Consider the following 71,175-nt stretch of genomic DNA (forward strand, 5'->3'; position numbering starts at 1 on the left):
AAAAGCCTGCTTAATCTTTCAGAAAAGATGTAAAAAGATGTCAATGTTCAACCGGGTACTTGAGCGCCCCGTGACCAGTGAGCCTTGGAGGGTCTCCACCTGGGAAGGAAGGTGCAGTGTGGCTCAGAGCAGAGGTGGCTTCGTGAGGCAGCCCAGCCCGGTGGGGAAGGTTTGAAGCCACTGGATTCCAGTGCTTGCTCCGGCCACCACTGCCTGGCCAGCCGCCGTTGCCCTCAGACAGTTTCAGTGGCAGGTGGCCCTCAGAGCTCTCCGAGGCCAGTCCCGCCTCTCCCCTGTTGTGGGAAAGAGCGTTTACGCCTAGTACCTTCCTCTGTGATCCGTGTGAACACTGTGGAGCGGTTCAAACAGCCCTTGTGCACCGCCCTAAGCCCAGGCAGCACACGCAGGGCTTCTGGAAATGGGCAGTCAGCAGTAGGGCAGGTCTCCCACGGCTTAGCTCTTCCCAGAACTACTGCTGGGTTTCCTGGGAAGAAGAGTAGCCTGCTGCCCCCACCCCCACCCCGGGTGCTCTGCTAGCATTGGCGACGACGGGCACGTCTGCAGCCTGGGCCACGGCCTTGAGGAGGTGCATTCCTTCCTGTGCATGTTCTCAGCACATCCTCACACGGGGGGTGGGGTGGGGGAGGGCTGCTCTGTCTGGACAGTGACACTGGGTAACATGTGGCGTCCGTCATCTGCCTGCTTGTACCTTCTAGTCAGGGCTTTCCAGGACGCCTGTTTGACCTTTCTTTTCTACTAGTGATTTAATGGTGATTTGCAAAAATATAAGGTCATAGGAGTGTAAGTCACCACCATTCCCACCACCAGAGCTCTGGCCAAGAGTGCCTTTCATAATGGCTTTTTCATACAGCTTCGTGTTAGGTGTTGAGTGGTTGAACTAGTATTGGGACCAGCAATGGCAAGTGCATTGCAGTTTGTGTTCTGCTTGAGCTTCCTATAGTTGAAATATCTACTTGTCTGCAAACTGAAATGTCATCTTCTCTTCTGGAAATTCCTAGGATCAACTTGACTTTATGGATCTTAAGCAGCTTCAAATGCAGGAATCTACTAATATAATTGACCTGGAATCTGACTCTGATTCAGACTCTAGCGGAGCTTCTCTGGAAACCACATCTACCTGGCCAGGTAGGTGCCTTAGAGACTTTGTATAGGGGCTAGCAGAACAACAATAGCCTGTGGAGGCATTTTTCAAGGGAAATGGTCTCTCTGTTGGTGTGAATTCACAAGCGTGAATTCCAGCTTTCTTTCTCTCTGTAAATCGTTGAGATGATGATTGGAGAGCAGCAGAGATTACTGTTTCATCAGTGGTTCAAGTGCTTGGGAATTGTGCTTCCTCTTCTGCTTAGTTTTACTCTCTTAAGGGCTGGTGCTAGAACTCAGTCCTGGGAGGACTAGTGTTTTCTCTGTTCACACTTTTATTTTTATGTCTTTTATTTTTTGGCATCGTAGACAAATTGCAAAGAAACTCCTCACTTTTAAAACCTGAATCATTGTTAGTAATAGGCAGAAGGGCTAATCTCTCAGAAACCTCGGGTTCTCATTGCATAGGCTTGCCTGTTACAAATATTTCTAGGTGTCCCTGGATAAAGGCTCAGCTTAAATACCTGTGGATACATACTGGAGATGTTGACTTGGTCTAGCTCCTCTCTTCAGAGGCCACTTGGCTGTCAACTCTCCATCTCGTGGCATAATTACTGTGTTTCAAATGCTCTAGCTCAGGACCTTTCATGATCACCACTAATCTCAGGCCTTATGGAGAAATACCATTTCAACACAATGGAAGTGAGGTGCTTTGGGGGAGGGGGCACATCCAGGAACCCATCGCTGTGCTTTCCAAACTGAACACGAGCAATGGGGCTCTAATGTGGTGACTAATCACTGGGAACTCTGTGCTTGAGACAGACCCAGAGCCATGTGTCTGCCACCACAGTCCCTGAAACAAGTAGTCCATCACCCACCCTCCCCCACCCTTCATTCCTCTGCACTGACCTTTTACACACAAACTCTGATTCCGTTCTCTGGCAACTGCAGATCGGGATCTATCTCTGGTGATGTCACTTCTCCAGAGTGTGATGTCGGTGTCACTGTGCACTAGCCAGTCTTTGGGTCAGACTTTGTCAACAAACTGCATCCATGATCCATCGCAGGTGCAGGAATTATCGGTTGATCTTTGTTCATCTCCCAAGTAGAGTGAACACAGCTCTTGGGATTGTACCACAGGGGCTTGGAAAAGCCCGTCCACTTTTAGACGGACACCTAGGTTGCTTCCAAGATTGTGGTGCTTGAAAGTCAAGCTGTTTTAAACATTTACTGGGGAGAGGGAAGGAGAGAGAATGAGGTTTCTAATCATCTGGCTAAATTCCCGGAAATGGGGTGGGTGTACAGCATCATATGGGGAGTGCTTGTGGAAGAAACTGCCTAGTGGTTACCCGCCATGGCTCCACTGCTTGGCTCTAGCCAGCTCATGTCACCCCTTTGCTCTCTGGCTGGTGCAGGAGAAGCCCATAGCCCCAAGAGCACTTAGAGCGAGGATTCCTTAGGCTACACATGCTGGGGTCTGATTTCTTCAGGAGCCCTTGGATTGATCAGGAGAATGTACCAAACTTCTAGAAGCAGAGCCAAATTTTATAACAAGGAGCACTTAACTCTGCAGCGTAAGCTTACATGGGCACAGGAAAAGCCAAACTCCCAGCATTCCATTCACTTTAAAGTACAGCCTGATTTTGGGGCACAGGCACTTTTGATGCTGTCACCAGGAACAGGATGCTCAGCACAAACTATTACCTCAGGACTCAATGGTTTGAGTTACCTTTGGGAAGAAACTCAAATGCAGCTGACAGCAGTCTTCAATGCAGAGTCTGTGGATTCTAGGGTCCAGTAGCAACCACACTGTGCTTCCCTCCTCAGCTCTAGTAACCCCAGTGTGCTTCCCTCCTCAGCTCTAGTAACCCCACTCTGCTTCCCTCCTCAGCTCTAGGAACCCCACTATGCTTCCCTCCTCAGCTCTAGGAACCCCACTCTGCTTCCCTCCTCAGCTCTAGGAACCCCACTCTGCTTCCCTCCTCAGCTCTAGTAACCCCACTGTGCTTCCCTCCTCAGCTCTAGTTACCCCACTGCGCTTCCCTCCTCAGCTCTAGGAACCCCACTCTGCTTCCCTCCTCAGCTCTAGGAACCCCATTCTGCTTCCCTCCTCAGCTCTAGTTACCCCATTCTGCTTCCCTCCTCAGCTCTAGGAACCCCACTCTGCTTCCCTCCTCAGCTCTAGTAACCCCACTGTGCTTCCCTCCTCAGCTCTGGTAACCCCATTCTGCTTCCCTCCTCAGCTCTACCCTGTGTGGAACGCTTTGGTGGCTCTCCTCGCTCAGATGTGCAATGGGACAACCAGAGCCAGATATGCGAGGTGGGCAGCCTGGAAGATGCAGAAGGCCTGGAAGAGGTGGGACCCTTTGAAGTGGAGGAACCCCCAGAAGATTCAGATGGCCTGGAAGGAGTGGAACCCCTGGAAATGGTGGCACCCCCAGAGGATGTGCAACTGGAGGAAGAAGTTGAAACACAGGAAGAGGTGAAAGCAGAGGCAGGGGCACAACCAAGAGGATAGCCATTGGGAAAAAATGCTGAAACAAGGACAGATGCAGAGACAAGACGAGGTGCAAACACTCAAAGAGATGCAGGCACAGGGAGAGGTGCAGACTCAGGGAGAGATGCAGACACAGGGAGTTGTGCAGCTGTGGGGAGAAGCAGGGGAGGTCAGGAGACCCCCAGTGTGCCCTCTGACTTGAGTACTGAGGTAGCCCCAGCTCCCCTTCTGTCTGCCATTTGCCCTCAAACCCTGTGTTCCCTCTTGGGCCCAGGTTCCCTGCAGGAAACACACTCTTGACTGCTTGTTGCTGTGTCTTCAACTCTCTCTGGGCTTTCAGATGAGGCTGAGGACCTTGTGGCTTTGGCTCCTGCTTAGAGCCCCTCTGGCTAGGCGGCACCACAGCCTGCTCCTCTTGTGATGGGGAAACAGGCTTAGCCATTTAGCCCTGGGACAGGGAGCTAGTCAAACCAGAAGCCCTCAAGTCCTAAGCAGAGGGCAGGCTTTGGGAGCCAGGAGCTCGTTCCCACCTGTGGGGGCGCTGTCATTGTCCAGGAAGGGCAAACTCCTGCCTGTCTAGTTCCGTGAGCTCAGGAGCCCAGGGGCCTGTTACTAGATGAGAGCAGGCCCCTTGCACACCGGTAGGCCCCGCCTGCCCACGTCATCACCACCATGTGAGCCGGAACCTGGCCAGACAGTTGGGTCAAGACTGTGCTCTTCCTGCCCTGGATTTGCCTCCACAGTCCCAGATGGGGACTACCCTCTTCTGTGTCTGGTTGCAGTCGGGGTTGGCGGCCACGTGGAGCGGCCCCTGACTGGTCTGTGGCAGGTGTGCATGAAGGCCACACCTCAGAGAAGTCTGCGCACTGAAAAGAGGCCTGCTTCTGTGTGTGTGTGTGGGGGGCTGGGCCTGGAGCCTGAGGTCTGTGGTGGGCCCTGGGGTGGGGGGGTCTCAATTTCCCTGCCTGGGAAAGCTCTCCACTCCTTGCCTCTTGGGGAGTTCTGCATCATCCTCAAAACCCCTGAAGGCATTAGGAGCAAGTCTCTGGAAATCCGTTCTGTCCTCGTGGGCCTTTACTAGAAGCTTACAGACCCCCCTCCCCTTTTTACTCTCAAGACAGGTTTCTCTTTCCCTTCGACTTAATGTGTAATTAAACTTTAAAGGGAACTCTAGCTTAAAATACTGCAGGGAATCAGTCATTGGATTAAATCACCCTGTAATCCTGTTTTTTTTCTTTTCTTCTTTTTCAACATCAGGTATTAAAACCAGGACCGTTCGCATGGGTGATAGTGCTGAGCCATCTCCTGACCCAATTTATACTTGTAATTCTATTTATTTATTTATTTATTTATTTATTTATTACCAGTGTACTTCTCAGCTTTGGCTTATGGTGGTGTGGGGGATTGAACCTGGGACTCTAGACCCTCAGGCCTGAGAATCTCTTTATATAACTATTATGCTATCTATCCCCACTGTACTTTTTATTTTTGTGAAGGGGGGGAGAGAAGAGTTAGAAATACCTAAACATGCTGAGGAGATGGTTCTGCAGAGACTCTCGTGCCTGAGGCTCTGATGCTCCAGGTTCAATCCCTAGCACCACCATCAGTCAGAGCTAAGCAGTGCTCTGGTCTTTCTCTCTTTCTCTGTCTCTCTCTCTCTCTCTCCTTCTCTTTCTCTCCTCTCTCTCTCTCTCCTCTCTCTCTTTCTCTCTCATTGAAATAAATAAATTACTGTATACCAAGATACCGCCCACCACATAAGGAGGTCCCTCTCTCTCTGTCCTTAGTGCTCCCAATGCTCCATCTCATCTTGAGAATTCCTGCCTTCTCTCAGCATTTTTTATGTGTGTAGGAAATCTGGACTGGAACATCACATTGGCCTTGTCAGTATTTCCAGACTGTAAAATTGATACAAATTGAAATAAAGCCAAAAAAAAAAAAAAAAACTTTGAAATGAAACAATATGAGTGGGGTTGGAGAGCCAGTGTCCCTCTGTTAAGCAGCAGCACTTCCTCCGCACAGTTCTCCTTGGCCTTCACAGTGTATAAGCTGGTACTAATGGAGCAGCTGAAGGAACACATTGAGCAGCTGCAGGATGACTGCACACAACAGCAGGATGCGCCAGATGAAAAGGTGGAGCAGAAGGAGCAGCTGGACACCACATGGGAATTGGGGTCCCAGGTCAGAGACCATCTCACAGAGGTAGTATGAGGGCAAGGGGCAAGGGACCTTGATGGTTTTCAAACTGTTAGACCCTGGGGGACGGCGGGGGGGGGCACTCGTCATCTGGAACGACTGGTGGGGCCATGAAAGGGAGGCCTTGAGCCAGAACTCAGACCCCTGTGTCCCTACAGGAGCAGCCAAACTCCTCATCCAGTGACAAGAGCCCTGAGCTCCCGAAGTTGGAGCCGGTGCCCAGGAAATCGCGACTTGGGAAAACAAAGAAGAGCTTCTCTGGTGTCTGGGTGGCCAAGCGTTTCCGTGCCTCTTCACCTCATGGCCCGAGGTCTCCCCAAGAGTCTGAGGAGTCTGAGGAGGCTTGCAAGCTCTCCACTGAGGTGAGATTCCCCGTGGCTGATTGCCTTCATTGGTCCCAGCAGCCATGGGCAGGAGGGTAGGAGGGCAGCAGACAAGCAGCCAGTGCTGGCCGTGATGGCGCCTTCTGACGGGCAGAGTGGGCAGACAGTCCACGGGCTCTGTGTGACACCTGGGGACACGAGGCCCTCAGGACTGTCTTCTTGCCCGACACCTGGGGACGCAGACAGAGTTTCTGTTCGGCGGTCTGTCCCAGGTGTCAGATAGGGAGGTTCCCTCAGCAGGGCAGCCCCACATGCCTTGGCGAGCCCACAACTGGCACAGCAGCTGGCAGGGCAGCTGGAGGGCAGCAGAGGGACCCTCACCTGGGCGGGGAGGCAGGATCAGCTGGGACTCTCCCTGGGGGGTGTATCTGCTGCTCTTTCCAGCACCAGGGTGCTGTGGTGAGAATGGGGCTCGCCCGGGCCCCTGGCAACCTGTGGGCTCTGCTCCCGAGCTCTTCTCAGCAGTCAGCTGTGAGCATGGATGGGGGGACCTTGGCTCAGGACTCCACCTTGCCCCCTTTTCCCAGCAGCTGCCAGCTCTTGAGGGGGGACCCCAGCGCCCTCCCAGTCCAGAGACATCCCAAAACCCTGCTGAGCTGCCTGAGGAGCTGGACAAGCCAGCATACATGGAGGAGGAGGAGGAGGAGGGCCAGCCCCCTGCTGAGCCGTGAGAGCCAGGGGAGAGGCTGCGACCAGGAGACTTCAGACGTCTATGTCCCCTGGAGCCCTTGTGGGGGGAGAGGGTAACTTCTGTTTTCTGGCAAGTTCTTTTTCTGTTATTAGTTGAGCGGGGTCAGTTTGTTAGCAGAGACCCCTTCTACGGGGCTGAGTGGGTTGCGGGGTCCCATGTCCCCAGGCGGCTGCTGCGCAGTGTTTTCGTGCGCCCTATTTTCCCGCCTGCTGAGACACTCTTTGGGCTACGGCCACGGCATTCCCAGGGGGCTCCTTGTTGAGCAGAGCCATGTGGCCTTCACATTGTTGTTGGGGAACCCCCGGAAGACACCCGGGGGCAGGGGAGGGAAACATGAAATGGGTCAGCAGAGAAAAGCAGTTTCACTCAATAAACTTTGTTGCTTGCTGCAAATCTCTTGACTGCCGTCTGGTCTTTGGCTGAAGGGGGCCCAGGCTGAGGCAAGCAGGGGCTACAGGCATGAAGATCCAGTGCCACCCACCCACCAGACCTCACTTTCTTCACCTGAAGACCAAAGGGGGAGGGGTGGGCTCCACACACAGGCACTGAAAACAGCGGGGTGAAGGGGTGGCAGGCTCCGAGGCTTTCAGGGAGGCTTGCCCTGTGCACCTGAGCTGTTGATTCCTGTTGGTATACCCTCCAGGCAGGACTTGTCTGACCTGCAGATTTGGCCTGGTTCCCTCATTCTAGTCTTCAGAAAAGGGCCCCACACTGTCCTGTCTGTCCCCCCCCTACAGGCTCTCAAGACCCCTTCTGAGCTCCAGCCCAAAGTAAGGCTGTCAGAAAGCTTAAAGGGCAGGGGCCAATGCTCAGGGCTGTACTTCCCTTTCTGCAGAGCCCCACAGGGTTCACTTAGGGTGGGCAAGTAGGGGCTGTAGGGACCCTGGAAGGCATGTCATAACCCAGCCCTGATATTACCCAAGCAGCCCCATATCTTGTCCCACCTGGACCCTGCTCTTGTATTTGGCCCTGCCCTGGTTCTAGCCTGGGACACAGACCAGCACCCCTAGAAGAAGGCCGTGATTCTCAACTGCTACCCACCCCACTCACTTCAGGGGGCTTCTGGTGGCCACTTCTCCGGGAGCATATTGCCACTCTCGACTTTGGCAAGCCCCAGACTGGGGCAGAAGGGTCTGAAACAGGTGGTTGTGTGCACTGGCAGAGGGCTGGAGTGACACACACCTTCTTAGAAGGGCCCATGCTGGCTGTGACACAGCACAGGATAAGCATCAGGGCTCCTGTGTTTCTCATGCCAATCCCCACTGGGACAGGCTGTCGCTCTGCCTGTGCTTCCTTCTAAACTGACTGGGAGAACTAGACAACTGGTGATCCTGCTTTCTCAGTGACATCACCTTCCTGCTCATCTCTGAAAGTGTCCTATAGCCTTCTTAGATGAGCAAAGTTGGGGCAGGCTCCAAGCCCACAGACCTCAACACCTCCCTCCCTCTGCATGCACACCAGACAGCAGCCTTGTGTCCAGGGCCCTTAGTTGTGAGCTGGAACCTACCTATCTCAGCGAGATAGCCTGTGGCTGTGGGCAGTAGCATCAAGCAAGAAGAACACTGGGGCTGCCTCCCAGCAGCCGGGACCCAAAGACAGCATACTCTCCCACTTCACTTAAGCAGCCTCTCGCTAGACTAAGCACAGACTCCCATGCGGTAGAAGGGGTGTTGGGGAGCAGCGTGAACCAGGCTGCGCCCCAAGAAAACGGGCTGCAGTTCAGCTAAGACCCTGCTGTGTCCACTGCACTGCTTCTTGTGATTTGGTGCTTGTCACCCCATTCGTGTTAGAGTCCAGGCTTCCAAAGACGTCCTCTGGGCTCTTCCTTCTGAGTGTGCCCTCTTGTATGTGCTAGGCACCCAGTAACAACTGCCATGTGACGGCAGGAAGGGGTTCAAGATGCTTGTGATGCCACCCATCGTGACGCTGTGCATCCTGTTCAGTGCACGCACACAACTCACTCACATGCTTCCACAGGCACACACGTTCTCTTTTTAACTTTTAACAAATAGTCTATTTTAACTTTTTGTTTACTTATTAGAGACAGAGAGAAGTTGAGAAGGAATGGGAGACAGAGAGGGAGGTAGACAGACACCTGCAGCCCTCCTTCACCATGAAGCTTTGCCCCCTGCAGATGGGGACTGGAGGCTGCACCTGCACCTTGCATATGGTAAACTGTGCTTAACTGGCTGTGCTAACACCCGGCCCCTGACACACATGCTGTCTGCTCTAAAATGATAGCTTTGTATACACTGCTCTGTGTGGTTTTTGTTTTCCACACAATATATTCAGTAGAGAGAGCAGAGGTCTCTCACAGACTCTAGTGAAGTTCCAATACAAAGAAAATATTTAATTTTGAAGATATGTTTATTATGAAACAAGAGGAGAGAGAGGACCAGAGCCCCGCTCAGCTCTGTATGGGTGGTGTCAGGGACTCAACCTGCAGCTTCTGGACTCTCAAATATACTTGGCAGTGCTCTATCAAGCTGAGATATCTCCTCATCCCTACAGGGAAAATAATTTGGTGATTATTGCCGGGAACTCATACATGTGGAACTTGACCTCTCTGAGACTTGAAAGATAGAAACAGGCAGAGGAAGTGACTCCACATGCTGTGGTTTCTGCAGTAATGTTTCCTTGCAGTATTTTGAGGACTTGAACCTGGGCCTTGTGCATGGCAAGACTGGCACCCTCCCAAGTGATCTCTCTTAGGCACAAAGAAAATATTTCATTTATTTAATATTTAGTTACTTATTATTCCTATCCAAAAAGTGTTCAGTTAAGTTTTGTTGTTGTTTGTTCTTTGGAAACAGAAAAACAACTGTCACTTCAGGAAAGACAGTTGTTTTTTTTTTTTTTTGGGGGGGGTCCCAAAGTTGAGTATATTATGTGTTCTATTTGGTATTTCCTGAAAATTCCAAGACATCCTCCCCTGAAAGTTTTCAGCGCATCATGTCATCAGACACCAGACACCACACAGGGTCACACACTTAGTGACTAGCTAGCAGCCTTGAAGAAGAGACACAGTGTTGAAAGCCGTGTTCCCTAGCAGGAGATCATGGCACTCTTGGATGGGTTCATATTTGGGTAAAAATGCAGAAGGGAAGTCTGTGGACCCCGTTGTATCTGTTTCCAGAAGAAGTCTTCAGTAGTCACTGTCATTTAGGCTCACAGGTGAGATCAGATTGAAATTGTAGCAACATTACAGTGATTGGAAAAATGACCAAAATGATCTGTTTCAATTGTGAGGGCAAAAAAGGGAACCACAACAGCCAAAAGAGAAATATTGGTGTGAGGAAGTGACTTAGAAGTGGAGCACAAACCTTCAATTCCTGAGGAACTGTGTTTGATTTCTGGTACCACACAGGAGCACCCTGCATAGCACCACAGGAGAAAAGTGATGCTCAAACAGTAGTGCTCTGGTGTTTCTCCGCTCTCCATCTGCCCTTTACTCTCCAAAATATATAGAATAAAAAAATGGATCAGGAAAATGTCTCAGGGTATGTTACACATGTGCAAGACTCTGGGTTTGTTACCTGGCATACCTATGTCCATAGCAGGACAATGTATATAACAGCCAAAACCTGGAAGCAACCTAGATGTCCAATAACATATGAGTATTTGAGAAAGTTGTGGTCTATATACAAAATGGAGTATACCCAACTATTAAAAATGGTAAATTCACCTTCTTCACCTCCTCTTGGATGGAACTTGAAGGAATCATGTGAAATGAGATCAGTTAGAAAAAGAAGGATGAATATGGGATGATCCCACTCACAAACAGAAGTTGAGAAATAAGAACAGAAAGGGAAACACAAAGGAGAACTTAGACTGGGCTTGGTGTATGGCACAAAGCAAAGGACACTGGGTGGGTGGCTTTCAGATCCTGGAGCATGATGGCGGAAGAGGACCTAGGCATGGGGTTTAAGTGTTTTGCAGAAAACTGAGAAACTTTACACATGCACCAATGACTGCATATACTGTTGACATTAGACCATTAATGCTCCCAATAAAAAATATATCTTATGCCAAATACACTTCTTATATTTTAATATGATTGACAGAAAATTCAAAACATAATGATATTTTTGTGACACATTAAAACTTTGTGCAGAGATAGTCACTTTTATACATATTGGACAGAGTTGGTCACTCCTAGTATACCCTACACAGAGACAGTCACTCCTAGTACACTTTACACAGGAATAGTCCCTGCTAGTACAACTTACAAAGACACTGTCATTCCTAGTACACCTTACACAGAGACAGTCACTCAGTGTAAACCTTGCACAGAAACACTCTTAGTACATCTTACATGAAATAAGCCACTCCTAGCACACCTTACAGAAAGACAGTGACTCCTAGTATAGCTTATACTGAGTCAGTCACTCCTAGTACACTATCAACAGAGACAGACATTCCCAATACACCTTACATGGAGACAGTCACTCCTAGTACACCTTACACAGAGATAGTCACTGTTCTCCTATTGACTTAAAATAGCATGTGGTACACAATTTCACTATCTCAGAATAATAATTAAGTTGATTTTTTTAAATGTTTTTTTTTTCCTAAAGGTCCTAAGTGACTTGGAATATTGTCATAGTGTAATAATGCCTGTTATAAGGGGGAAAAGACAAGAGTTAATAACCCAGGTTTTTAATGAATATATAAACAACCCCATTTTCAGTAAATATTATATTTTAAAGCCGAATTTTTCAGGTAATTATTCTAAAGAAAAATAGTAAAGCTTTTAAATTATGATAAGTTTAATGTATGCACATATTAATGAAATACTTTTAGTGCTAAGCTCAGATGCCATTTTATTATGTTTATTCTGTTAATGATTTTAAGCTGTTTAGCTCTCTCAAGAGTGAAAGTTCCATTTAATAAGCTGTATCAGACTCAGATAGATGTTCACCTGACATATTGTTTTAACTGGAGTTGACTCATAAGATAATAAGAAATACAGAAGTTACAAAGATAATGTGAATTCTGCATTTTTCATAAAAGAAAAACAACATACAGTTTCATATTTTTTATTTCTGCTTTGGAACTGGCACAGCATCTTTTTAGGTCAAGGCCTGAAATTAAATCAATTTACTGTTAAAAGTTAGCAGATGGCATTGAGGAGAACAAGGCTACATTGTTGACTGGGATTGAAAGCTCAAAGCATATCACCATCACCAGCATTCTTGGTATTTCCTGATAATGTTTAGGATACATTTGGTGGCGAACACAAAAGGAGTTTTGAACATTAAAGAATACAACAAGTAACAAACAAGATGTGCTGATGTAAGTGATGGGTTTTGAAACTGCTATAATGTCCCATAGTGTATCTCCTGCTATACTTGTAACAAATAGCTGAAGTTTCAGTTTTTTCATGGTCATCAGAATCTGAGAAGAATACTAAACTTTCCAACAATTGCCAGTTTCTGTGTTGTTGTTTTAGAAGATGCTAATCATCTGCATGTTATTAGGTAATTGTCACATACATTTGGGTAAATCAAAGTCCCCGCTACAAAAAAGAAAAAAGAAAAAACATTTTAAAAAACCATTGCTCACAGTCTTATTTAGTACTTAATATTACATGCACACTATTCCTAGCTTCTGGAACAATTTTGTCCTGCCTCATGCCTATGCTTGCCCAACTTCACCATGTTCACCAGTAAGACAATATCCCTGCTCCTGTTCTAAAGCCTCTAAACTCTGAAACAGTGTAGGTCAGTCACAAAGTACCACTATCATTTCAGTTTCTCAATTTGTACAATTAAATTTCAAAGGTTATAGCTCAAAAGCAATCCTTTCTTTTTATTTGTTGCTATTTAGTCCAATGAAGCGTCATAACTAATACATGGAATTTTAAATGTCATATCTGAGTCCAATATTACTGTTAAAGTACAAGTCATACAGCTTGCTTAGAACATTGAGTCAGTGAGCAACTACAAACAAGGTGGAGCAAAAAGGGCAGATGACTGAGGGTTGTTTAAAAACTCTTTTGAAACTTTGCCTATTCAGGTAAAAAGACACATTTCACAGTCAATATTCAGTGTAACAGCAATTGCATTGGAAGGGATAAAATGATCTGTAATGGGACCCTTCAAGTTATGAGAAACAAACTTAGGTTTTCAATTTTTACTATACCATATTTTAAAAAGAGAACTAGTGACTCAATACAAAATTAGTCTTATGTGCCGTGGAAGTGTTGAAAATAGATTCATGATTTGATTGTTTCTGGTGAGAATTAAAACCATGAAACTGGAAGTAACATAGTCTGGGTGTGGCCCCAGGGCAGGAGAGGAGATTCCTGGCCAACTTGGATGTAAAAAAAATAAAAAATAAAAATAAAGTAAGAACAAAACACAAGCCCATTGTAATTTAATAGAGAGAGGTGCTGTGTTCATGCACTGAAATACAGGAGTAGCTGTGAGTTGGTTCTCAAAAACACGAGATACCCAGAAGTCAAGGACAAAGCAGTAAGATGCATAACCAAAGCAAGGAAGCACTGCTGAGCTGGTTCAGAGAAAGGAACCACTGAGGACAGGTGGAAGAAAGACACAACTGAAAGAGAAACCACCAAAGGGTTTTGCTATGGACAAAAGATAGACCCCCTTGAGGAAGCTCAGTGGGAAGCACTGGGGTGGGGGGCTTCCCGGAAGGACCTGAACTGAGCAACACAGAGGCCAAAGTTGCAGGACCTGGCAATAGAGGGGTGGAATGATGAAGGGTGGGTCCCAGACAAGGCTAAACTCCCTCCCAAGTGTTGATAACCTTTATAGGAACTCTCTAGCACTTTATCAAACTCACCACTGTAGGAATTCCAAAGTAAGAATTCCACTAACCACTGATATATATATTTGTTGTTGTTGTTGTTGCCAGGGGTTCACCTCTCTGGGACAACTTTTTCAGACAGAAAGAGACAGAAACAGAGTGACAGAGGAAAGGCATCCCAGCATCAAAGATTCCTGCAGCACAGTGAGTGCTGGGCTCAAAGTTGATTATGTGCATGCCAAAGCATGTGCCCTCTTGAGGTGAGCTGTGGTGAAGGCTCTCACTGATATATTTCCAAAAACAGAGATATTTAATAATTGCAATAGCCACTCCTGACTTTGCATAAGTGAATGTTAAATCAGAAGTGAAAAAAGGGGAGTTGGGCAGTAGCGCAGCTGGTTAAGCACACATGGTGCAAAGCACAGGGCAGGTTTAAGGATTTTGGTTCGAGCCTCCAGCTCCCCACTGCAGGGGAGTCGCTTCACATGCAGTGAAGCAGATCTCCTGGTGTCTGTCTTCTCCTCCTCTCTCCCTTTCTCTCTGTCCTACCCAATAACGATGACATCAATAACAACAACAATAACTACAACAATAAAACAAGGGCAACAAAGGGGAATAAATAAATATTTTTTTAAAAAAGAAGTGAAAAAAGAACACTAGCAACTAAACACAGCTTTCCGGATTCCCACTATAAAGTGACCTTTGGGATGATTTGAAAATTGATCATTGAGCATGGTATGATTAAAGTATTAATCTCCAAGACAATAAACATATAGCTGGGTGATGCTCCTAGCTTACTGCTGCCTGTTTTAAATGATAAATCAAAATGTATACTATATTCTCAGCAGTGAAAGTATGCTTTTTAAAGTTTATTTTCTTTTTTATCTTTTATTGGTGATTTAATAATGATTGACAAGATTGTGGGATAAGAGGAGTACAATTCCATACAATTCATACCACCAGAGTTCCACATCACATCCCTCCATTGGAAGTTTTCCTATTCGTTATCCCTCTGGGAGTATGGACCAAGGATCATTATTCAATGTAGAAGGCAGAAGTCTGGGCGGAGGGTAGACAGCATAATGGTTATGCAAAGAGACTCTCATGCCTGAGGCTCCAAAGTCCCAGGTTCAGTCCCCCACACCACCATAAGCCAGAGCTGACCAGTGCTTTGACAAAAAAAGAATAAGGAGGAGGAGGAGGAGGAAGAGGAGGAGGAGGCAGGAATCTGGCTTCTGTAATTGCTTCTCTGTTGGACATGGGCATTGGCTGGTCGATCCATACTCCCAGCCTGTTTCTGTCTTTCCCTAGTAAGGCAGGGCTCTGGGGAGGTGGGGTTCTAGGACACATTGGTGAGGTCCTCTGCCCAGGGAAGTCAGGTTATCATCATGGTAGCATCTGTAACTTGGTGGGTGAAAGGTGGTAAGATATAAAGCAGAACAAATTGTTTGATAATCAGAAACCTAAAAGGAATAATATAGCAGATGACATTTGGGGTCTTCATGTTGAAAGAAGCTAGGAAGTCTATTTTAGGTATATTCCAAGGGGGCCAATGACTTTATTAATTTTTTCCTGAGCCTGACAGCGAACATGCAGGTGCGTTAAAAGTATAGTCTGTAAATATACCACAGCTTTCTCAGCCATTCATCTGTTATTGGGCACCTGGGTTGCTTCCAGGTTTTAGCTATTATGAATTGTGCTGCTATCGGGGTACGCATATCTTTTTAGTTGGGTGTTATGGAGTCCTTGGGGTATATCTGGGTCATATGGAAGGTACATGTCTAGCCTTGTGAGAGTACACCAGACTGCTCTCCACAGAGGTTGGATCAATTTACACTCCCACCAGCAGTGCAGAGGGGTTCTTTGTCCCCACAGCCTCTCCAGCATTTGTTGCTGATGTCCTTTTTGATGTATGCCATTCTCACAGGAGTGAGGTGGTGTCTCAATGTTGTCTTTATTTGCATTTTTCTGGCAATCAGTGACCTGGATCAATTTTTCATGTTTTTGCTAGCTGTTTGGATTTCTTCTGTAGTGAATGTCTTGTTCATATCCTCTGCCCATTTTGGATGGGGTCATTTGCTTTTTTATTGCTAAGTTTGCTGAGCTCTTTGTATTTTTTGGTGATTAGTCTCTTGTCTGATGTATGGCATGTGAAGATATTCTCCCATTCTGTGAGGGGTCCCTTTGTTTGGGTGGTGGTTTCTTTTGCTGTGCAGAAGCTTTTCAATTTGATGTAGTCCCACTGATTTGTTTTTGTTTTAGTCTTTCTTGCAGTTGGGTTTGGATCATTGAAGATGTCCTTGAGATTTCGGTGGGAAAGCATTCCACTAGTTTCTTCTTCTTCTAGCGTTTGCCCTTCTTCCGTAGCCAGTCAACAGAGTCAGGTTGAGCCTGATGTAAAGTTTTGCCGGGATAGCCTGAGGGTGCTTCTTCCCAAGCTAGTGCTCTCTGGGTTGGAGAGAACTCAACTGGAGCCGATCTAGGCTGCTGCGTGGGAGAGGGATCAGGAACTCGTGCCGCACTAACTTCGCAGGAGATACACTCTGGAACTCTCAGAGCCGGAAAGCAATTTCCAAGTGTCTTTAATCAGAAGAGCAGCTGTTTTTATACTCTCTAAGTAGGGTGGAAACAGGATGTGATATAGAGAGGGTGAAGAGAAAAGTGACTGGTGAAAATCAGAGTGTGACAAGAAGGGGGCGGAACAGGCGAGAATCCTATCACTGAACCACCAATGCCCTGGAGTGCTTTATGTAAATGTAAAAGTGATTTATGTAAATAGACCAAAGCTTTGGATCAGTAAATCCCTATATAGACATATGGTTAAGCAGAAGCCAGGGGGAGGTGGCATACTACCCAGCATCTCCCCCTTTCTTTTTAACTATTTGCCATAGTATCAGGAGTGCGGGGCACTTTGTGAGGCAGGGAGACTGATAAGAGGCACACCTTTTTTGGGGTTCTACTGTCCCTCCTTGCTCAACCTCTCCGTGGAGAGAGAGACTAACAGGATTGACACACCCCTCAGGCTCAAGCCCTTCTAAGCTCAACCATATCCTCACAATTCCCCAACATCTTCCTCTTACTTAATGGCCATATATAACTGGGTCAATGTCTGTAAAAGGCTTCATCTCTGTCAGGGGAATAGCAGTGTAGGGGTGAACAGAAACCTGTTGGGAAGAAAGCAAAATGATAGTGTGTAAGTGTCTTCAAAAAGAACTAGCACAAGACAGGGAGGGATAAGTAAGAGTAGCAAGAGACAGAGTGAGCCTGATGGGTGGAGGAGTGGGGACCTGATAAGTTGAGGGGCTAGAGGGGTGATCTGGCATTGCAAAATCCCGAGTCAGCTGGCAGAAAGTTCTATGAACTGCTACAGTCATTCTTCAAGAAGTCCAGCAGTAAAAAAGGAGTGTCCAGCAAGTTCTATAGAAGCATCAGTCCAATGTCAACGGCCAGGAAATAAATGCCACACATCTATCTTGATGGAGGAGGACGGCCACTGGAACTTTTCTTCTCTGTAGAGAGTGACCTGGAACCGCCAAAACATGGTGGGCGAAACAGAAGCAGGAAGAGCAGACACCGATGGTTGAGAGAAAGGCAATAGGAAAGTCTTGTCCTTTGGAGTCTGTGAATCAGGTTCTCCAGATCGTGTCAGGTCACATCATGGGTTTCGGGGGATGGCTGTAATTGTGGGTGATGTCAGAGGACAGGGGTCCAAGGTGGATTTCTGGGGATTCTATATGAGCAGATGCTTCTTTATGCGAAGGCTTGTCATAGCTGTAGTCAATTACTTATGAAAAAACTTTGTAACAAATTAGAAGTTTACTACAATTGATAACTCAGTGATTATAATTGGTTTAGGTATCTTTATAATTTTGTGTAAAGGTCATCTTATGTGACCTCATGTAGCAGTCTCTATATAGCAAAATTTTCATACCGAATTTAAGTCACATATATCGATTCTTAACTATTTTTACATTGGGTTTTTAAGCAAACTCAGGTTACTAGAATTAACACATTTTAGTGACAATTTTTTTGTTACATTTACAATGTCAGATTGATGCCAAATTTGTTGTGGATTAATTTCCACAAGATAGCTTACAGGACATTTTTGGGGGCCCTCCAAAAATGTCCTGTATAGAGGATTTGTATTTTAACTTAGGAGATGATGAACTGTCACATTGAATATTTAGAGTTGTACCTTAAACACTCAGTTACTTAAATGAATTGATTTTACCTCTTCTCGTAAAAATGTAGCTTCAAAGTTACAATTTAACTGTTAAGTTAATGTTTACCAAACTTGAAACACGCATATTAAACATAGTTTATAACACACAGGAGGAGAAAAACTTGTAAATAAGATATATCATTTCAAATGTGAATTTAGATCTACTGTCATAGTTGAACCATCTTTACTCACACAGTTTAAGACTAAACATTTCATATTGATATCAAGACTTAAAAAAGAAATCAAAAGGGGGAATGAACAATTTTTGACTGTTTCTGGACGTCTCCAGAAACCATGGCTGCATCCAGCCGTTTTATATAACGTCAGTTAACTTTCAGAGTACTCTGAGCACAATGGGTCATACAAAAATTTTGGTCACTCAGCTCACTCAATTTTTTTTTCACTCACTCACTCACTCACTCACTCACTCACAAAACACAACTGGCCAGTCATAGCATAAGACATTCATTCGGGGGGGAGAAGAGTTCTGTGAATCAGATTTTTTTTTATTCTGCCATGCTGTATTATGGATCCTGGGGTGCATCCTGTAGCCAGCCCTCTTGCAGCCAGTCTTCTTGCAGTGTTTCTTGTTCTTCAGGGATATCAGTGCCATCATGTGGGTATTGCCGGACATGGCGGGCAGGAACCCAAACAGGCTTGGAGTAATTTTGTGGAAAAATACATGTGAAACCCCTCCCCATAGTCAACAAGGGGTCAGGTCCTTTCCAAATTTTATCAAGTGGGTCTTTCCATTTGACTTTAATAGCTGGGAGGGTGGGTGGTGTTTGCCAATGAAGAATTATAGGAGGTTGGTCTGAGTTTTTGTAAATATTAAAGAGATTTAATGTAGTTAAGGCTTTTGCCAGCTGGATATTAGGGGGGTACATTTCCCCTTTTTCTTTATTTAATTGAGCCTTAAGAGTTTGATGGGCCCTCTCAACAATGCCTTGTCCCTGTGGATTATACGGAATGTCTGTAGTATGAGTAATGTTCCAGAGGGAACAAAAATCTTTAAATTGTTTGCTGGTAAAAGCAGGTCCATTATCCGTATTAAGTTTAAGAGGTAAGCCCATTACAGCAAAACAGGAGAGCATATGGCTTATAAGCTTTTTTGAGTTTTCTCCAGTCTGAGCTGTAGCCCACATAAACTTGGAGAAGGTATCAATTGAGACGAACACATATTTTTGTTTGCCAAACTTAGGTATGTGGGTAACATCAGTTTGCCAAAGAGCGTTGGCTTTTAAACCTCGAGGATTAACCCCCAGAGTCTGAATAGCAGGTGTTTTGATTAGACCTACACAGGAGGAATATGTAGCAAGAATACGTTTTAACTGTGACAGAGGAATATCAGGAAATCGAGCTCGAAGACCTTTAAGATTAACATGGGTTAGGGAATGAAAGTCAGCAGGATTAGAGACAGAGGCTAGGAGAATTCCTGTGGAGGCAAGGTGGTCGGCTGCAGCATTCCCTTCGGACAGGGGGCCAGGAAGAGGGCTGTGGGAACGTAGGTGCTGAACATACAGTGGATGGGTTCAAGAACAGAGCATAGAGGCAATTTGAATTAAAAGAGGAGAAAGTGAGTTGTCATCAATTCTTACATAAGATCGAGCAAGCCATGGAAGTAAGTTAACAGTATACACACTGTCAGAAAAAAGGTTGAAGGATTCTGGTACAGCTTTTAATGCAAGGAAAACAGCATAAAGTTCTTTGTACTGAGGGGAATTATCAGGAAGTTCAGTAAAGAGAGGTTTGGGGTATTGCTGGTCTGGATAATATATAAGGGCAGCAGCTCCCTTTTTTCCACCATCAGTGAACACTGTAGGAGCAGAGGGGATGGGATCTCGAGAGAAAATTTTAGGTACTAGTAGAGGCAACAGAGGTAAAGAAGCTATCAAATTATTAGAGGGAAAATGATTATCTAATTGTCCTGGAAAACCCATTAAACTTATGGCAAAACGAGAATGGTGGCGTATGAGCCATTCTGTATCAGTGAGAGAAAAGGGAAGAATGATTGAATCTGGTTCCCTTCCTAAGACCTTAACCAATCTGTTTCTTCCTTGGCGAACCATAAATGCTAAGGCATCAATCTCGGTAAGGAGTCTTGGAGCTCCGCCTACTGGTGTATGAAGCCATTCAAGAACGCCATGTTTCTGCCACAATGCCCCCACTACCGTGGGGGTGGAATTAAAGATTAGAAGATTTACTGGAGAGGAGGGGGAGAACCGAACGAGGTGCATGTCCTGGAGAGCCTGGTTAACTTTTTCCAGAGCCAAGGATGCTTCGGGGGTTAACATACGCTTTGAGGAGGGCTGTTTGTTTCCTTTTAACAGATCGAACAGTGGTTGCAGGCAGCTCGTAGGCAGATAAAGATACTGCCTAAGCCAATTCAAATTTCCAAGAAAACTTTGTAAAGAAGCAAGAGTGAGATTAGAAGGAAAAGTAACACAAGGTTTTAAAGGACGAATCTGTGTTAGGGAAATTTCTGAGCCTAAGAAAGATATTGGAGGAATTAGCTGTATCTTCTCAGGAGTTACATTAAGTCCACTTCTCTTTAAGGCAGGGATCAGAAAATCACTTAAGGCATAGAGATCTGTATCTGATTTTCCCCATATTAAAATATCATCTGTATAATGAAAAACATTAAGGCCCTTATTAATATATGGAAAAAGGGCAGATTTAACAGCCTCTTGACAAATAGTAGGACTATTAGCCATGCCCTGGGACAGTACCACCCATTCAAATCTATCGGCAGGGCTGGCATTATTAATAGAAGGAACAGAGAAAGCAAAACATTTACAATCTTGTGGGTGTAAGGGAATAGAGAAAAAACAATCCTGTATATCAATAGCTATGATTGGAATTCCTGTGGGAATCGAGGAAGCAAGAGACAAACCCCTTTGGGGGGAGCCCCAAACCTGCATGGTTTTATTAACTGCACGAAGATCTTGGAGGAGGCGCCATTTTCCTGAGCGCTTTTTAATCACAAAGACTGGAGTATTCCATGGGCTCCGAGAATGACAAATGTGTCCCAAAGATAACTGCTCTTGGACGAGTTCTTTTAAAATTTCTAGCTTCTCCCTAAGCAAAGGCCACTGTTCCACCCAGACAGGCTCATTAGAAAGCCAGTCTAAGCGGGGAGTTCTGTTACGAACAGTGGCAGTTAGTATTGGGGGTGCTTGTTGGGTCTAGCAGTCTCACAGGAGTGAGTGTGGTGTCCTGCAGAGGTGTCTGAGGATATCATTACATCTAAAGATTCCAGCAAGTCTCTTCCCAATAAATTGATGCTTATATCAGCTATTAAAGGCTGAAAGCGTCCAGTAGTCCCTTCTGGATCTTCCCACACAAGGGAATATCGTGTGCGGAATGCCTGAGTCAATCCTCCAACACCATGTAAGCGTGGTCCTGGGAGGAGTTCCCAACTCTGCTTGTCTTAAGACTGTCTTATCTGCTCCCTTGTCAATCAAACACTTAAAAGGAACATTACCAATCTTTACTGTCATAGTTGGGTGACCCCTTTCTAAAACAGGGGTGGTCCATAAAATCTCAGGCTCCGAATTCGAGCTGTTCTCTTGCTCCAGCCAGTTATTTCTATGCTGGAAGTTCCCACATACCGCGGGTTCCTCCTTCTGCTCACCCTCTGTCATTGTTACTTGTCGTGGTGTGTGTAGCAACGGGTTGGGTCCCAAGCTGGGCTTCTGTTTGTGGAAGAAGGGCACAGCACCAAGCGGGCGACCTGCTTCCTTCCCTCTTGGGGGCGGGGCTAAGGGATGCCCCACACCTAGTTTAAATCCCTGTTTACATTTGGCAGAGGTGTGCCGTTCCTATGGAACCTTGACCAACAATCTCTCCTCCAGTGAAATCCTTTCTGGCATCTGGGACAAGGCATTCGTAGTCTCTGATTCTGTCTGGAGGCGGGGTTGCCCTGACTGGAGGCAGGGTCGCGGTCTATTTTCTGGACATTGGTTACGCCAATGCCCTTGGCGACCGCACTTAAAGCAAGCCCCTTTTTGCTTATGTAATGTAGCTGCATAGGCCTGTAACATAGGTCCTTGAAAAGAGCTTGATCTGTGATCCTGTGTAGCTATAATCCAAGTATCTGGGTGTTCGTTTTTAAGAGTGATACAGGCCTGTCGAAAATGCGGAAGCATTCCATCCCAGACTATGGATTGCAGGAGGAGAAAACGAGCATCCAGATTATAAATCTTCCTTTCCAAACTTGACTGGACCCTGGCAATGAGTTTAGCGAAGGATTCGTCAGGTTCTTGTTAAAGGGAGAGAATGGGGGCTGAGGCCACTCCCATGGGTGGTGTTAATCGCTCCCATGCTTTTAATGCACACAGGCGTACCTGATCAAAAAACCCCAGTGGAATCTTGGCTTCCGCCTGTTGAATCCCTGTTTCTAATTGGCCTGTTCCAAACAATGCATCAAAATTCCCCTCTGGCTGATTTTGAATATTTTCCCGCGGTTGTTGTAAACATTCGCCGCGAAAGAATGCCTCCCATTGCAGGAAGAGGGGGCCTGGGAGCGTAGCACGAGTTACATCCCTCCAATCTTGGGGGGTATTAAGGTTCTGAAGCAGGCCTTGTAAAATGGACCTGGTCCATGGGGAATGAACACCGTCATCCTTGATAGCCTGGCGTAGTTCCTTCAGGTCTGTGGCGGAATATGGATACCAGGCCTGAGGTTTTTGTCTATTGGGGGCGACATTGACTGGAAATGTGTGGACTTGGTCTGATAAGTGTGTAGCGGTAGGAGGAGTCACCGAAGTGGAAGCTTCTGGACAAGCGGCCGAAGAAGTGGTTTTGGAGGCTACAGGAGAATTCGGACATGTGTCTGTCAAAACGGGGGTGGGCGAAGAAGCAGCCGTGGAGGCAGCAGGAGGTTCCGGACACGTGTCTGCCAAAATGGGGGTGGCCGAAGAAGTGGCTGTGGAGTCCAAAGGAGAATTCGGACACGTGTCTGCCAAAATAGGGGCCTCAGGGCAAGATGCCAAAATAGGGGCCTCAGGGAAAGATGCAGAGGAATTAGGGTGGGTCAGGATCACGACAGGCCTTTGCTTCTTCTTGTTTTTAAGGTGCTGGTTAAGTTCTATGATCACTTCCTTTATCTCTTGGACCTCAGCCTCTAGATCCTTAAGCCTTTTGAGAGGTTGCCCTATATATCCCTTAAAAGCTGCTATGATGATCAACAGGATATAAGGTGAAGCCCCGAGAAAACGGTCCCAAATATATAAAAATTGTATACTGGAAAAAGAATGCAGAATTTGGAAATGATTTTCCATGGTGGAGAGATCTCAGGAAAACAGTAAGAAAGAAAAAAAAATCACAGTGCCTTAACATAATATTGCAGATACCCAAAAGGTGTGTACTTATCTAGGATGTCTTCTTGTAAATCTGCTGCTTACGTGTCCCTGTTCAGGCGCCAAATGCCGGGATAGCCTGAGGGTGCTTCTTCCCAAGCTAGTGCTCTCTGGGTTGGAGAGAACTCAACTGGAGCCGATCTAGGCTGCTGCGTGGGAGAGGGATCAGGAACTCGTGCCGCACTAACTTCGCAGGAGATACACTCTGGAACTCTCGGAGCCGGAAAGCAATTTCCAAGTGTCTTTAATCAGAAGAGCAGCTGTTTTTATACTCTCCAAGTAGGGTGGAAACAGGATGTGATATAGAGAGGGTGAAGAGAAAAGTGACTGGTGAAAATCAGAGTGTGACAAGGAGGGGGCGGAACAGGCGAGAATCCTATCACTGAACCACCAATGCCCTGGAGTGCTTTATGTAAATGTAAAAGTGATTTATGTAAATAGACCAAAGCTTTGGGTCAGTAAATCCCTATATAGGCATATGGTTAAGCAGAAGCCAGGGGGAGGTGGCATACTACCCAACAAAGTTTCGAGACCTCCTTTGAATCTGGAGAGGTGGCAGTCGTTGACTATGTGGGTCATAGTCTGTCTGGAGCCGCAGGGGCAGTTCGGGTCGTCTCTGGCTCCCCAGCGATGGAACATAGCGGCGCACCGGCCATGGCCTGTTCGATAGCGATTGAGGAGGGCCCGATCATAACGTGCTAGGTCAAAGCCGGGTGGACGCTTGCAGGGGTCTGTGATGAGGTGTTTGTTCTTTACCTCAGTTGACTGCCAACTCTGTTTCCAAGAGACTGGAACAGAGAAGTTCAGTGTAGGCGTAGGGGACCAGATAGGGTGACGAGACGTCAAGCGTTGAACAGGGTGGGTGAAGATATCCGCGTATATTGGCAGGTCCGGTTGAGCGCAGACGTGGGAAATGAACTTAGATGATGCCGCATCCCGACGAATATCTGGCGGGGTGATGTTGCTAAGAACTGGCAGCCATGGAACCGGGGTGGAACGGATGGTTCCAGAAATTATCCTCATGGAGGAATATAATTTGGAATCGACCAAGTGGACATGGGGGCTACGGAACCATACTGGGGCACAGTATTCTGCAGTGGAATAGCATAATGCCAGAGATGATGATCGTAGTGTGGAAGCGCTCGCGCCCCATGAGGAGCTGGCCAGTCTTGCAATGATGTGATTCCTCGCGCCCACCTTTGCTGCAGTTTTTATGAGATGTTCATGAAATGACAGAGTGCGACCGAGAGTAACACCAAGATAGACTGGCTGGGCTTCATGCCGGATTCTCGTATCGCCAAGCTGCACATTAAGCTCACGCGAGGCCGAGGCATGGTGTATATGGAAAACAGATGACACTGTTTTTGCAGTGCTAGGGATTAGTCGCCATTTTTTACAGTAATCAGATATCAGAGACATGTCTTTCGTGAGTGTTTCCTCGAGGATGTCGAACTTGGATGCCTGAGTTGCACAGCAGATGTCATCGGCGTAGATGAACTCCCTTGAAGAAGTTTCTGGGGGGTCATTGATGTAAATATTAAATAGCGTAGGAGCCAGAACAGAGCCCTGGGGGAGGCCACTTGAGACAAGTCTCCATCTGCTAGATTTGTCACCCAGATGCACCCGGAATCTTCTGTTTTGGAGAAGAAACGATATAGTGTTGGCCACCCATGGAGGCAGGCATCTTGAGATCTTGACCAGGAGACCACGGTGCCAGACCGTGTCATAGGCTGCTGTGAGATCAACAAAGACAGCACCCATCTTCAAATTCTTCTGGAATCCATTTTCAATGTAAGTTGAGAGGGCCAGGGCTTGTTCGCAGGTAGATCTTCCTGGGCGGAAACCAGCTTGGGCGGGTGATAGGAATTTCTCTGTAAGATGAGAAATACGTGACAGAAGCAGCCTCTCAAGGAGTTTGTAACACACGGAGAGGAGAGAAATTGGTCTATAGGTGGCGGCCAGTGTTGGGTCTTTCTTTGGTTTCAAAACCGCACGACGCCAAACTTTGGTCATAGTCTCAGATTCCAAGATGTGGGACAGGAATGCAGCGAGCCACTTCTTTGCCGCGGGACCCAGGTTAAGAATGAGTTCTGGGGTGATGTTATCATAGCCAGCAGCTGTTCCCGGTTTAACCCTCTTCAAAGCGTCTTCCAGTTCAGACAGTGTAAAGGGAGAGATTTTTGGAGATGGACAAGATAACCACTAGTAATGAGGCTGAAAAGTTGACATTCCATGCCTGACGTCTCAGGACACAGTCCAAAGTTAACCATGCCGAGGTGGTATGTGTTGCATTGATTATGTTTGGATCAGCAGATGCAGTATCATTTGGTATGAATTGAGAGAAGCATAGAGGAAAATGAACCCCTCACTAGAGGTTCCAGAATTGGAGGCAATATGAGCTTTATAGAGGAAGTGGGAGGTTCCTGCAGCCTTGAGGTTTAAGAAGGCAATAGATAGTTACTGCTATAATCAAATTATTTGGCAATTGGGTTAACTTTGAAAATCTCATTGTTAGGATTTGCTGTATCATACACAACATCACCATAATTTATGACCTTTGCCATTATTTATATATAGCTGTGTCTTATCAAGTAACACCACCAGTTGCTTCTGCTCTCCCTGGTCTAAGCTTTTAGAAGAGTCAACATTTCAAAGAACAAGTCATTATTAGAAGTGTATTAACAATTTGAGCCCACTGTTAAAATTCAGTCTGATTACATGTTTGAAGTCTTAAGTGCTTAGACTGAAGGAACATATACTCAGCCTATCATCTGTGCATTAAAAGGTTTGAGACATTCAATCATTTTTCCCCTCTCATATTAATTAAATAGTGATTTATATGACAATTTTATAGGAGTGTACATCAACCCTATTCCCAGCATCAAAGGACTATTTGGATCTGCCTCCACCCCCTCCCCCAGTAAAGTTGAACATCTACTCTCACCCACCATCCAGAGATTTTTACTTTGGTGCCCTACTCCAAACTCAGTCAGATCCTGCTTTGAGTTTCTCATTCTGTTCTTCTTTCTCAAATTCTGTTTATGAGTGGGATCATCCCATACTCATCTTTGTCTTTCTGACTTAGCTCACTTAACATAATTCCTTCTAGCTTCATCCAAGATGGGTCAGGGAAGGTGGGTTCATTGTTCTTAATAGCTGCATAGTATTCCATTGTGCAAACCATATTTGGGAGCTACTCTATTCCCTGACCCAGCTTTCTAGCCCTTTTTCTATCCATGGCATCATCTCCCCAGACAATAACTTGGGTCCACCTGAACATCAGATGTCAGGCTCAGGAAGAAACTGGTATAGTCATGGGCCCTTTGGAATATACCTAAAATAGACCTACTAGCTATTTCTAAAACGGAGACCCCAAATCTTCATCTGCAGCATTCCAGCCTTTAGGTTCATGATTAGTCAACAATTTATTTGGCTTTATATTTTAACTCCTTTTTCAGCCACCGGGTTCCAGATGCTACCATGATGCCAACAGGACTTCCCTAGACAGACAACCCCACCAATGTGTCCTGGAGCTCCGCTTCCCCAGAACTCTGCCCCACTAGGGAAAGAGAGAGGCAGTCTGGGAGTATGGATCCACCTGCCAATGCCCATGCTCAGCGGGGAAGCAATTACAGAAGCCAGACCTTCCACCTTCTGTACCCCATAATGACCCTGGGTCCATACTCCCAGAGGGTTAAAGAAAAGGAAAGCTATCAGGGGAGGGGAGGGGATACGGAGTTCCGGTGATCGGAACTGTGTGGAGTTGCAGCCCTCTTATCCTATGGTTTTTGTCAGTGTTTCCTTTGTATAAATAAAAAAAAATTAAAGTATAGTCTGGGAAGATGGTGCCAGAGTTAGGAATAGAACTAGAAAGTTGGATCAAGGAAGAGAGTAGCTCCCAATTATAGGAAAGTATATAAATTGTTAACTATCAACCTCATCAATCTGACTTAGTGTCCATGTCTATTCATATTCTGCACAGGAGCTGGTGTAACCTCTGCATCCCTGTCAGTCTGAGCTAGGAACATTCTAGGCTGCACTCATTTCAGGACCAGTCTTCCTTGTGTGGCAGAGTATGTTGACCCAGCCTCTTTTTGGAGAATAGGACAATTTTTTTGCCTCCAGAGTTATTGCTGGAGCTCAGTGCCTGCACCATGAATCCACTGCTCCTGGAGGCCATTTTTTCCACTTTTGTTGCCCTTGTTGTTGTATCCTTGCTGTGGTTATTATTGTTGTTGTTGATGTCATTCATTGTTGGATAGGACAGAGAGAAATTGAGAGAGGAGGGGAAGATAGAGAGGGGGAGAGAAAGATAGACACCTACAAACCAGCTTCACCACCTGTGAAGTGACTCCCCTGCAATTGGGGAACCGGGGGTTTGAACCGAGATCCTTACGCTGGTCCTTACACTCTGCACCATGTGTGCTTAACCTGCTGTGCTACTGCCTCTGTTACTCCTGAAACAAAATCTATAAGCAGAAAAAAAATTTAAATGAGATAAAATATGGTTAATTCATAATTTAGCAAAATATAATTATATATATTATGTTTAAGAATATCATTCTAGAGCCTAGGCTGTGGTACATCAGACAAAGAGAGCATGATACCATGAGCAAGGCCCTGGGTTCAAGCCCCAGCCTCCACCTGCAGGGGGGAAGCTTCATGAGTGGTGAAGCAGTGCTTTAGGCATCTCTTTCTCTCTCGCACTCTATCTTCCTCCTTATTCTTAATTTATCTCTGTCCATATTTAAAAAATAAGGGGATATGGCCACCTGGAGTGATGGATTCATTGTGTAGGCACTGAGCCCCAGTGATACCCTGATGGGAATTAAAAAAAAAAAATCTAAACCTCAATTGATGGTTTTAACTCCACTGCCAAGCATTTGTAGTCCAGTTCTTTTTTTTTTTTTTCTCATTTTTATGAAGGGAGCACAAATCACTGTGCTACCTTCCATGGTGTTCCTTCTATCTGTGTCCTTGCCACTTGATTTCTTGTGCTGAAATCAAACCCGGGCCTCATACATACAAGGTAGATGCTTTATCTCTGAGTCATCTCTGCAGGGCCCACAATTTTTGTTTTAACTTTGACGATGTAACAAATCTAAGTACAAAAGAAACTGTCAGTGGGCTGGAAGGTGGTGCACCTGGCTGAGCACATATGTTACAGTGCACAAGGACTTGAGTTCAAGCTCCCAGTTTCCAGAGGAAAGCTTCATGAGTGGTGAAACAGATCTGCAGGTGTCTGTCTTGATATCTGGCTATTTCTATCAAATAAGTAGATAATTAAAATAAAAAATTCAAAAGAACCTATTAATTAGGTGTTCTTCAGAAATGAATCCTGAATTACATAATCACTAACTCAAACAGAAATGATTAGGATAGAAAAATGAACCAGGAGGCAGGGCATGCTGATCCTGTCCTATGCTGGCCACATCTGGAATCTACTTGTTCCTGTCAAAGAGAATAGAATTTGGTTGCCTAACACAACAAAAGTAGCCTTCAAGGTGACAGAGGAGTAACTGCTTCATGACCCCCCAGACCCCAGTTCCCTGGAGGATGAATTAAAGGGGCAAGTCAAGAAAAGAACAAAATTGGCTTTGCTTCTTTACCTAACTGCAAAGAGAGCAGGGTCCCGAGCAGCCCTGTGCCTAACATTCCTAAGACAGGAGTTTCAACCTCCCCTTGCCAACACATGGTGCACAGGTCTGCACCAGAACCCAGGCTACTGAGCTGTTTTTTCAGAGTTTACTCGAGGCAGTTCCCAGGCTGAAACCACCAGTGGGAGTCTTTCAGAAACTCACCTACATTCTGAGTCTGTCTGCTTTCTGTTAGCAGTGAGAAAACGTAATGTGCACCTGGAATATATATAAAGCATATTGATAATATGATCCTTCAGTCACTGAGAAGAGAATTTCCTTTGTAACCAAATCAGGATATGGGACTTCCTTCTCGCTACATTCAATATCCACTAGTGAACCTATTGATCAACTCTTTACCAACATCAATCAAAACTATGAAAGTATCCTATGTAAAACAATTATTTAGTAAAATTATTTCTTAGAAATATTTCAAATATGCAGTGAGTAATCATTAGCTCCACTATTCGAGTTCATTGACCTACTTTCCAGAATAACTTTTTCCTTTCCCCAAATTTCTTTTTTTATTAGTGATTTTATAATGATCAACAAGACTGTAGTATAACAAGGGTATAATTCCATAAAATTCCCATCACCAGAGTTCCATATCTCATCCCCTCCATTAGAAGTTTCTCTGTTCTTTATCCCTCTAAGAATATGGACCAAAGATCTTTATGGGGTGCAGAAGGTGGGAGGTCTGGCTTCTGTAATTGCTTCTTCACTGGAAGTGGGAGTTGGCAGTTCCATCCATTCCCCCAGCCTGTTTCTATCTTTTCCTAGTGGGGCAGGAGTCTGGGGAGGTGAGGTTCCAGGACACACTGGTGATGTTTTCTGCTCAAGGAAGTCAGGTTGGTTTCATAATAGCACCTGCAACTTGGTGGCTGGAAAGAGTTAAGATATGAAGTGGCTGAAAGGAGGTAAGATATGAAGTAGGACAGGAGTTGGGTGGTAGCACAGTGGGTTAAGCGCAGGTGGCGCAAAGTGCAAAGACTGGTGCAAGAATCCTGGTTCGAGCCCCAGCTCTCCATCTGCAGGGGAGTCGCTTCACAAGCGGTGAAGCAGGTCTGCAAGTGTCTATCTTTCTCTCCCCCCTCTGTCTTCCCCTCCTCTCTCCATTTCTCTCTTTCCTATCCAACAACAACATCAATAACAACAATAATAATAACTACAACAATACAACAACAAGGGTAACAAAAGGGAATAAATAAATAAATAAATGTTTTAAAAAGTCAAAATAAAAATATATAAAGCAGGATAAATTGTTTGATAACCAGGAACCTATAGATAAGAACAGAGCAGATGATAATTAGGCTCATCCCAAATTTCACCAGCCAGCTCCTACCCTTGCTTCTGCTCCTCCGACAACCGCAATCCCTTTAATACATGAATAACTGCCATCTTAAGCAGGAACAGGGTGCTTTAAAATATTTTAAATAAAATTATTCTATAGCCACTGATTTCTCTTTGCAACATACCTCTAGGTTGGGTCGTGCTATCCTGCCCTCTTCCTGGATGAAGACATGGAGGCAGAGACACATCATCTGCCCCAGGTCAGCAGCTAGGAGCCGGCTGAAATAGAAGTGGGTCTTCCAAAGCCCAGACTGAGCATGGCTCCGCACCTTGCCTCCACCGCCCAGACATCCAGCCTCTCGCTGCATGTTTGTGGCTCTCCCCACTTCACACAGGACTCTGCACACTACCAGGGCCCAACATCCACAGAGTCTTGGTAATACATGAAATTATTTCTAGGTCAGGGGGACAGGATAAAGACAATCATGGCTGAGAATCAAAGGCCCCAGGTGCAGTCCTTGGCCCCACTAGAAATCAGAAAGCAATTTTGCTCCTTTCATGTAAGATTTGGACACATAACTATTTTGTTCACTCTGATCGCACACTCATCCTGCCTACTCCCAGTAATTAGCTCAGACTTAGCTAACAGTTCACATTTTCACATTTAATTTTATTTTTTGTGATACTCAGTGTTTCATTGCCTCATAAACTTAGCCCATGTAAAAGGAAAACAACAACAAAAACAAGTAAGTAAAGTTTCTAACTAATTTAGGGAGATAGCAACTGAGAGGCTATGGAGAGACTGGAAGTCGAAAGAGGACTAATGGAATGAGGAACTGCACAGCGGCTAAGGGAAGCAACATGGTGGCTTGCAGAGATTAAAGCCAGGAATCACCCTAGGACTTGGCATTATCAGTCTAAAGAATGTATTCTGAATATGGAAAGCAGGTATGCAAAACCGAATGCACATGGCAGCAAATTCACACACTAAGTTTAGAATAAACTGAGTCAAGGTAGAATTATCAAATATGAGGCATGTGGCAGAGAAGTGGGAGCAGTTCCATTATGTGAGCAGCAGTCTCAGAATCTGGGTGCCATCATGGGCATCAGGGGCTCAGAGACAAGAACCAAAGACTGGCTCTAGCACCCCCTCTGCAGCCGGCCTGACATCTGGGATGCTATGAGACTCCCCCACAACTGAAGGACTTTATGAGGAGGGTCAGTGGCACCCAGGGAGGATAGAGGGCAGGAAGTGTGTGAGCAGCGCCCCCCCCCCCACCAATCCCGGAATCTGGGTGCCCTCATGGGCATCTGAGAGCCGAACCCACGGAGAGGCTCCTTGTGCCAAGTCCCTGCTGTCCAGCTACACCTCACCCCCAATGCCCAGCTGTCAAACACAGAGCCTAGAGGCTGTCAGCCTGAGCAACGAACCTGTGTGCAGGTGCCCAGGACTGTCCCAGTCTTCCCGCAGGTGGGCGGAGAAGACTGGCACCCGACCCAGGACACACAGGTACCTGGCTGAAGGGCTGGTGCTAGAGGGGAGTGCTCAGCTGGCCCCCACGCCAAGGACCCTGGCCACCTTCTCTTTCCCCCTCCAGTCCACCCTGGAACTCCAGGGAGCCAGAGCCTAGTCCCTGAGAAGTGAGAAGGGAACTCCCATTTCTCTCATTCCTACACTCTTCCATTCATGCTCACTAGCAGGGCGTGTGGCTGAGTAACAGGGAGCCCAGCTCTGTCATCTGATGATGCAGCATTGTGTCCAGGCTCCAGGGGAGAACATTCTGATGACATGCTGGTTTCCATGGTGACAGGAGCAGCCCTCTGCTGACAGCAGAGCCTTTTGCCAGGCACCCTCGCAGACAGACACTGGAGCTGGAGTTACTAGAAACAGTGGACCAGGCTCCCACTGTCCTGTGAGTGACTGTGACTGTGTGTCTGTGCTTCCCGCGCAGGCAGGCAATGGGGTGCACAGCCTGGTCACCCAAGTAACTAGGGACAACGGCTGCTCTGGGGTCTGCGTGGCAGGGGCCAGCGGTCACCTCAGCCCCTTGGAGCTACTGGTGACACCTGTGGAAGTCCTGTCCCTGGGTCCTTGCCGCAGAGGGCCCCATCCTTCTCAGGGGGCCTGTACTCAGGACCCTTCAGCGGGGCCCTGGCACCTGAACCCCACGGGAAGTGAGGCCAGGAAGTTGGAGGCAGAGAGGTGCTGTGTGGAGGCTGGAGGCAGGTGAGCCTGAGGCAGCCAGGCACTGGCCCTGGCACTCAGCCGGCCTCTGGCCCAAACACCAGCACCCACTCAAGAGAGTCTGCTAATGTCCTCAGGGCACCCTGAGCCCACAGGGGGTGGCTACGGCCTTGAGCGTGGGGGCCCTCTCCCCTCTGGCTGCCCTACTCAGGGCTGCCCTCTGTGACCAGGTGCAGGAGCCGCAGAGCTGGACAGGACGCGCTTCTGTGTGGGAGGACGCCTAAGACTGTAAGAGGAGCAGCTTCAAGCAGGGGAGCCAAAGGCCTCCCTCTCTCCTGCTATACATGTCCGGGTAGGTGGCATCCCCAGTGCTCAGACCCACCTTCCCTCTGTGCCCTGCTCCTTGGGCAGTGAGGGTGCAGAGGACTCCCACAGGTGAGCAGGAGCCTGAAAGGAGAGAAGGGACTGTGCCTCCCTCTGATATTTCCTGGGACTTGTGACTTGTGGCTTCATAGCAGCAGAACAGGGACTGTGGTTTCACGGGAAAGGGGACAGTGGTGTGAGTCTTCATAGGGACAGGGGCAGGAACTTGTGTTTTCGTGGGAAAAGAGACCAGGGACTTGAGGTTTCATAAGATCTGAACAGGGGTCATGTTTCATCAAGACAGAGAGTGACATGTGACTTCATAGAGCAGAGAGAAGACTCTGTCCTCCGCAGGAACAGGTACAGTAAGTAAGGTTCCCCTGGAACTGGGAGAGGGCCTGTGTGCTCACTGAGACAGGGACAGGGGCTGTGACTATGACTTCATAATGACAGGGACATGGGGTGTGTGAATTCACAGGAATAGACAGGTGCTGTGGCATCACGGGAAAGGGCAGAACTGTGGCTTCACAGATGGTGGAGCACTGCATTGTCCTCGGGAGCACCAGGGACAGCTCGGCGTGGGGGGCTCCATGGACGCTGGGGCCCTGCAGGGTCCTCGGGACAGCTCCAGGGAAGCTCCATTTATGTGGAGCACTGCACTTGTGTCTCTCTTCTCTTTGGTCTTGCTTATTCTCCCTCTCTCTCTCTCTCTCTCTCTCTCTCTCTCTCTCACACACACACACAAGAAAGTCAGCGCTGCCTAAAGGGATTCTTTCCCCAAAGCCTGAGTGTTCATTTCCGCAATGAAAGCTCATCGTTACCACGTTCTTCTCAGTGGAAGAGCAAGTGGAAGTGAGCAAAAGCCAATTGAGGAAAGAAACACTGAGGACAGCCTGGGGGAGCTGTCATGCGTGAAGCATGGGGGGTGGGGGCCACGTCATCGCTTCTCCCTCCACCTGTGACTGTCACCCCTGCTGCTCTGTGTGCACTCCAGTGCTCCCTGCACAGCCTGGGCCCCCGGGTGCTGCCCAGCTCTCTGGGGTGGGAGGAACTGAGCAGTGTGCTGGACGTGAGGGCAGCGTCCCCAGTGTGGGAAAGGGGCATCACCGGTCTACCCTGTCTGTCTCTGCCTAGCACACACCCTCACTGTGAGTGTGGGGACCAGACGTAGCCCAGGGCCTCCTGGAGGCCGGAATATGGAGGCTCAGTGTTCTCTCCCTTGCAATCCAGAGCCTGCCTCAGCTTTCTCGGTGTTGTTGAGAGAGCTACTTCTGGGAGCTCAGAGCAGGTCTGGTGATCCTCACCTGCGTGGCTCTGTCGTGCACCCCAGTCCAGGCATGCTGGTGGCCTCTCTCTCACTGTCTCTTCCAGGTGTGTGTGTGTTTGTGTGTGTGTGTGTGTGTGTGTGTGTGTGTGAATTCGTAGGGACAGGGTAAGCTAGAGAAGGGGGCAGGGAGGGAAGGAAGTAGGGAGAGACAGACAGAGAGAGAGATCATAGGAGAATATTGACAGCAGGAGGTTCAGCAGGGATATGAGGGGACACTGTGTGTGTGTCAGCATAGCAATAGTGAGCACACTGGCTTTACATGTGGTTTTGTGTGTGTGTCTGTGTGAACGGGTTGAGTCTGTGTGGGTGTGTGATTCTGTGTGTGTATGTGTAAGTCTGTCTCTGCATGAGCCTATGAGAGTGTGAGTCTGAGTGTGGGTGTGATTCTGTGTGTGCGTGGACTGAGTGTGTGTGTGTGTGTGTGTGTATGTGAGAGAGAGAGAGAGAGAGAGAGAGAGAGAGGGAGAGCCTGTGTGGGTATGAGGCAGTTTATGTGTCTGAACCTGTGTGTGAGTGTGAGTCAGTGTATCCATATGTGTGTGTCTGTCAGTTTGTGTCTGTGTGTGTGAGACAGTGTGTGATGTCTGTGTGTATGTGTGAGAGCCTGTGTTTCTGTCTATGATTCTTGTAAGCACCTGTATCTGTATGTGTGTGTGTGTGTGTGTGTGCATGTATCTGTGAGTCTGTCTGTGTGAGTCCCTAAGAGTAGATATGAGTCTGTTTGACCCCATGTCTGTGTGTTTGTGTCTGTGAGCCTGTGTCTCCGTGGTGTGTATGTGAGGCCATGTATCCTGTGTGTATCCGGTGTGTCTGCCATGAGCACTGGGCTGCGAGGAGCCTCAGGCTGGGGGGGCAGGTTGGAGGTGGGCACTGTGTTTGTGTGCGGGGCTGGCAGGTCCTGCTGCAGGGACACTGCGGTGGTGAGTCACCATCTCCTCCTGTTCCCGTGCTCACATGACACCTCAGCCTTGAGAGCTGTCCGCTGGGGGCCTAAAGCAGAGGCAGCAGTGTGGAGGAATCTTCATGCCCCAGGACAACCAGTGCTGGGCCCTCTGATACGGGCCTGCCGTCCAGGACCCGAGCCTGGGTTGAGGGTTCTGGGGGAGCGGACCACCACACATGCCCCTTCCTGTCACGGGTCCCCATTGGGAATCGTGTTTCATGAAGCCACAAGTGCCAAGGAAGCCCCATTGCACAGAGAGACCCACTGCCTGACTGGGAGGTGGCCCTGTCCCCGTGAAGGCAGGGGTCCCAGGTGTCGTGTGCGTGTGAGTGTGGGTACCCCACTCAGCCACCCACAGAGAGGGCACCGTGTGCCTTGTGGGCCTGGTCACTCACAAAACCCACTCGTGCTCTATACCACAAAGAGGTATTCTGCTGCAGGCCCAGAAGCCCCTGGGGTTATTCCGGCAGTCTCTCTCTCTCTCTCTCTCTCTCTCTCTCTCTCTCTCACACACACACACACACACACACACACACACACACACAGAAACACACACACAAAGACACATTCATGGACAGACACACGAACACAGAAAAACACAAAGAGAGACAGATACACAGACACAAATACACACACAGACACAACTACAGACATACACATAGACAAATACATAGATACACACAGATACGCAAACACAGGCACACAGAGACCAAAAAACAGAGACACAAACAAATACACAGATACACATACATGAAAACAAAGACATGCTCAAGGAAACACACAGACACACACACACACACACACACACACACTGCTGCTATCCCAGCCTTGTTGCCTCAAAGCAGCAGCTGTAGGGAGATGGGAGGGGGAGAGGGGAGAGCAGGGCCAGCCAGCAGAGGTCCAGCCTGGAGTCCACACTGGAGCTGCCCTGCCCTCACTGGGGGCTAGAAGGAAGGCGCCCCACATGCAGAAGTACCTATGCCTGCTCTCTGCCTATGCGTTCACAGGCTGCCCTCGAAAGGGCCCAGGCCCCGGAGTGTGCTCAGGATGCGCCAGGGTCCCCGGAAGGCCGTGCCCAGCAGTACCCCAGGAAAGGGCCCCAGGGGTGCGGAACAGCAACTGGAGCCTGAGAAGCTAGGCACCCAAGCGTCAGAGACACAGTGCCCAGGCCCCGGCAGCTCCAGGTAAGCCCTCCCCAGGGAACCCCAGCTTCCTTGGCCATGGGGCATGCTGGCCTGAGGGGCATGGGCTGCATCCCCTGCCACAGCTCCGGCCCGGCACATTGACCACCTCACACTACCCTCCTCCTGACCAGCAGCCCCCCCACCCCAGCAGGGTGTGACCACCGCCCCTCTGCTCCCCTGTTCCAGCAACCTACAGGATCGCCAGTCGAGCCTGGGGTCCCTGCAGGCCAAGAAGGTGCAAGTGGATGAGGCTGGGCCACACAGGCCGCACCCTGGGGTCATCCCTGAAGAAAGGGGTCCAGAGAGGCCTTGCCCCAGCCCAGCTGCCTCGGGCAAAGAGGAGACCATCACACCACCAGCAGCCACCTTGGCTGCCCAGTACGTCCTCTGCCGCTGGAAAGGTCAGCTGTGGCCGGCCAGGGTGCTGTCGAGCCCCGGGCCCTCCAAGAAAGGCGCAGCCAGAGGACCGGCAGACCTGGAGCTGCAGATCCTGGCTGCCGGGAACAGGGTCACAGTGAGAGACACGGACGTCAAGGCCCTGACCGAGTCCTACACTGAGTCCATCACCTACTGGCTGAACTCCAAGAGCCAGAGAGGCATCCCCCACAGGCAGCGAGAGACCCACAGGAGGGCTCTCAGGGAGGCGCTGGACATCCTGAAGGAGAGAAGGCAAGGAGGCAGAGCAGGGTACCCGGGCCCCACTGAGACCACAGGGCCCGCTCAGGAAGGATCTGCAGAGCAGGTGGGGCCCAGGCCCAGATCTCAGAAGGGACAAGACAAACCATCTGGGCAAACACTTCAGGCTGACAAGGGTCACCGACGGCCCTCAGCTAAGACAGGAGGGCCAAAGAGGGGTCCTGAGCAGCAGTCTAGGCCAAGGCCTGGGGCTCAGGGCAGACTGGGAGGTCCATCTCGGGGAAGACTGGTGTCTGTGATGGGACCCAGGGATGAGTCAGAAGAAAGACCTGGGGCTCCGAATGAACCCCGAGAGGCATATGACAGTGGGCATGAGTCTCAGATGGAACCCAGAGATCAGACAGCACCAAGGCCTGAGGTCCAGATGGGCTCCCAGGATCAGACTGGACCCAGGCCTAAGGCTCAGCTGGGCCCCCAGGATCCGCCTGCACAGAGGCCTGGAGCTCCGAAGGGAGCCGGGGCACGCGCTGGGCAGAGGCCCTCCAAGCACTGCGGGGAATCGCTGCAGAGTCCTGGCACAGGGCCAGAGCCCCAGTCAAGACCCGACCCTGCAGAGGCAGGGGGCACTGTGACCCCAGAGGAGGGAGGTGGCAGCAGCGCCAACAAGAGGAGGAGGAAGAGAAAGGTGGGCAAAGGAGCCAGGTCCCCGAGGAGGGGCAGAGGCCAGGCCCAGCAGATGGGTGAGCTGCCCTCTGAGGCCCCCGGCCCCAGCCACACCACTCCCCTGGCCCCGAGGCGCTTGACCTACGTTGCCCGTATCCGTACCCGCCCTTGGACACTGTTTCCAAAGAGATTCACCTCATCCAGCGAGAATGGCCTGGAAGGTGCCTCGGCAAGTGCAGCCCCCGGACCAGGCGCTGGGGCGCAGGCAGAAGCTGGCTCATCTCCTGAGCCTGGCCCAGGCCCAGCCGCCTCCAGCCTGAGGGGCAGGAAAAGGAAGCGGGACTCCCCAGCGTGCCCCCAGCCAGGAGCCTCTCAGCCTGCAGGCAGAGACCACCCCAACTGCCAACAGGAGGAGCCTTGCAGCAGCCGGAGCCGGGCCCAGGGCACTGCCCTCGCTGGCCAGGCCGAGCCCATCAGATGCGGGTCAGTGGTGTGGTTCAAGGGCCAGGACCTGCCCTACTGGCCGGCCGTGGTGCAGAGAGTGAGCCAGGAGGGCCGGCGGGCCCGCGTGCTGCTGCTGGAGGGCGCCATGAGGCCCGAGAGGCGCGGCATCCCCGTGGCCCTGTGCAGGCTCAAAGCCCTGCACTGCAGAGAGGAGTCCCGGCTGCGAGCACAGGCCGCCCGCCGCTTTCCCCAGGGCCTGGGCTGGTGCCTGGCGCTGGTGGCGCAGCACAGGGAGGCCCAGGCCAGCGGTGCCTTCGCCGGGCCGCTGCTGGCTTATTGGGCTACCGATGCCAGCCTCCCGCTGCGCAGGATCCTGGACCAGGCCCAGCCGCCCATGGCCTTCCCCAGGGTCGACTATGCCACGCTGGAGTGCTCCTCGTCCTCAGAGGAAGAGCAGCCGCAAGGACAGCGGCAGGGGCAGGGGCAGGGTCGCCGCCGCAGGCCGCGTCCCGCCAGGAAGCTGCTGCCCGACCGCTCGCGAGCCGCCAGCGACAGGGCCAACCAGAAGCTGGTGGACTTCATCGTCAAGGAGCGCGGCGCAGACCCGCACCTGCTGGCCGTGGTGCAGGGCCGCCGGCCCTCGCGCTGGCTCGAGGCCTTCAAGCGCGGGGGCAGGTACGTGGTCTGTGTGGAGACCTACCTGGAGGACGACGACCAGACTGACACCCTGGTGGCCCACCTGCGTGCCCTGGCCCGCGGCCTGGACCTCAGACACATCACCCGTGTGCGCAACGACCCCGTCAGCTTCGTGGTGGAGGTGCTGCTGCCCGAGGCCATCATCTGCGGCCTGGCCGCCCTCGAGGGTCTCGACTACGAGGCCGCCCAGGCCAAGTACCTGCAGGGCCCGCCCGTGCACTACCGCGAGAAGGAGCTCTTCGACCGGGAAATCCTCAGGATGGTGCGCAAGAGGGCATCCCGCGGGGGCAGGCGCTAGTGATGAAATGGACGGGCTGGGCCATGGCCAAAGCCCTGAGGACCAAAGCCCCCAGCCTCTGCCCTCAATCTCTGTCCTCATTCCACATCCTCATGCTATGCCCTCAGCCTCTGCCCTCCACCTCTGCCCTCACTCCATGCTCTCAAGCTCTAACCTCAGTCCCTGCCCTCAGCCCCTGCACTGAACATCTGCCTTTATCCCCACCCCTCAGCCCCTGCCTTCTGCTTCTGCCCTCAGACTCTGCTCTCAGCCCTTGTTCACAGTAGTTTCCCAGCCTCCCCTCAGTGTCCTGCTCACACGGGTTTTCACAGGGGCTCCTAGCCTCCACTTAATGCCCTGCTCACAGGGGTCTCCCAGCCTCCCCACAGTGCCTTTGCTCACAGGGGTTCCCAGCCTCCCCTCAATTCCCTGTTCACAGGGGTCTCTCAACCTCCTCTCAATGCCTTGCTCACATGAGTCTCCCAGCCTCCCCACAGTGCCCCTGCTCTCAGGGGTTCCCAGTCTCTCCACAGAGCCCCTTCTCACAGGGGTCTCCCAGTGTACCCACAATGCCCTGCTCACAAGGGTCTCCCAGCCTCCCCACAATGCCCCTGCTCACAAGAGTCTCTCAGTGTACCCACAGTGGCCATGCTCACAGGGGTTTCCCAGGCTCCCCACAGTGGCCCTGTTCACAGAGGTCTCCCAGCCTCCCCACAGTACCCCTGTTCGTAGGGGTCTCCCAGCCTTCCCACTGTGTCTCTGCTCACAGGGGCCTCCCAGCCTCCCCTCAATGCCCTGCTCACAGGGGTCTCCTCGCCTCCTTTCAATGCCTTGCTCACACGAGTCTCCCAGCCTCCCCACAGTGGTCCTGCTCACAGGGGTCTCCCAGCCTCCCCACAGTGCCCCTGCTCACAGGGGTCTCTCAGCCTCCCCACAGTGCCTCTGCTCACAGGGGTTTCCTAGCCTCCCTACAGAGCCCCTGCTTACAAGGGTCTCCCAGTGTACCCACAATGCCCTGATCACAAGGGTCTCCTTGCCTCCCCACAGTGGCCCTGCTCACAGGGGTCTCCCAGCCTCCCCACAGTGCCCCTGCTCACAGGGGTCTCCCAGCCTTCCCACAGTGCTCCTGCTCACAGGGATTCCCAGCCTCCCCACAGAGCCTCTGCTCACAGGGGTCTCCCAGCCTCCCCATAGTGGCCCTGCTCACAGGGGTCTCCCAGCCTCCCCATAGTGGCCCTGCTCAATAGGTCCCCCAGCCCTGGCCAGATATCCCCACCCTGTGTATATGTTTGCCACAGGCTTACAGAATGTAGCTTTTTCTTTGTGCTTTAGCATGGCAGCTGTGAGCCTGGCTCCAGCTGTCCAACTGTACCCCAGAACCCGCCATCTCCCTCCCCTGGAAACACAGCTGAGGACTGGACATCAGGACAATGAGTTGTAGCTGCAAGGACATGGGTCCTAGCGGCCCAGTGGACCACCTGCGGGGTGAGTGCCTTCTCTCTGTGACATGAACTCTTCCCACACTGGACCCTGGGTGCCCGCCCAGCCCCTACTGTTGCTTCTTCCTTGTCTCCCTCTCCCCTGCTTGGGCACAGACTCATCCTGTCATTGCTTCCCATGGGCACACAGTGACTGGTCTGTGCTTCCAGGCCACGGGCAGGGTCCCCAGGACCTGGGACCTGAGATCTGGGGGACACACCCTCTTCCTGCCACCCTTTGCTGTTGGTGCAAGGCAGTGGTACAGCATCCTCAGAGTACATCCCCTCCCCCCCCCAATTGCTCTGCTCATGGAGACAAGTTTCTGTTGCTGTTGCTGTTGTTGTTCCTGTAGCTGATGGTGATGAGCTGTTGCTGTTGCTTGGAGAAGCTGTGTGACTCACGTGCAATCATCCTGAAACCTTGGTGTGAAAATAAACAGGAAAGGCTAAACAGGACGTGGAGTGTTTTCATTCTCAGGTTATGGTTGGGTCTACGCTGAGTGGAGGAGACACTGCTTCTCAGCTCAGGCCTAGGCACTGTGTGTGATACCAGAGCCCAAGGCTCCCCTTTCTCTACCTTCTGGTGCCTGTGGGAGTGGGTGAATGAGTGAAGAGCAGGGACCTCTGGGTTGTCCTCTTTCCCCAACTGAGGAGAGACCCAGGGTGCCTGGGACAGCAACTCTCCCTTCTCTTTGGAGCTATATGTACCCCTCCACATCTGATTCCAGTGACCAGAGAGGTCTTCCTTAAGTGTCAGCTCTTTCCATGGGAAGCAAAACCTCGGTTGCTTTGATACTTCTGTCATGTTTTATGGTGTATTTAACCTCTTGTTGAAGTGGAGACATTATAGTCTCAGATACAGGTTATATAAGGTGAGAGATGAGAATAGTAATGGGAAACCTTTTACTTTCAGTTGTAAGTTACAGAGATTCTACTTCCATGTGGTCTCAGCAATGTCTGTTATCTCATTTTACCAGAGGTCCTGAGACAAGAGGTCTGGTATTAGAAAGAGAAGGGGAAATGCCAGATGAGCTCACTTTAAAAAAACAACAACAATTATTTCACAGTTTAAACGAGGGTGGGGGAAAAGAGGCTGGGTCAACCTACTCTGGCACTTGAGGAAGACCAGTCTTGAGATGAGTGCAGCCTAGAATGTTCCCATCTGTGACCATAGACTGAAAGTCTAGACTGACAGAGGTTACACGGGCTCCTGTGCTAAATATAAATGGACATGGGCCTTAGGTCAGATCAATGTGGTTAACAGTTAATGGTATTCATATATTCTTCTCATGTTTGGGAGCTACTCTGCCCTAATCCAGCCTTCTAGCCCTATTCTCAACTCTGGCAGCATCCTCCCAGACAATACTTTTAGTCCACCCACATTCTAACTATCAAGCTAAGGCAAAAATTACTAAATGTCGGGGTCCCTCAGGGGGAACGAAGCAGGAGTGAGCTCGCTAAAGGGGTCTTCTAGCATATCGTGGCAGCGGACAATACACAACCTCTTTAGGGTCCCATTGCGGGGAATGGAACAACTTTATTGACGCAGTTACAAATTTATAAAGGGGTAGCTGTGCAGGGGAAGTAGCCAGCTGGCCAATGAGGTCAGTATCTCCTTATAAGGGGAAAGAGAGCAAGGCAATGAGAGGGTGTGGGTGGTGATGCAGGAACAGGGAACTAGAAATATAAGGAAGGCGAAGCCCACCAGAAAAGGGGGGAAGGCTGGGTGATGCGGTGAGACTGATAGGAAGGTTGGAATTCCCCCGCATACTCTTGCCACATCTCGCTCGACCACAAGGCTGGCATGCTAAGAGGAGACTGATAGACGGACTTCCAAGGGGGTCAGTCATCCATGCTCAAGCACACATCAGACCCACAACTAAAGTCATGTGTCACATGGAACATAGCTAAAAAAGAATTCCCAGATCCCTCCCACATGAAGACCCCTAGTTTCATTTTGCCCTATTTCCGTGTTTGGGTGCCTGTTTATTGAACAATTTGCTTTATATAACACTGCCTTTCAGCCACCAAGTTGTAGATGCTACCATGATGCCATCCTGACTTCCCAGAACATATGACCTCACCAATATGTCCTGGAACCCCACCTCTCCAGAGCCCTACCCCACTAGGGAAAAATAGAAATAGGCTAGGGGTATGGATCCACCTGCCAACATTCGTGTTCAACGGAGAAGCAATTACAAAGCCAGACCTTCCACTTTCTGTACTCCATAAGGAATTTTGGTCCATATTCCCAGAGGAATAAAGAATAGGGAAGCTTCCAATGGAGAGAATGGAACAAGGAACTCTGGTGGTGGGAACTGTGTGTAATTGTACCCCTGTTATTTTATAATCTTGCTAATCATTATTAAACTCACTAATAAAATTTTTTAAAAGAAAGGGAAATAAAGGAATCCACAGTGAAACTTGAATTGGGTGTGGTATATTGCATCATAAAAAAGTATACTGAAAGCAGGGTGAAGGGAGAGCTCAGGGAGGGGTGCATTGAGGTTCTGGTGTAGGATGATGGGAAAAGAGCTAGGTTGGGGGACAGAGGCTTTCACAGACACCTGCAACAGGGAGATGAGAAGTTGTACCCGTGTGTCAACAACTGTACTGTAAACCATTAATGCCCCGATGATAAAATGATAAAAATCATATGCACTGTATAGACCATTACATATAATATAATAGTAATAATAATATAAAACAAAACTGCTTGGCATAATCAAATGCCTCAAATATACCACCAATCCCTATTTACTTCCCTAATATTAAATTATTTGAAATATTACAATGTAACCCAGGTGTGTGTATGTGTGTGTGTATGTGTGTGTGTGTGTGTGTGTGTTTACAGGTGTGTATGTATATCAACAGTATGTAACTGTTTGAAAATTTCTGGACTGGATCATCTCAGACAACTAACTCTGTAGTTTTCTCTCACTCTCTCTGGCTCAGTGTTCCTTACTACCCTTCTCCACATGGTACATAGTTATGCCAATATGTCCATGCTAGATATCCTCAACCCTTAAATGGCAGTAACTGTGGAATTTTTTTCTAGAAACCCAAAAGTACAAACACATAACAACAGGTTGTACAGGCAACCCAACTGTGTTTTTGTTTCACTCAGTGCATTTAATACTTAACATTTACATTTAAATTTTCCTTTGAATTCAAACCCCCCATAAGCATTAATCCTCCATCACTTAAATTTATATTACAGAGATTTGCATTTTTTTTCTTGCTCACACAGTACGCAAAACAATCCTTGACAAGAGGAAAGACCTTTACACTTTCCCCAATCATGTTGCTGCGGGTGTGTGTGTGTGTGTGTGTGTGTGTGTGTGTGTGTGTGTGTAGATATTCAAGGCTAATCTACAACAATCCCGACATCTAGTGGCCTCTCGAAGCATTTCTACTCATTTCTATCTCCCTAGCCCCACCCTGTCTCTCTGAAGTGTGAATATTTCTGGTGCCATAGAAAGACTGAATGGCTGAGGTTGCACACACAAAAAAAAGTCAAACATTGATAGGGTATTTTAAGAGAACCCTTTCTTATATATCTAGGATGCGTTTGGGCTGAAGATTTGCTCACATTCCTTCTATTTATAGGGCTCTTTTCCTCCAGTGTGCTTTCTCAGATGTCTTATAAGACGTGAGCTCTGGCCAAAGTCTTTCCCACATTCTCTACATTTACGGGGATGTGCACCAAGCAGTGTGAATTCCTAGGTGTGCAATATGGCGTGCACTTCCTCAGAAAGTTTCACCACATTCTCTGCATTCTTCAATGCTAAAGAAGGTGAGGGGCCACTCAAGACTTTGCTGCATTCATCACATCTATAGTGTTTCTCTACAGTGTGAACAAACAGGTGTCTACAAAGGGGTAGGGCATCAGCAAAGGCCTTCTCATACTTGCTGCATTTATAGGATTTTTCTCCAGTGTGGAATCTACCCTGCTGGGTCAGGTGTCTGCTGTGGCTGAAGACTTTCCCAACGTGGGCTCAGATTTTGGAATTCAGAACCAAGAAGTGTGAACCCTGGAGGGTATTCCAGGGTCTCCTTCTGAAAACCTGGGAGAGTCACAGGCCCTTGGAATGCCAGCACTCAAGGAAGTGGACTGAGGACAAGCTCCTAGCAACCTGGACATGTAAGTCTGAAGCCAGGGGGAAGTCTGTTAGGCCAGCTCAGTTCTGATCATCATGATTGGGACAATCTGCCCTACTTGTTTCAAAGGTTATTTGCTCTTGAAGGTAGCCAGGAGTATCGTCTACCCGCCTGTTTCAGAGGATGTTTTTCACTCTCAATGATAGCCAAGAGAATCATCCACCAGCCAATTCAGAAGTTTAAAAGGGGATTGTAATACTTCTGAATGACTGTGTGTGAAAGTGTGGGTGAGTGATTTGGTTCCATGGTCCCTGGGCTACACAATCTGTGTGGTCTCCAACCTGTGGTTCCGTGGGCAGCCGTCTGAGCTAAACTGACATTCCCACTCCAGACCTCGTGCCCATTGGAGTGGGACCGAAAGTGGGGTTCGTATGCATGGTACTAAGCTAAATCACACTTAAGATCCCCTTGGAGATGCAGCCAGGAAAGCATCTGTCTGAAGGAGAAGTTGGTCCTCTCCTCCCCACATTCTGAGACACCATTCATGGTTTAGGAACATATAAAATGGCCCAATTCTGGGGTCCCTCAATTCTTCAGGTCATGTTCAAGAATTTTAAATGAGGATTTTCAGCTGACTATGGAGTTAAAATAAAATTCTAAACATTTTTTAAATTTCTTTATTGGAGGATTAATGGTTTACAGTCAACAGTAAAATACAATAGTTTGTACATGTGTAACATTTCCATATAACAATACAATCCACACTAGGTCCTTCTCTGCCATCATATTCCAGGACCTGAACCCCACCCCCACCCCAGAGTCTTTTACTTTGGTGCAGCACAATAACTCCAGTCCAAGTTCTGCTTAGTGTTTTCCCTTATGATCTTGCTTTTCAATTTATGTATATGAGTGAGATCATCCCATATTTATCCTTTCATTTTTGACATATCTTACTTGATTTCTTCAAGTTCCATCCAAGATGGGATAAAGAAGGTGAATTCATCAGTTTAATAGCTGAGTAGTTTTCCATTGTGTATCTAGACCACGACTTACTCAGCCACTCATCTGTTGTTGGACACCTGGGTTACTTCCAGGTTTTGGCTATTATAAATTGTGCTGCTATGGACATAGGTGTACACAAATCTTTTTGGATGGGTGTGTTGGGTTCCTTAGGCTATGTCCCCAGGGTAGGAATTGCAGGTTCATAGAGTAAGTCTACTTCTAGCCTTTTGAGAGTTCTCCAGACTGCTCTCCACAGGGGTAGGACCCAGTGATATCCCCACCAACTGTGCAGGAGGGTTCCTTTGTCCCTGCAACCTCTCCAGCATTTGTTGATGCTACTTTTTCTGGTGTATGACAGTCTCACAGGAATGAAGTATTATCTCATTGTTGTCTTTATTTGCAATTCTCTGTTAATCAATGACTTGGAGCATTTTTTTCATATGTTTGTTGGCCTTTTGGATCTCTTATATGGAGAATATTCTGTACATGTCCATTCCTCATTTTTAAATGGGGTCATTTTTGTTGTTGCTGTTGTTGCTGCTGAGTTTGGTGAGCTCTTCATATATTTTGGTTATTAGCCTCTTGTCTGATATATGCCATATAAAGATCTTCTCCCATTCTGTGGGAGGTCACTCTGTTTGGATGGTGGTCTCTTTTGCTGTGCAGAAGCTTTTTAATTTGACGTAGTCCCATTGGTTTATTTCTGATTTAGTCCTATTTGTAATTGGATTCGTTTCATTAGAAACTCCAAACTTTTTATAAGATTGACTGGCCCTCTATGGAGGTAGGGTGGCCCTCATAGGGCACCTGAGATATTTCAGCTGTTTCCCATGTACAGGACATCTGTTTGACCCAGTCCAGACACCCTGATCAATTCCTGTACATTGACTCCTGGTATAAACTTGCTCTGAACCTGCCCAGCTGGCTCTGCTATCACATTAAGACCAGGACCTATTCAAGCCAGCACCTGTCAGAAAGCACAGATTCTAGCCATAGCCTTGAAAGCCTTGTATTGTTATACCTCCTGGTTCAGACCACTCTTAATCCAGTACGGGACCTAGGAGGCTCCAGCTTGACAAAGATCAATGTGCCTATTGCAAAGAAAAAGTGCGCTGGAAGAATGAGTGCCCACTGAAATCAAAAGAAAAGGAAAGCATGAAATTCAAAGGGGACTATGGTCTATGGTCCAGGAGTGCTAGCTCAGCCAGGAATTTAAGAGGAAAATATTGTAACTTTTGGTATATGTAAGTGATTGTGAGTAAATGAAGAATGTTTAAGATCCTAGTTTTCTTTTTGTTTTATACTAAGATTGGTTAAAAAAACATTTTGGTAGATATCCTGGTGACTTAATACACACTGCATAAAACATTACTAGACTTTAGTTTTAGTGTTAATTTAACATTGTTGCCTGTTATCCTTGAAAGCACTTCCCCAGGTAAGCTTTTAGCTAACTTCCCCTAGCCTTTGCTCCCTAAAGGGAGGAAATAGTGGCCTGGTTGTGAGCCCTCTTTTAAATTCTCTGAAATTTGTACCTTGTGACAATTCTTCATACTCAAATTGTGGAATCAAATTATGTATTTGCATAAATCTATGCGCAGCATGAACGTCAGGGAGCCTGACATGGTCATCTCCTCTGGACCTGCATTCAGATTTCAAGGAAGCTGGGCAGGAGGATGAGAATGGGTCGACGCATTCTCCCCCCATTATTGCTACAAATAATTGTACTGTCACAATTGATTAATAGTGCTTTGGCAGTGCCTGGTTGGAATGGAGAATCAGAAGCACCCCCTCTCCCTTACACAGGGGCATATTTGAAAGTTGCATTATGAAAGTGGGGAAGGTGGGTCAACATATACAGACAAAAGAAGTCATGTTATGACTTGCCCCTCAAAGAAAGAATGCAGAGATTGAGGCCTCCCTGGTACAGGTTGACATATTGAAACAAAGAAAGATTAATAGTTAAACTGTACCAGACCTAGATGAGCAGTGGTCCACGACTAGGCAAAGATCTGTATGCACCCATAGAAGATTAATGGTAGAGATAGCCCTCAGCAAAAGTCTAAAACAATTCTGGCTATGACCTCCCCTGAGAACAGGGTGATCCTAAGCATTGTACCATTCTTTACAGTTATAGGGGAGTAACATGTATCCTGCCAAAGCCACAAGACTAAGCTGGTTGTTTAGGCAATCTAAATGTAACCTGAAAAAAGTATAAAAGCTAATGCAGTTTCACTATTAGAATGAGTCCAGATTCACCCTCCAATAGAGTGTGGTGTCTATCTGTTCTCCCTCGCGCCAACTCCTGACCCACCGGGGAGGTTGCCTTCGAGACCCCTGACCCTCCTGCTGCTCATTCACTGTGGTGGTCCGCTGCAAATCTAGTTAAAGGGTAAGAGACTGTAGAATTGATCTGAAGGCCCCAGATTATTCTGGAACTCTTTGTAGAAAATTAATCCACAACAGATTTGGCTTTTGGTTGGCACTGTGAAACATCTGATAATCATTGTGACAAATGTGTCTTAACTCTCTAAGTAACTTGAGCTTATTGAAAGTTTTAAAGGAAAAACTAAGTTGAAATTAATATACTTTAACTCCATGTGGTTTGGGGGGTCCTATTGTATGGAATTGCTAAACAAGGTTAAATAAGCTATTTTAAAAATTGTTTTATTTTAGCTGAAAGCCTCCTACCTAGTATGTGTATCAATCTTACTAAACTAAAATATAGGTAAAACTTAAAGCAATAAAGATTATTAAGCCGTGTCTTTTAAATCTAAACATATGGGTCAGGCTAAAGACGCTAAGAAGATGATGAGTATACAAACCTTTCAGATATTTAAAAATTTTAATGCTATGATCAGACCCAGAGGTTAACCGGACAATATTTGAGATTGTCATAATGTGACTGGGTAGGTAACAAAATGATTGTGCAGGTGAACTTCATCCTCTGGGTTCTGCAGGCCCAGGCTTGATATAGCACCACCTTGTGGGAAGATCTGAACAGTGCTCTAGTTCTCCCTCTGTATATTTATCTCTACACAATTCTTTCATTAAGGTTTAAGGCTATTTTAAAATCAACTTGACTAAAAATTATTATGTTATAAAATTGTTGTTCATACCCACATGTTGGCGTGTGTGTGTGTGTGTGTGTGTGTGTGTGTTTATATAAAATCTGGTTATTTTTGGTATATATTTTCAAAGTCCTTTGTTTTCAAGACATGATCAAATATTCTTGATAAATCAAGATGGTACATGTTTTTCTGATCTGATTGAAGATTTAATGCATGACACATTTCATTGACCAAAATTATTTAGTCTAAGAAAAGGTATTTTAAAGTGGTATAAAATTAAAGGGTTCTTTTAAAGATCTAAACAACTATATGAGATTTACTTTAAACCTTTCTGTGAGTTTAAACTCTTGCTTTTTAAGTGTGGGAAAATGTTCCACTGGTCATTGACACTGAAATCTCCACTCAGGCTAACTCAAAGTTACTTAATGAGGAAAAATATCCTAAGACTAAAGTTTATTCCAAGAAAGCCTGGTGTGGCAAACGCCCTTCTTCCTGACAGAAGAGAGAGAGAGAGAGAGAGAGAGAGAGAGAGAGAGAGAGAGAGAGAGAGAGAAGTGCACTACCTAACAAAGAACAGTCCATCTTTTTATAACAAGTTTAACAAAGAAATTCCACAGAAAGCTGACATCAGCAAGATACATAATGGATACATCTGGAAAGGAATTTAGGGTTACAGCAAAGATAAAGATGACACAAGGTAGATATCAAATGGCAGGTACATCAGTTATCTCAGGAAAAGTACAACAGCACAATATTTTTAGTATTTCACTAACTAATCCCATATGGTAGTAAGGTAGGTAATAATCTGAAGGTTAACAGCTCACATAGTTTCCCATCAGTTTTTAGGTGAGCATTTTGGCAGAGGGAAAAGCTTTGACCTCTCACAACATCCACTGACCTCTGGGAAACCACGGAGTTGTCAAGCATTACAGAGTGATTGATTAAATCATGGTTTGTGCTAGTCTAAAACATGCATAAGTCCAGAATATCAAGACACAGTATATATTGTATTAGATGTTCCCCAATACTTAAATTACCATATCAGAGTTTTAAAATGTACATTCTAATACTATCTTCTAGAGGATCTGCCCTGACTTATGATTCCATGGGTGTTATAAAAAGTATAGAATGTCGAACAATGTAGTGGACCCTCTTGTGGGCCCCTATAGGATCTTGCCCTCAATGTGGATCAACAATGGTAAGGACTGCTCCACACTCTGAAGGGTGGTTGGGTCAACAAACTCTACCACTCAAGGAAGATGGGTCCTGAAATGAGTACAGACTAGAATGTTCCCAGCTATGACCATGGAATGTAAGCTCAGACCAACAGGGATACAGAGGTTACACAGGCTCCTGTGCTAAATACGGACTCTCCAGATCATATCAATGGGGTTTATAGTTAACAGTATTTAACATACTTATCCCATAATAGGGAGTTACTTTCTGCCCTGATCCAGCTTTCTAGTCCTATTTCTAAATCTGATACCATCTCCCCAGACAATACCTTGCAAGGTCCACCTGCATTTTAGCTGTCAGGCTCAGGCAAAAATTAGTAAAGTCATGGACCCCTTCAAATATACCTAAAATAGACCTACTGGCTTTTTCCAAAATGGAGACCCCAAATTGCATCTGCTATATTCTTGCCTTTAGGTTCCTGATTATTAAACAATTTGTTCTGTTTTATACCAATGCTTATCAGCCACCGAGTTGCAGATATTATTACCATGACATCAACCTGACTTCACAAATGTGACCTGGAGCCCTACCTTCCTAGAACCCTGCCCCACTAGGGAAAGATATAAAAAGGGTGGGAGTATGGATCAATATGCCAATGCCCATATCCAGCAGAGAAGCAATTACAGAAGTCAGACCTTCCATCTTCTGCACCCCATAATGATCCTGGGTCCATACTCCAAGAGGGATAAAGTATAGGGAAGCTATCAAGGGAGGGGATTTGGATATGGAATTCTGGTGGTGGGAATTGTGTGGAATTTTACCTCTCTTATTCCCATGGTCTTGTCAATATTTTTATTTTATAAATAAAATTTTTAAAAATTTAAGAAGTATGGAATGTGCTCTCTGGCTAAAAAGTATAAATGAGTGAACAGAATAATTAAAACTGGTAATAGCAAGTTCATAGTAATTGAATTGTTAAGAAAGTTCTAGCAATAAAGTATAGATTATTTAGTCTAAATATTTGAATTTTCAATATGTATACTGATTAACTTCAAATGTTGGGCTTAAATTATTTAAACATGTTAAAATTATAATACTTAAGAGATTGTAATCATTTATCCTGTAAGTGTTTAAATATTTACATATCTGTTTATTGATGAAGATATTCTAAAAATTGTATGAAGTATCAGAATATCGTAAAGTCAATTCTGGTTATTAGTTTATCAAATATAAGTAAATATCCGTGCTGCCATGCCAACCACTGCCTTCGCTTTTGGCATTTCCTGGGACTCCAGCCTTCTACCTTTTGCTCAGGGTCACTATGTCTGGTCCAATTTTGGCTTGCACTCTTTCAAATAAAGTTTTATGGATGAGTACTACTTTTTATAAGCTATAGAAAATTCTATGTTTTAAGAATGCTAAGTTTTTCGGAGTCCAGCAGCAGCACAGCGGGTTAAGCACAGGTGGTACAAAGCGCAAGGACCTGTGTAAGGATCCCGGTTGAAGCCTCTGGCTCCCCACCTGCAGGGGGGGTCACTTCACAAGCAGTGAAGCAGGTCTGCAGGTGTCTATCTTTTCTCTCCCCCTCTCTTGTCTTCCTCTCCTCTCTCCATCTCTCTCTATCCTGTCCAACAAAGATAACATCAGTAATAACTACAACAAGGGCAACAAAAGGGAATAAATAAATAAATAAATCTTAAAAAATAAAATTTAAAAAATTAGATTTAGAGGGGGTCGGGCAGTAGCGCAGCAGGTTAAGTGCAAGTGGCACAAAGCACAAGGACGGGCATAAGGATCCCTGTTCAAGCCCCTGGCTCCCCACCTGCAGAGGAGTTGCTTCACAGGTGGTAAAGCATATCTGCATGTGTCTATCTTTCTCTCCCTGCTTTGTCTTCCCCTCCTCTCTCCATTTCTCTCTGTTCTATCCAACGACAGCATCAATAACAACAACGATAATAATAACTACAACAACGATAAAACAACCAGGGCAACAAAAGGGCAAAAAATAGCCTCCAGGAGCGGTGGATTCGTGGTGCACCACTGAGCCCCAACAATAACCCTGGAGGCAAAAAAAAATAGATTTAGAATGCTAAGTTTTCTATAACTAGACCCAGACTTGATAAGCTTAACAGCCTAATAACAGAACAGCCTAATGATGACAGTATAAGTTCTTCATCTAAGTATTTTCTGATTAGCCTTAGATACTATACATAGACAATTTCTGTCCTTAAGATATCCTTTACTGTAACTGTAAAACAAGCTAATTACTGGCGTATTGCACCAAAGTAAAAGATTCTGGGTTGGCTTTTGGCTATTACAAATTATGCTGCTATGAACATAGGTATACACAAATCTTTTTGGTTGGGTATGTTGGGTTCCTTAGGATATATCCCCAGGAGAGGAATTGCAGGATCATAGGGTAGGTCCATTGCTAGCATTCTGAGAGTTCTCCAGACTGCTCTCTGCAGAGGTTGGAACCATTTACATTACCACCATCAGTGCAGGAGGGTTCTTTTGACCCCACAACCTCTCCATCATTTATTGCTGTTACCTTTTCTGATGTATGACATTCTCACAGGAGTGAAGTAGTATCTCATTGTTGTCTTTATTTGCATCTCTTTGACAATCAAAGACTTGGAGCAATTTTTTTCATGTGATTCTCAGCTTCTTGGATCTCTTGTGTGGTGAATATTCTGTCCATATCCTCTCCCCATTTTGGGATGGGGTTATTTGTTTTCCTGTTGTTGAGTTTGGCAAGCTCTTTATATATTCTGGGTATTAAACTCTTGACTGATGTGTGGCATGTAAAGATCTTCTCCTAGTCTGTGAGGGATCTCTTTTGGTATTGGTTTCTTTTGTTGTGAAGAACTTTTTAATTTGATATAGTCCCATAGGTTTATACTTGCCTTAGTCTTTTTTGTAATTGGATTCATTTCATTGCAGATGTCTTTATAATTTATGCAGAAAAGAGTTCTGCCAATATTTTCCTCTAAGTATCTGATAGTTTGTGGTCTAACATTCAAGTCCTTGATCCACTTGGAATTTACTTTTGTATTTGCTGAAATATAGTGGTTCAGTTTCATTCTTCTGCATGTTTCAACCCATTGTTTCCAACACCATTTGTTGAAGAGGCTCTGCTTTCCCCGTGTAATAGTCTGGACACCTTTGTCAAAGATTAGATGTCCATAGGTGTAGGGGATTAATTCTGGGCTCTCAATTCTATTTTTTATTTATTGGATAAAGACACCTAGAAATTGAGGGGAAGTGCAAGAGATACAGAGGGCACCTGCAGCACTTGTACCAGGGCCTTTGTGCTTCTTGACATGTATGCTCAACCAGGCACACCACCACCTGGCCCCATCCTCCCTTTCTTCGAGCCACTGCCTTCTCTCTGCTTATCCCATCCCTTACTAGCATACAATTTACTTCACACTCTTAGAAAGTTTGCTTTGTCTCCACAGTCCCTATAGCAGCAGCCTGGTATTTCTATGTCCCTTCTTGGAAAACTCTTTTTTTTTCCTCCCAATTTTTTTTTGATGGAACAGAGAGAAATTGAGAGAGAAAGGGAAAATAGAGAGGGAAAGAGAAAGATAGACACCTGCAGACTTGCATCACTGCCTGTGAAATGAGCCCCCCCCCCATTTGAGGGTAGAGAGCTGGGCTCTCTGGATCCTTGCATGGGTCTGTATGCTTAGTACTATGTGTGCTCAACCCAGTGCACCACCACTCGGCCCCCCTAGAAAACTCTTCAATAAAGTCAAGTCATGTGCTTTGATTTCCCAGCTCCTTCACCTGCACTGGCTCCATGGGAACCATTTGATTTTCTAGGAGTGAAGGAAGAGGTAAAGACACACCAGGGTAAGGAGGCACGAAACGAAGTGAAGCCAAGATTCTTTTAGATGTGATTGCACTCAGCTAAAGGGTTTCTGTGTATATGTTAGAGAAAGTGACACTGTTCTCTGATTTCATGTGCTCAGAGCCAAGGATAATCCTGGGTCCCAGGACCTACAGTTCTGTAGTCTGGCCATAGTCCCTACCCTGGTGTTCAGGCAATGTGGCCTGTCTTGGGCCAGCGAGACTGCTTGTCTAGGAAGACATCTTCTGTGTCATTCAAGCCTGGTCCGCACCACACTGGGGGAAACTTCAGTCCTCTCTCTCTCTCTCTCTCTCTCTCTCTCTCTCTCTCACACACACACACACACACACACACACACACATACAATAAGATTGTCTGAAACAGTGATGTCCCAGAAAACAACAAAGAAAAACCTGTAGATCTGATAGCAAGTCAATTTTATCTGAATTATCTGAAACAAAACACATAAAGAGTTCCAGTAAATTAATATAGAGCAACGAAGGAAAAGAAAATCATGTTATTATAGGGTTCTGGGATTGATGGTGGGGTTAAAGACAACCTTAATGTTGGGGGCTGGGCAGTAGCACAGCGGGTTAAGTGCACATGGTGCAAAGTGCAAGGACAGGCATAAGGATCCTGGTTAGAGCCACTGGCTCCCCACCTGCAGGGGGTTGCTTCACAGGTGGTGTCCATCTTTCTCTCCCCCTCTCTGTATTCCCCTCCTCTATCAATTTCTCTCTGTCCTATCCAACAAGAATGACAACAATAACAACAACAACAACAATAAACAACAAGGGCAACATACGGGGAAAAATGGCCTCCAGGAGCATTGGATTTGTAGTGCAGATACCCAGTCCCAGCAATAACCCTAGAGGCAAAAAAAAGACATCCTTAATGTTATTTAAACTTTACTAATATTTATTTATTTATTTATTTATTGAGATAGAGAGAGACTAGGGTCCCACTCAAGCATATGAAATGCTGAGGATTGGACTTCATTTATGCAAGACATGCCAAGCCACCTTCATGGCTTCCACCTCATACTTTAAGGGAGCAAATTACCACTGCATTGCATTTCTAATAAGAAAAGAGTCACGTGCAGTGCCTCCAACCATCTCCCACCCTGAGGGCTGTCACAGTAGGATAAGAACACAGCTCGTGGCTGAAGCCCATAGTACAGGCCCAGAAGCCCATGGAGTCAGAAGCTTCCAAACATGTGCTCAGCACCTGCTTCATGGACAGTGTATCCTTCCCAGGTTGACTGGCCATCCTCCCACCCAGAGGTTCACTCTTCCAGGTCCACTTGGCTCCCTTTCATTGCTCAGGGAAGGCATTTAGGGTACCTTTGTCCTGAGGGACCTGACAGTGCCCCAGAGAGTCTCCTCAGTTTGGAAATGACACTTCATCCAGGCCCTGTGGACACCCTCTTGTGCTGATGCTGTATCCTTAGTCCAGGAGGCACCTGGGGCACATCCTAGCACTTCCCTCCCCTCATTCACCCACTAGCACTGTCAATAGGCTCTGCACATTCACCAACACCCCCCAAGCATTCCACATGCATCTACTTTTCTCTCTCTCTCCACAGTGACACTTGACATCCCCGTCCCACTACTTCTTGTCTTGACTACTGGCTGCATTTGCAGTCCCCTAGCTGGTCCTCCTCTGGTTTCTTTCCCCAAAGCAGCCAGGAAGCTCCTCTTAGAAATAAATCCTGTCTCCCTTCTGGAAATTTTCCAAGCTGCTGGAGAACTCCTAATTTCTTGTTAGATCTCTGAGTTATAATGTCTGTTATTTCTCTGCTGATTTATTCTCTTAATTACTACAGCTATGCATTAGAACAAGAAATTTCAGAAGTTCTATGCTTTCTGTGTGGTTCCAATGTCCTCAGCCTCCAGAGATGTTTGGCTATATCAGGGCAAACACAGATAAGCGAGTCAAAAGGGCCTTCAGGTCAATAAACAACAAGGGCAAGACAATCTCTAAACTTTGCCTATATCATTGGGGTAAGGTCAGGAGTTACCAAATAAACATAGAATCTCATATGATTACTAGAATTGGAAATAACAAGTCTGAGATAGAGTGGTCTACATACTAAGAGATTTAATTAGGAATGCCGCTAAGATGTTTATGTATACATTTAAGATGTTTAGACTTGATATAGCTATATGGACACATGATAATATATAGAGGAAGGGAATTCTCTGTGAGAGATATTAGATGGAACCCCATTATGAGATGTACTCTTTGTGTCCATCACTCCACATCCCCTCTTTTCTCTCACTATTTATGGTGTAGTGAAGTTTATTTCTCAACCCTGAGACAAGAACAAAATTCTACTCCCCGGTATACACACACATAAACACATACACACATACACACACACACACACACACACACACATACATGGCACAATTTTTCTACACTGGACAAGGGCTGCCTACCACTCTGGGAAGTCAGTCATCCCACACCTTTTTTTCTTTTCTTTTTTTTTAAATATTTATTTATTTTCCTTTTTTTTCCCTTGTTGTTTTATTGTTGTAGTTATTATTGTTGTTATTGATGTCATTGTAGCTGGATAGGACAGAAAAAAATGGAGAGAGAGGATGGGAAGACAGAGAAGGGGATAAAAAGAGACACCTACAGACCTGCTTCACCGCTTGTGAAGCGACTCCCCTGCAGGTGTGTAGGACTATGTGAAAGCTTGGTAGAGCTTAGGGAAGCTCTCCCATCCTCGGATGGAGGTCTGGAAAGACACCCCACTTGTTAGCCTCTCTCCTTATAGAGATAAGCCAAGAGGGAAAAGTCTCCCAGACTCAGTTTCTCCTTGTTAGACTACCAAGCTCACAGAAAACCTACAGGCCTCTCACACTTATGTTTCTCCCTACTGGCAGGACACATGGCTGCCTGCTTTAAGTTTCACTCAAAGTTCACATAATCACTCAGAGTTCACACATCCACCTCACCTTTTGATCACAAGGGAGAACATACTGTCATACACCTCAAACACCAGACAGAGAAAACCCCAAAACTTCTATTTCCTTATGTTCTTTGATATCTATGATTGCTGAGGACTTATTTGATATCTATGTTGCTGAGGACTTATTCTGATGCAGTCTCCACCCCCAGGTTTTTCTATGCCTCGCTAAATCCTAGAGTGCCCCCTTTCAACCAATCCTGGCCCTACACGTCACCCCTGGTTGTCGCCCAATAAAAAGCCCCCTCACCCCTCCCCTCGCTCTCTCTGGGCTCTCGGCTCTCCCTCTCTGAGGTCTCGCTCCCTGCTCTCCCCCCGCGGTCGGCCATTGCTGGCTGGCTCCACGTGGTCTGAACCAAACCTCCCCCCCCCCATCCTATAATAAAGATCTGTGTACCCCTTTGCTCTGGACGTCCGCTCTCTTCTCCGCGGTGCAGCCCGACACCAGACCACCTCAACAACATCTGGCGCCCATCGTGTTCCGTACCCACACCACGCCCGGCCTGAGGTCTCCGAAACCGCCCAGACACAGGTAAGTGGCATCCGCCCACTTCTGTGGCCCCGCGTTTCCCTCCACTATGGGAAATTTCTCGTTTTATGAGGAGGTGTCCCAGTCATTATCTCTTGACCTGGGACAGATTCCCGCTGTCATAAAAGGTTTAATTTTCGCTACCCCTTGGATTTTTTTAACTGTGGTCGCCACTTTCAAGATATGTAAAACGTGGTATGCCATAAGGATAAGTGACCTTGAGGCTGAGGTACGAGAGTTAAATCACATGTGCTTAAGACTTAGACATCCTAAGCGATCAGCGGCTAAACCCAAGAATTCCGTTCCCACAGACACGCACACGTGTTCGGACGCTCCTCCTCTGACCCCACCCCCTTCCACCTTTCAGGTTTCAGCTCCGCCTGCGTTCCTGAACCCTGCCCCTTCCGTCCCGGTTTCAGCTTCCGTTTCAGCTCCGCCTGAGGCGCCTGCGTTCCTGAACCCCGCCCCTTCCATCCCGGTTTCAGCTCCGCCTGCGTTCCTGAACCCTGCCCCTTCCGTCCCGGTTTCAGCTTCCATTTCAGCTCCGCCTGAGGCGCCTGCGTTCCTGAACCCCGCCCCTTCCATCCCGGTTTCAGCTCCGCCTGCGTTCCTGAACCCTGCCCCTTCTGTCCCGGTTTCAGCTTCACCCACGGCCCCTGCCTCCGCGGTTTCAACTCTGCCTGCAGCTTCTGCGTTCCTGAACCCCGCCCCTGCCCCTGCTGTCCCAGTTTCAGCTCCGCCTGCAGCTTCCATTTTCCTGACCCCGCCCCCGGCCCCTGCTGCCGCGGTTTCAGCTCCGCCTGAGGCTTCCTCGTCCCTGACCCCGCCCCCTGCTGATACATCACCATTAAGAGATCTAGTGGCTGAGATACGAGAGCTAAAGGATATTTTTTCAGCATTTAAGGATTTTAAACCATGTGCAGTCCACCCCGGGAGCTCCGTCCCCGTAGATATGCGTTTAGTCTCCCCTGCAGCCACTACAGCAGTTTCTACTGAACTTTCCACTTCTGTAGCTCCCTCTCCCGTGCCACCGGACCAAATCCACACATTCCCAGTAAACTTGGCCCCTTCTAAACAAAACCCTCAGCCGTGGCAGCCATATTCCTCGAAAGAACTTGGAACGCTCAGGCAAGCAGTCAGGGAGGACGGTATGCACTCTCCATGGACCAAGTCCGTTTTGAGAAGCTTTTACCAGCATTTAAATACACCACAAGACTGGAAAGAACTGGCTCGTGCTGCACTCCCAGACCCTCTCTATCTTCAGTGGCAGGCATGTTTCCGCGATGAGTGCTCTAGGCAATCGCAGGAAAATAGTAACAAACAGATAGAATGGAATTCTGATGCTTTGTTTGGAGCAGGAGCTTATGAATCTGGAGCTCAGCAGGCAGAAGCCAGGTTTCCAACTGGTTATTTTGAACAGGTACGCATCTGTGCAACACAAGCATGGGAAAGGGTGACCACACCTGATGTAGATCCATCAGCTCCCATTAACTCTTTTCACCAAGGCTCTGATGAGTCATTGGCGAGCTTCATCTCAAGGGTGAAGAGAAGCTTAGAGAGAAAGGTTTATAATCCTGACGTCCGCACACTACTCCTGCGCTCTATTGTCTGGGAAGGCATGACACCACAATTCCGTCAGGTATGCCTTAATCTTAAACACCTACACCCAGATAATTGGATTCTAGCGACACAGGAGCTTACATCAGGCAATTATGGGACACCCGCTACGACGCAGGTCTATGCAGTTGCCCCACGTAAGCAAAACGGGGCCTGCTTTCAGTGCGGTCGCCAAGGACATTGGCGTAACCAATGTCCTGATAAGTTGCGACCACGCCTCCAGTCAGGGAAACCACGCCTCCAGCCAGAGCAACCCCGCTTTCAGTCAGGGAGCCAGAGACCACGTACTGTTTGTCCAAAATGTCGTAAGGGGTTTCATTGGAAGAGAGATTGTTGGTCCCAATTTCATAAAGATGGTTCGCCCCTGAATGGTACAAATTCGGGGCCTGAGATTTTGTGGACCACTCCTGTTTTAGAACAAGGTCACCCTTCTATGACAGTAAAGATTGGCAATATTCCTTTTAAATTTTTGATTGACACGGGGGCAGCAAAGACGATTTTAAGGCAAGAAGAGGTTCCCCAAGATTGGGAACTCATCCCTGGACCCAGTTTACATGGAATAGGAGGGATGACAAGAGCATTTTGCACACGAGACTCGCTTATGTGGGAAGACCCAGAAGGTTCTACTGGACACTTCCGCCCTTTGGTAGCTAATATTAGCACCAACTTACTGGGCAGGGATCTTCTGGAATGTCTTAATGTTAGGATATCCACAGACGCCTCTGCAGAGCGTAAAACTCATTCCCGCGATACCAGGTCTATTCAGCACCCCCAATACTAAATGCCACTGTTCGTAGCCAAACACCCCGCTTAAGCTGGCTTTCTAATGAGCCTGTCTGGGTGGAACAGTGGCCTTTACCTAGGGATAAGCTAAAAATTTTAAAAGAGCTCGTCCGAGAGCAGTTGTCCTTGGGACACATTCGTCATTCTCGAAGCCCATGGAATACTCCTGTCTTTGTGATTAAAAAGCGCTCGGGAAAATGGCGCCTCCTTCAAGATCTCCGTGCAGTAAATAAAACCATGCAGGTCTGGGGCTCCCCCCAAAGGGGTTTGCCTCTTGCTTCTGCAATTCCCACGGGAATTCCAATCATAGCTATTGATATACAAGATTGTTTTTTCTCTATCCCCTTGCATCCGCGAGATTGTAAACGTTTTGCCTTCTCTGTTCCGTCTATTAATAATGCCAGCCCCGCTGACAGATTTGAATGGGTGGTGCTGCCCCAGGGTATGGCCAATAGTCCTACAATTTGTCAGGAGGCTGTTAAATCTGCCCTTGTCCCATATATTCATAAGGGCCTTAATATTTTTCATTATACAGATGATATTTTAATATGGGGAAAATCAGATACAGATCTCTATGCCTTACGTGATTTTCTCATTCCTGCATTAAAGAAAAGCGGCCTTAATGTAGCCCCTGAGAAGATACAGCTAATCCCTCCAATATCCTTCCTAGGTTCAGAGATTTCTCTAACGCAAATTCGTCCCTTAAAACCTAATGTTACCTTCCCTTCTAACCTTACTCTTGCTTCTTTACAAAGTTTTCTAGGAAATTTAAATTGGCTTAGGCAGTATCTCTATCTGCCCACAAGCTGCCTCCAACCACTGTTTGACCTGTTGAAAGGAAACAAACAGCCCTCTTCAAAACGTAAGTTAACTCCCGAGGCCTCCTTGGCACTGGAAAGGATTAACCAGGCCGTCCAGGACATGCACCTTGTTCGATTCTCCCCCTCCTCTCCAGTAAACCTTCTAATCTTCAACTCCACCCCCACAGTAGTAGGGGCACTGTGGCAAGACCATGGGGTTCTCGAATGGCTTCACACGCCAGTAGGAGGAGCTCCAAGACTCCTCACTGAGATAGATGCGTTAGCATTCATGGTTCGCCAAGGGAGAAACAGGTCTGTGCAGGTCTTAGGGAAAGAACCGGATTTAATCATTCTGCCCTTTTCTCTCACAGATACAGAGTGGCTTATACGCCATCATTCCCGCTTTGCCATAAGCTTCGTGGGGTTTCCAGGACAAATAGATAACCATTTTCCTTCTAATAAATTGATAGCTTCTTTACCTCTTCTGCCTCTACTAGCACCTAAACTTTTCTCTCGGGATCCCATTCCCTCTGCTCCTACAATCTTTACTGATGGCGGAAAAAGGGGAGCTGCTGCCCTTATATATTACCCAGACAAACAATCTCCTAAACCTCTCTTTACTGAGCTTCCTGATAATTCCCCTCAGTACAAAGAACTTTATGCTGTTTTTCTTGCACTAAAAGCTGTACCAGAATCCTTCAACCTTTTTTCTGACAGTGTGTATACTGTTAACTTACTTCCATGGCTTGCTCGTTCGTATGTGAAAATTGATGACAACCCACTTTCCCCTCTCTTGATTCAAATCGCCTCTATGCTCTGTTCTCGAACCCAACCACTGTATATTCAACACCTTCGTTCCCACAGCCCTCTTCCTGGTTCCCTGTCCGAAGGGAATGCCGCAGTTGACCGCCTTGCCTCCACAGGAACTTTCCCAGTCTCTGTCTCTGATCCTGCTAATTTTCACTCTCTAACCCATGTTAATCTTAAAGGCCTTCAAGCTCGATTCCCTGATGTTCCTGTACCACAGTTAAAACATATCCTTGCTACATGCTCTTCTTGTGCAAATCTCATAAAGACACCTGCTATCCAGACCCTTGGGGTTAACCCCCGAGGTTTAAAAGCTAATGCTATTTGGCAAATTGATGTCACCCACATACCAAACTTTGGCAAACAAAAATATGTGTTTGTCTCAATTGATACCTTTTCTAAATTTATGTGGGCTACAGCTCAGACAGGAGAAAGTGCTTGTAAGCTTGTAAGCCATATGCTCTCTTGTTTTGCCGTTATGGGGGTCCCATTACTTTTGAAAACAGACAATGCACCTATGTTTTCAAGCAAACAATTTAAAGATTTTTGTTCCCTCTGGAATATTACTCATACCACGGGCATTCCCTACAATCCACAGGGACAAGGCATTGTCGAAAGGGCCCATCAAACACTGAAGGCTCAACTAAATAAAGATAAAGGAGGAACATATCCCCCCAATATCCAGCTAGCAAAAGCCTTAACTACGTTAAATCTCTTTAATATTTACAATAACTCAGCCTTACCCCCTATTATTCTTCACTGGCAAACACCATCTACCCTCCCATCTATTAAGGTGAAATGGAGAGACCCACTCGATAAAGTTTGGAAAGGGCCTGACCCATTATTGACCATGGGAAGGGGTTTCGCATGCATTTTCCCTCAAAATTTCTCTAAACCTGTCTGGGTTCCTGCCCGCCATGTCCGACAATACCCGCAGGATGGCGCTGTTATTCCTGAAGAACAAGAAATACTACAAGAGGACCAGATGCAGGATACATCCCAGGACCCGTAATACGACATGGCAGAACCTGCAAATCTGGCTCACAGAGACCTCTCTCCTACCCTTTCCCTGTATGTCTTATGTTATAACTGGCCAGTTGTTTTTATGAATGAGTGTGTTAAATGACAAAATTTTTTTTCTTTTTTTTTGCATGACCCATCTGCTTGGAGTACTCTAAAAGGTTATTGGCCTTATATAAAAATGCTGGACGCAGCCAAAGTTTCTGGAGACGTCCAGAAACATTCCAAAAAAATTTTTTTCTTTCTCCCTCTTTTGAATTTTATATATAGTATTGGTATATATGTAAGTGTTTAGTCTTAAACTGTGTGACTAAAGACAGACTTAAAATTGTTTTTAAATAATGTGTTTTTATAACAAAAGTTCTTTTTCCTCCAGTTTGTTATAACTAAATGTTTATGGGTATGTCTCAAGTTTGGTAACACTAACTTAACGGTCAGAAGTGTAACCCTACAGCTACACTTTTACCAGACAAGGTAAATATTAATTGTTAAGGTAACTTACTATTTAGGTAAAAGTCTAAATGTTCAACGTGACTATTCATTCCCAAAACTAAACTATATAAATTTTATATACAGGACACCTTTGAAGGGCCCCCAAAGGTGCCCTGTAAACTATCTTGTGGAAATTAATCCACAACAGATCTGGCATCAATCTGGCACTGTAAACGTTAAAATCATTGTCACGAATATGCGTTAACTCTCTAAGCAATTTGAGTCTGTTTAAAATACATATTTTAGCTAAAATTGGTCTCAAGATCCTGCGGTAGAGGCTGCTACAGGAGGTCACATTAGATGACCTTTTAATAAATCATAAAGAGATTCTAAACCAATTATAATCATCGAGGTACCAACTATAACAAACCTATAACTTGTTACCATTCAAATTAACCACGAGAAGCAGATTGTTTGTGTTTCTTTCACAGGAATCCCGGAAAAACCATCTGAACCCCTGCACACCCTGACGTCACTCACTAGATGGCACGACTACCGTGGCACACCCCCCGAAACCCTAGATGTCACTCAACGTGATCTGAAGAACCTGATACACGAATTCCAAGGACAGAACTTTCTTCATGCCTGGTTACCGTTCCTGCTTCTGACCTGCTTGTTACGTGTTGGCAGTTCCAGCTAGCTATCTACAAAAGAGCAACATTCCAACGGCTGACCTCCCTCATGCAGCGTTGCATCCCCTGCCAATTCCTCCCCTAGCCATCTACTTCGGACTGAGACTTGTATCGGACTTTCTGACATACCCTATATACATTTTACACAATTTTGAAGCAGCTTATTTCCCTTCACGCTGCTGGTTTTTCATAGACTAATCCTGAGTAATTCATAGACTTTACAGACTGTTGCCTTGAGGACTATACAATGCCAAATAGCCCCTCTGTTTGGTGGGTCATGCCTCCTGCCGCCCCCTCATTATGTACCCTTGCCCTTTTCCCCACTCAAGCAGGGAATGTTCCTTTACACACCAATCCTTCCCTTCACACCCCACTGACTTTTACTTCTCCCCTTCGTGTCCCTTCCTATTTTGTTATGTCATTTAGGCTTATGTCCAAAAGGTTTCTGCCCCATGATAGTCTTTTATAGACTTTGTACATCTTATGCAATTACTAGATAGAAAGATAGAAAAGATGTAGAGATACTGTGAAGAGATGGTTGAGCAGGCTGCGCTTAAACCTATGAGATGAGTCTCTCCAGGTAAGTCTCTCTCTCTGAAGAGGGGTTGAGCACAGGAGGACACTTAAATCTCACAAGGTTGGCAGCCATTTAAGCCTTCCCTCCTCCACAGAAAGTCCTACATCTTCCCACCTGAGCATGGCATTCCTCTAAAACATTTAAGCATGCTCCATTTTTCTTTACTGTGTCCATTTAGATATAAAGGGATAGGAGGAGATGTTGCTGAGGACTTATTCTGATGCAGTCTCCACCCCCAGGTTTTTCTATGCCTCGCTAAATCCTAGAGTGCCCCCTTTCAACCAATCCTGGCCCTACACGTCACCCCTGGTTGTCGCCCAATAAAAAGCCCCCTCACCCCTCCCCTCGCTCTCTCTGGGCTCTCGGCTCTCCCTCTCTGAGGTCTCGCTCCCTGCTCTCCCCCCGCGGTCGGCCATTGCTGGCTGGCTCCACGTGGTCTGAACCAAACCTCCCCCCCCCATCCTATAATAAAGATCTGTGTACCCCTTTGCTCTGGACGTCCGCTCTCTTCTCCGCGGTGCAGCCCGACACCAGACCACCTCAACAACAGACTACCAAGCTCACAGAAAACCTACAGGCCTCTCACACTTATGTTTCTCCCTACTGGCAGGACACATGGCTGCCTGCTTTAAGTTTCACTCAAAGTTCACATAATCACTCAGAGTTCACACATCCACCTCACCTTTTGATCACAAGGGAGAACATACTGTCATACACCTCAAACACCAGACAGAGAAAACCCCAAAACTTCTATTTCCTTATGTTCTTTGATATCTATGATTTATATCAATCCTTGTTTATCTTCTCTCTATCTCACCTTACTGGTTTAACCCATATGCTTCTCTCAAATGCCTTTGGATAATTAACTGCCTGCATCATGGAGAATAATTGTCTTGACCTTTATGTATCACATCAATTCTTGTCTTACCAGCCCCCTACCATAGAGGCAAGCTGACCTTTAAGAAACCTGTAATTTCTGACGTATTTGAAAAATGTTCTTTCTTTAACTTTCTATATATACACAAAGCCCACCCTCAAATAAAACGAGTATTTGTACCAGAATGCTCCCCGAGTCTTCCTTTCTGAAGCACTGAGCCCCTGAGCTAGTGAGGGAAGATCGGTGACTTACCTCCTGGCTGGAGCCACCCCATGAGAGCCCCAGCACAAGTAGGGAACCGGGGGCTGAAACCAGTATCCTTATGCCGGTCCTTGTTCTTTGTGCCATATGCACTAAACCCACTGCACTACCACCCGACTCCCCATCCCACACCTTTTAATGGACCACAAATCCTGACTCATAGCCCTTGGTCCACTACCTCACCTCGTTCCAGCCTCCCTCTCCCTTTGCTCCTGGCACTCAGGGCTCCCCAAAGGTCTGCTGTGCTACTTCTTCTCCTGGGAATGTCCTCCTTTCCTGGCAGCCCTCTCTTCACATCCCTTGGTCCTGCCCAAGCCCATGACCTTGGAAACTGTGGCAGGAACTGTTCCCAAGCACAAGGTCCCCTTATTTCCTGCCTTGGCTGTAGTTCACTGTAGACAGCACATACTTCCAGGTCCCAGTATACTCGGCAACCAGGCAAAGGATACTAGAACTTCTTTGTGGAGGAAAATGAGCATCCAAGCTCAAGAGAAAAAACCTATTGACACCAGCCATGAGAAGGCCACTGTGGGCAGGTCACCTCCCTGATATTCACACACACACACACTACAGTTTTTCTATAGTGTGCAATGGCTGCCTATCACTCTAGGAAGTCAATTATCCCACACCTTTTAATGGACCTCAAGTCCTGAATCATAACCCCTAGTCCACTACTTCACCTCATTCCAGCCTCCCTTTCTCTTTGCTCCTGGCACTCAGGGCTCAAGTGAGACCAGTGTGCCCTCCAGTCAGTAGGGCTCCCAAACCCAGAACACAAATGCAGGGATTTCAATCAGCTCCAACTCACTTTTCTAAGATTCTTGGTTTTTATTTGTTTGTCTGTGAAAGTGTGGCATAAGTATCCATTATAAGGTGGGAAAAGGTGACTCTCCATAAAAATGGACAACCAGGCCTCTCTCTGAGCCTTCACCACCACTGGCCTACATCAATTGCCTTGCTCTCTTCCAGACTCCCTCACACCCGCATCTCTGAGGGCTCAGAAGGCTGTCAGGGCCTTGTGTTTGGTCTTTGAGGCCAGGCCCTGCCCTGCCCTCCCGGTTTAGCTTCAGCTTGTCCTTCAATGGTTACATGGTATTTCTTGCTTGGAGAGCTCTGCCTTGCCCAAGGCTGCAGGTCTGCTGCTGCCCTCACTCAAGTGACATCCTTGTCCTTCTCTCACCTTCCCTCAGCAGTCTTTCCTCCAATCACAGGCTCACTTCATCTTTATCTCCTGGCTTCACAGAATTCTCTATCAGCCCTGCATATAGGAAGCATTCCCCAACATGCAACTGTGCCTCTTTTGGTCCTCACATGATGGTTGCAGGCTAGCAGGACTGCTGAGGTCTGCCTGCCACCCCTACACTGCAGGGATGGTTGGGCAAGCCTTGAGAAGTCCCCAGAACCTGGCACAAGGCCTGGGCCTACGAGGCCTTCCAGAAAGGGCTTTAAATGAGATGGAAATACGGCATCAGTGACATTCTGAGCAGAGCTTGCTGTAAGTACTTTCTGGAAGAGAGACAAACAATGTGTCCATGGGGCAGATGGTGTAGCAAGGAGACCAAATTTTTCTTCTGCTCCTGCCCTGGCCACCTATCAGCACCAGTCACAGGAGACACTTTGGAAGCATAGGTATTGGGAACCCTGTTTTATTTAAGGTGAGTGAAATGGATTATGGGACATGAACATAATTAGCATATGTCTGACATCAAGAGCATGTAACAGATGCAAGTAAACTCACAGGGAATTATGAGTATGAGAGACTATTTAAGAGAGCATCTGGCTAGAATTCCCCCTTTTGGTTTTTCTCCTCTTGACTCCCTCCTGCTAGCCCTTCCCCTGATTATCTTTGAGCTCTCCCAGGACCCAATGATGCCGAGTTTCCCTGGGGCCTGCACATGTTGTAGCTGAACACTAGTAACCTACGTTTAAAAGACTTGTGACTTCTGCACATTTCTTGCTAGCCTTCATCGCCTATTTTCCCAACATGGGTTTTATGCCTAACAAAGCTGCATTGTGATAAACCCCAAGTAAAAGCCCAAAAGAAGTCTTTTTTTTTTCTTCTGTACACAGGGGAAGGACAGGCTGTTGGGGCAAAGCAAAGGAGCTGCAAAGGAAAAAGTGAGGGAAGAGAGCTTTGGTCGGCCTGGAGGAGTAAAACCTTCATACAAGGGCCAGGGTTGCATCCTGTAATGGCCCTTGATCCTCTAAATCTCCACAAAAGAAAGGTGCCAGGAGCCATTTCTCTGCTTTATAGATGATAAGCTTTGAGACAACGGAACCCCTCAAGAAAAGTGTTAATTCCCCCCTGGGCAGGCCATTTCCCCTTAGGTAAACCATTTATCAGTAATCAAGTGAGTCAACACAAGTGAGTCAACACACAGTTTGGTTCCTGCCATTTGTTGCAAGGAACATTCTGCTTTGAAGTTTGCTCCCCCTCCCCCTCCTCCAGCATTCCCTCTCCTTCCCCAAAGCCTTATAATGCCTGTGCTCACAATAAAAATTTACAGCTTGATCAGAAACTTGTCTTGCTGTCATTCTTCGTGTCTCATGTTGCTTCATTTCAGGTCTCATTGGGTTCCTAGCCCCTGTTCACCGCCCTGCTGGTCGGGGCAGAAAGGATACTTGAGGGAGTCGGGGGGTAGCACAACGGGTTAAGCACACATGGAACAAAGCACAAGGACCAGTGTAAGGATCCCGGTTTGAGCCCCCAACTCCCTACCTTCAGGGGAGTTGCTTCACAGGTGGTGAAGCAGGTCTGCAGGTGTCTATCTTTCTTTCCCCCTCTCTATCTTCTCCTCCTCTCTCCATTTCTCTCTGTTCTATCTAACAACAATGACATCATTAACAACAATAATTACAACAACAATAAAAAACAACAAGGGCAACAAAGGGTAAAATGAATAAATATTTAAAACAATTAAAAAGAAAAAAAAGATACTTGGGTGTCTTGGTGGCATGAGAATGGAGTTTGGGCTGAGGTGGAAGTGCAGCTGAATTCATCCCTAGAGCGGGACCTCTGAGCTTGACATTCCTGCTGTTTGAGTATGACTTTCACTATGTGTCTCTGTCTTGTATAGAGGGTATCTGTCACTGGGTACTGCTGGAGGGTAACCCCTTCCCTACATGCACCAGGATGTCCCATTAACAGCACAATTCACTTGACTGCTTGTCTTTGGATTGTGAGGTTCTGTCAGCCTGCCTTGGAGTCCTAGTTCTGCCACAGAAGATATGTAGGATTTTACAAGCCACTCCTGGGACTTTGCTTTGCTGGTATCACCATCTGGAGCAAGTGGTGACTTTGGACAAGGTATTTCAGACAATATGAAGTTCTACTGGAGTCAGGGAATGCCAGCACTTTTCTACTCCACTCTTTCCGATTTGCTTTAAGGCTAGCAAATCAAAACATGCTTGTTTTCACTCAGATTACTTTTAATTTACATTTTACAAGTGGCAAAAGTTGTTTTTATTGTTTTTGGAAAGTAGTTACAGCAGGATTGAATATATAATTAACTATTTCTGTGCTGTCTTTGGAGAATCATGTGCAAATTTCAGTTACCCACTCAGTGATTGAAAAGAATGTTTTTGTTCTCAATTTTAAGACCAAATACTTATGTTAATCTTTTGTGCTTTGTTCTTGTAGCAGATGTGTTGCTCCACCTGTCATTTACACCTTAGTCATGTTGTCAATACATAATGCAGTTAAAAAAAAACTATATGGTTCAAGAGCTGGCAAAACATCTCATTTGGATATTGCACTGCGTTGCCACATGTGTGGTTAAGATATGAGTGTAGCCACCACTACAATGAAAGATGCCTTGAAGAAATCATATAATAAATTAAAAATTTCATCAATATCAATGAAATTGAAAATACTAGTTGTCAAACCCTATGGGGCACAGCAAAAGTAATCTTGAGAGGGAAGTTTATAGCAATACATGCCCACATTAATAAAGAGGAGGAATCATTAGGGAACATCTAACTACCCAACTGAACCAATTAGAAACAGCAACAAAGAGATGCAAAAGTCAGCAGGAGACAGGAAATAATTAAAATCAAATCTGAAATCAACGAAATAGAAAATAAGACCATCAAGAAGATTAATAAAACCAAGAGCTGGTTCTTTGAAAGTATAAGTAAAATAGATAAACCACTAGCCAAACCCATTAAGTGAAAAAGAGAGAAAGCCATGGTAAAATCATTCAGAAATGAAAGAGGAGATGTTACAACAAATGAGGCAGAAATACAAAATATCATGCAAGTAACCAGTCTTGTCAGTAAATAATACATAGTTATTGGTAAATAGCACTAAATGTTATAAATCATGGTGAGGTCTTATATGATACAGCAAATCCTAGCCATGGGATTTTCAAAGTAAACCAAATTCCCAGATAATTTGGTTATAACAGTAACTATCTATTGCCTTCTTAAATTCTAAAACAGCAGGAATCTTCCACATTCTCTATAAAACTCATATTTTTTCCAATCCTGGAATGTCTGGGGCATAGCTTGTTTTCCCTCATGCTTCTCTCAATCCGTATCATTTGATGCTGCATCTGATGATCTCAGCCACCTTGGCATGTTTCACTTCGAATTGTGTCCAGAAATACCAGGCATGGGACATCAACTCTTCACCTCCATTACTCTGATGAGAACTTTTATTTTCTTCTCTTTTCTTTTCTTCTCTTTTCTTTTCTTCTCTTTCCTTTCCTTTTCTTTCTTTCTTTTTTTTTGTTGCCCTTGTTTTTATTTTTGTAGTTATTATTGCTGTTACTGATGTTGTCATTGTTGGATAGGACAGAGAGAAATAGAGAGAGGAGGGGAAGACAGAGAGCAGGAGATAAAGACAGACACCTGCAGACCTGCTTCACCGCCTGTGAAGTGACTCCCCTGCAGGTGGGGAGCCGGAGCCTCGAACCCGGATCCTTATGCCGGTCCTTGCGCTTTGCTCCATTTGTGCTTAACCCACTGTGCTACCACCCAACTCCCTTTTTCTTTCCTTTCCTTTTCTTTCTTTTTTAATGATAATTTTATTGATTTTGATAGGACAGAGAAAAATTTAAGGGGGCGGGGGATACAGAGGGAGAGAGAAAGAGAAGCACCTGTCACATTGCTTCAAAGCTTGTGAAGATTTCCTCAACAGTGGGGACCCAGAAGCTTGAACCCCATTCTTTCACACTGTGATGTGTGCACTTGACTAGGTGCGCTACCTTCTGGTCCCTCATTCATTTTTTCTTTTATCAAATACCCAGCAAGCATGTGTTCAAGGCATTGGTTAGATTGTGAGGAGCAAATCAGATCCAGTCTGTGCTGGTTCTTGTATAAAATTCTGTCCACATAGAGCCAGGCTTATTGCCCCCTGGTATGTATCTTTCTTTCTAGACCTTATCGTGGCTTTGAGACTTTGAGTCTGTCAATTGTCCCTTTGAAAGAAGGGACCCTTTGCCCTCTGCTGATAACTAGCCCTCCCACCAAGGTCTTCTTTCTTTTTTATTTTTATTTATAAGATGGAAATAGTGACAAGATTATAGGGGTACATTTCCATGTTTTGAAAAAAGCTAGTAGGTCTATTTTAGGTATATTCCAAGGGGCTCATTACTTTATTCGTTTTGCCTGAGCCTGAATTTGACAGCTAATATGCAGGTGGACCCAGGTTATTGTCTAGGGAGATGGTATCATGTCTGGAAAAGGGAATAGAAAGGAGGATCAGGAAAGAAAGTAGCTCCCAAATGTGGGGAAAACATACAAATATTGCTAACTGTAAACCCCATCGATTTGATCTGGGGTCCATAGTCAGCATAGGAGCCTATGTGACCTCTGTATCCCTATAGGTTTGAGTTCATATTCTGTGGTCATGGCTAGGGACCTTCCAGGCTGCACTAATTTCAGGACCCATCTTCCTTGGGTAGTAGGTAGAGTATGTTATCCAACCTCCCTTCGGAGAATGGACCATTCCCAATCATTGTTGACCCACATTGAGGGCAAGGTCTTATAGGGGCCTACAAAGGGGTCCTTTATGTTGTTCCTGATAGAGATGACCAATGACAGTGGCGAGAGGGATCTGTTAGAGGTCTAGGCCCATCATGTCTATGAGGGAATCTTAAGACTCCCTGACTAGGGCCTCAGGTGAAGATGAGACCTTTTCTACCTCATAGGACTCCTTTATTCCATATTAGGTGTTTCACTTCCTAAAAAAATCCACAGAACCTAGATACAGACCAGGTCCCATGAGACAGAGCACATGCACACATGTATCCATAATT

General features: G+C 46.7%; 2 protein-coding genes and 1 long non-coding RNA gene across 5 annotated transcripts; all 3 read left to right on the forward strand.

Annotated features, from left to right (window-relative positions):
* Positions 1–1,024: 1,024 nt before the first annotated feature.
* LOC132535902 (circadian clock protein PASD1-like) lies at positions 1,025–7,261 on the forward strand. Of its 3 annotated transcripts, none has more exons than XM_060183432.1 (6): positions 1,025–1,146; positions 3,345–3,583; positions 4,856–4,921; positions 5,621–5,800; positions 5,953–6,156; positions 6,705–7,261. In XM_060183432.1, the coding sequence occupies exons 1-6, from the start codon at positions 1,035–1,037 to the stop codon at positions 6,846–6,848; spliced, it is 945 nt and encodes a 314-aa protein (XP_060039415.1). In that variant the 5' UTR covers positions 1,025–1,034; the 3' UTR covers positions 6,849–7,261. The 3 variants fall into 3 exon arrangements, with proteins under 3 accessions (XP_060039415.1, XP_060039416.1, XP_060039417.1); XM_060183433.1 differs by having other exon boundaries at positions 6,708–7,261; XM_060183434.1 differs by having other exon boundaries at positions 5,621–5,779.
* Positions 7,262–15,229: 7,968 nt separating this feature from the next.
* On the forward strand, positions 15,230–38,998 carry LOC132535912 (PWWP domain-containing DNA repair factor 3A-like). The gene is made up of 4 exons (XM_060183449.1): positions 15,230–15,235; positions 32,100–32,374; positions 35,973–36,149; positions 36,336–38,998. The coding sequence occupies exons 1-4, from the start codon at positions 15,230–15,232 to the stop codon at positions 38,884–38,886; spliced, it is 3,009 nt and encodes a 1,002-aa protein (XP_060039432.1). The 3' UTR covers positions 38,887–38,998.
* A 1,249-nt stretch (positions 38,999–40,247) lies between these two features.
* On the forward strand, positions 40,248–40,794 carry LOC132535866 (uncharacterized). Its single transcript, XR_009547614.1, has 2 exons — positions 40,248–40,350; positions 40,697–40,794. It is a non-coding gene; the product is annotated as an uncharacterized LOC132535866 (long non-coding RNA).
* The last annotated feature ends 30,381 nt before the right edge of the window (positions 40,795–71,175 follow it).

Source organism: Erinaceus europaeus, chromosome X (genome assembly GCF_950295315.1).
Source record: "Erinaceus europaeus chromosome X, mEriEur2.1, whole genome shotgun sequence".
NCBI lineage: Eukaryota > Metazoa > Chordata > Mammalia > Eulipotyphla > Erinaceidae > Erinaceus > Erinaceus europaeus.

Excerpts from the sequence above, each read along its gene's own strand:
- LOC132535902 (XM_060183432.1), top strand. The coding sequence starts at position 1,035 with ATGGATCTTAAGCAGCTTCAAATGCAGGAATCTACTAATATAATTGAC. Across the intron at positions 1,147-3,344 it reads AACCACATCTACCTGGCCAG|CTCTACCCTGTGTGGAACGC; the intron begins GTAGGTGCCTTA and ends TTCCCTCCTCAG. Across the intron at positions 5,801-5,952 it reads TCAGAGACCATCTCACAGAG|GAGCAGCCAAACTCCTCATC; the intron begins GTAGTATGAGGG and ends GTGTCCCTACAG.
- LOC132535912 (XM_060183449.1), top strand. Across the intron at positions 32,375-35,972 it reads TGTGTGGAGGCTGGAGGCAG|GCTGCCCTCGAAAGGGCCCA; the intron begins GTGAGCCTGAGG and ends ATGCGTTCACAG. Across the intron at positions 36,150-36,335 it reads CCAGGCCCCGGCAGCTCCAG|CAACCTACAGGATCGCCAGT; the intron begins GTAAGCCCTCCC and ends CCCCTGTTCCAG.